The sequence below is a fragment of the Alosa pseudoharengus genome, unplaced genomic scaffold (genome assembly GCF_046254945.1).
Source record: "Alosa pseudoharengus isolate Yale_2024_CS ecotype anadromous, Long Island Sound unplaced genomic scaffold, YU_APseudo_1.1 YU_APseudo_1.1_scf_21, whole genome shotgun sequence".
Taxonomy (NCBI): domain Eukaryota; kingdom Metazoa; phylum Chordata; class Actinopteri; order Clupeiformes; family Clupeidae; genus Alosa; species Alosa pseudoharengus.
The window spans coordinates 36,030,537-36,102,625 of NW_027468674.1; the positions used below are offsets into that span (position 1 = coordinate 36,030,537).

Below are 72,089 nucleotides of genomic sequence, written 5' to 3' on the forward strand. Positions count from 1 at the left end.
TTAAGTCTTCAGGGGAAGTATGCCCCCCTATCTTAACAGGGGAGGGTTTTTTGCATCTATGCCCAGGGGTTCATAATCCATCCGTGCCTATGTCCGTAAAAAGGTTGGTATATCCTAATTGACTGACTTAACTAATGACTTGTTTGTGATTTTAATAATATTTTTGCATGGCAGGAAATGTATTGAAATTCACACCGCACCACAGATTTGGTCCCCCCCAATGTTGACATCATGGCTACGGCTATGTATAGGCTATTTACTTAGACAGCACACTAGGTGGCGATAAGATAACTCTACAAAGACATATCACTCACTTTAAATGAAAAGAAGAAGAAGAAGCGGAAGAGGAAAGAGGACAGTGATGTAAAATATTTGACCAATCCATTCATTTGAAAGTGAGAGAGCCCGCACGGAAGTGGTTTAAAACAAAACGATTGCGCCTTGGGATATCGTTTCTGGTCGAAGCTGTTGAAATAGTTTTTGTCCGCTACAGCAGCAATCTTTTGAACGGTAAGATGTCTGAGCGTCACTGCAGATCACATATAATTTGTTGTACAGTTTGTGAACTGGGTTAATGTGTGTGTGTGAATAGTCAGGCACCAAATTAAGACAGCGAACAGTAACGTTGCCGCTGTCCTCACGGGCAGGTTAACGCTAAACTTATTGACAACTGTATGATCCTTACAAATTGGGGTTGTTGTTTTCAAGTTCGTAATTATTATAGTCTAAACTTCTCGTATAATTTGCGTTTCACACTAAATGGACATTTTGCTAGCAGGCATCCTTGGCAACGCTAACACAAGCGTTGCACTTCGACGCATTTGTTGTTACCGTTTATCGCCCGTGTTTGTAGACCTGGGGAGACTGGCAGCTACTCCCATTCATTTTAATGGGCAACGGTATACTAATCCATTCACATCGGATGCATGGCGTGTGCATGGCAGCTGCGTTACCTTTCTGTTTTCTTTTCTTTTAGTGTACTGCAAGTATGGTGAAGGGACTTACTATTTTAAGCAGAGTACTGTATGTATGATGTATGTGAGTGATGACCGAGAAGATGTGTGTGTGTGGGCGGGAGGGGAGTGGAGCAGTGACTGTGTGTGTGTGGGTAGGTGGGGGCAGTGTGCTGTAAGTATGTAGAGGATGTGTGTTGGAGAAGATCCTGAAGACAATGTGCTGTGTATGTAGAGAGGAGAGGGGTTGCAGTGTGCAGCAAGTATGTAGAGGAGGCTTTCTGTAGCAAGCAGTGTGCTGTATGTGAGGTGATGACGGTGATGATGTAAGTGTGTGTGTTTTTTGTGTGTGTGTTGGGGATGGGGGTAGGGTGGGGGGGGGGGGGGGCAGAAAGGCTAGGCAATCAAGGACATGGGTAGATGGAGGAGAAATCAAAAATAATAAATAAAAAGTTATATGGAGATGTGCCAAAGTTGGAGAAAGTCAGATATGTGTGTGTCTGTGTTTTGACGTGTGATGAAATAACAAAATAAATAAAAGGTCTGTAGTATAGGAGAGGGATGTAAAAGTGCTAAAAGTCTTGTAGGTGTGTGTGTGTGTGGGGGGGTCATGAGTGCTGAGTAGTGAATGAGTGCAAAGTCAGTATAGTGTGAGTTCAGAGTTGGGAAATGTTTGAGAGTGCTGAGGAGTGAATGTGTGCAAAGTCAGTATAGTGTGAGTTCGGATGGCCTGGGGATAAAAACTTCTCCTGAGTCTCTCAGTTCTGGCTTTGTGACTACATAGGCATCTTCTTGATTTCAGCGGTAGGAATAATCTATTGTTAGGATGAGAAGAGTCCTTCAGAATCTTTTGGGCTCTTAGGAGTACTCTTCTGGAATAGATATCTTGTAGAGCAGGGAGTTGAGTTCTTATAGTATGTTCAGCTGAGCGCACTACTCTCTGCAGAGTACTACAATCTCTAACTGTGGAGTTCCCATACCAGGTGATAATGCTACCAGTTAGAACACTCTCAACCGCTGAAGTGTAGAAAGCCTTCATGATGGTTGTAGAAACTTTGAATTTCCTTAGCTGACGAAGGAAGTAGAGTCGTTGTCTGGACTTCTTCAGAACATATTGAGTGTTAACAGTCCATGTTAAGTCTTCAGTAATGTGGACACCAAGGTATTTAAAACTTGTGACTCTCTCTACAGGTTGCCCGCTGATCATTAGTGGGGTGTAACTGTAGTTCTGCTGCTGCCTTCATACTGACATTGAATCAATGGTGTTTCAACCTAACCTGGCCGGATGAATGTCGTTCCGCTAGCTCCACTCATCCATCTGGAACCGATCCATTGAAGTGTTGCTTCAGAAGGCTGGACCTAATCAAAAAATGCTTGCATATGATTGAATAAGCCACTTGTCCGTCATCTATTGACGTGCTACTTCAACCACTCTCATCGAAGCCAACCCGTGACGCTGATAACAGTCTCACAGTCGCTTCTACGCTATGTCACATCTATGAAACTCCCGCCCTGCGTCCTGATTGGCTAAACCATAAAGTTGGTTGGAGAAATCACTCTCAATGGAAGAGGTTCCAGATGGATGTGAGTGAAGCTAGGCGGAGCTAGCGGAACGACATTCATCTGGCTAGGGCCAGGTTAGTTTCAACCATCACCTAAATGGGAATCTACATTAGGTTGAAATAATGTTACTGAATCAATATGGTTCAACCATTATCTAAAAGCTACAAAAATGCTTAACAAAAATGTTAATATATGAATCACTGAACAAAATAACAGAAGAGGGTTTGTTTTTACATTCAGGTTTATTTAATTAATGTCTACAAAAAACAAGTTCAAGTTCAACTTCATCATCGTACTCATAAATAAGCATTTATCAGCATTGAAATTCCTTGTGTTGAAGTGTCCATTCAACTTCAAGAATAATAATAAAATAATAGGACTGAGAGAGGAGGAGGAAGAGGGTAAAACAAAATCCAAAAAACTAATTGCCATTATGTGGGGAATTCCAAGGACGATTCAGCATCCTGATGACTTGCGGGTAAAAACTATTCCTGTATCTGCTGGTACGGGTCCTTATGCTCTTGTATCGTCTGCCAGAAGGCAGGAGGGTGAAAAGACAGTGGCTAGGATGACTGGGGTCAGAAACTATACGCTTGGCCTTTCTTCTGCTGCGCTGGCTGTAGAGGTCCTTGATGGATGTTAACTCAGTCCTTGTAATGCGTTGTGCTCTTTGTAGCGATTTTCGATCCTGGGCAGTGATGTTACCATACCATGTTGTTATGCCACCAGTCAGAATGCTCTTTATTGTACAGCGGTAAAAGTTGGTCAATATTTTGTAGTCCATGGCAAATTTCCGCAGACGGTGCAGAAATAAGAGCTGCTGTCTTTGTGACCACACCAATATGGTGTGTCCAGCTCAGATCCTCACTGAGGTTTATACCCAGGAATCTGAAGCTTTTGACTCTCCATCTGCACTCCCGATGTGAATGGGTGCAGAAACTTGATATCTAAATGATAAAAACAAAGGGCTGCAACCAGGTCTCCATGTGAAGATGACACTGTGGATGAGAAGCAGAGACAACACTCATCAGCACTCACAATGGAACTTTTTGCAGAGCAGACAGTACAACAAAGCAATTACTACTTATGCAAACAGCAATTTAGGAATGTCAAATCCACCTAGATCTAGTTTTTCTTTAATCCTCCGGCACGCCAAGTGGCGTAACATAGCCAATTTTTTTATGATGTCGCTGAAGGCCTGCTGTGTAAGTTTTCTGTCATAGCAATAATGTTATCTTCTTATCAATTAGTGCTGCCACTAACGACTAATTTTCTAACGACTAATCTTTCGACTAATTTTTCGATTAGTCGACTAATCTAAACGACTTTTTTTTTTTTTTAATCAAGTGTTTGTTATTTCGTTGTGTCCATTTTATTTTGAACTCAACTGAAGGGAAAACTTAAGTAAACTGTTCAAAAACATGTGTAAAAAAAGAAATCACCATCAAATGCTACCATCAGGTCTAATGTCAGACCTTTGATATACTTTATTTGTATGCCAGTGTTGCCATGGACATAGACAATGTTCAATGTTTGTCAAACTTCTTTGACCTGAGGGCCGGTCATGGCACCTACATGAACCCACCCCCCATCAAATTATCATTATCAATTATTATTGTTATGCTATATTGTTATACATGCACTTCAAAGCAGCCAATGTTTAAAGTGCTAACACTGTTCACAAAAAGTTTGTGAAAACATGCACATTAGAGGACTGCTTTACCAATGTAAAATATAATTAATGAATTGCTTTTGCATGGTTGCATGATAAATACTTCTCAAAACACCAGCAATTATATGGGTGGCATTGTTTTGGGATGTTTCCCTCATGCAAGCATCATACACTGGTAGGCGAATGGAAAGAATATTAACATGACATTTAATTATGCCACAATAGCTTTTGGCCACTTTATTCAAATTTGACTATACAATACAATGCTAGATAGTGTATTAGTCTGTGCTTTTATGGAAGTTGCACAAATCCACATCGTTCTATTAAATGTAGTTTCATAATTAAATAGCTTCAATAGGTTGAATCGGAGCTTTGCTACCAACGTTATCGAGTGGTTTCAATTTCTCTTGCGCACACGCATCATTGAATGAACACTAATGGTATGCCTGGCTCGCCAGGCTAATGCCTCTATGTTTGATGACACTGATTGCAGAAACGTTTGTTTTCTTTTTCTGTCGGTCCGCGGATCCTTGATCAATTGCGCAGCAAATTATCAGACGAAGCCCCGGGAATAATTTAACTCTGTTGCTCCGGGACCAGCAGTATCCACGTTGCGGCTGGTGCTCGTCCGCGGCCCATAGTTTCAGAAACGCTGGTCTAGCCAACTTTGAAAAGGCGTATCAGTGTTTCCCATACATTGACCACCACACAATGATTTTCCAGGTTGTACTAAATTGTGCTTAAATCTGGTTAGCATCATAACCACACTGCGCTAATTTGTTAAAAACTGTTGCATTCAAGTTAATTCTGCAAACCTACCACCACAAATAGAATTCAATTCTGGTGGAAACACTGCGTATGGAGTTGAGGATTTTGCAAATGAGCCTGACATCATCAGCATGTTCAAAACAAATAGGGTACAGGCACTTTGCACGTCTTACCACATAGGTTACCTCACTTTATCAGTGGCTGGAACGCTAAGCGTTGTGACTTATTGAACATGGGAAATGACACGCACCTTATTGTTGATATCACGGGGGCGGCATGTTTTTTACACACCGTTGCGTTGTCAACGTGAGCCACTCTCTTCACTTAATTTATTGCAATTTCCACAATACTAGTCAGAGTCTGGACTAGTGTAACTAGTTTAGCTCCCCCCACTTAGCTCTGCCTAATAATGAATTGCGCTCGCTGAAAGCAGGCAGGCACGCAGTTTTGCTGCTCGAGTTTACACTTGCGTGCATGGCAGGGTTTAAAACATGACTGCCAAAGTCTAAGTAGCCTGTTTGACAGTCGTACTTTTCAAGAGTTAATAACATTACAATGAGCCGTTTGAGACGGTAGACCAAAAATAAATAGGTGGTCAATAGTAAAACGTCTCTTCGACTAAAAAAATTGCCGTCGACTAATTTTCATGGTCGATTAGGTCGACTAATCGCGGCAGCACTATTATCAATGCATTTTATGTCTAGCCTACCAGTCTTTTCTTTATAGAATAGTGTTGTAGCCTAACTGTAGTGTGAGTCCCAAAGGGAAAATGCAAAAATGAACCTTTTTAGTATCCTTTTTGCACTTATAATCTATGGTCAACAACCATAAGAAAGGTCATACTAAGAGTAAAGAACATAATATTGGCCTAGCCTATTGATTATGTGTATGTGTTTAATTATTGACATGCTAAATTGACCTGATCCCAAACAGCTGTCTCAAAGTTATTGAGAAAATGTCATATATATTCTGTTAATGAAATTGTAACATTTTACAATAACAAATGATCAATTGGCAATTTAACATGCATCCATTTCCTACTGTGCCTTATATTTTTGCCAATCATAATGATGACGATCAGCCCTTATTATCATCTAAGAGAAATTGTTTTGGACAGCAGAAGACAGAGGCTACAGTGGATCCAGACATGCAGCGCACATAATTTAAGGCTACATTTCCACATACATCAACACTGTCAACAATCAGGGACAACTGATTGACAGTCACACAATAAAGACCTCAGTAAAAAGGCCATTTGACCCTCCTGCCCTTAGCCTGTGCCCCATCTCGATAGATACATCTACATGAAAGTTCTGAATATTGCAGGTATGATACAACAGATATTGCACTTCTCACAATGACACACATTAGATAGACTGTGCCATTCACCATTTTGATGACATCTTGATTTGCTTGTTTGTTCTCATCTCTTTTTTGAAAAAAAAAAAAAGAGTGAATGCCATATGCTATAGGGTCATTCCACGTAATTTCAACCAGGGCCCACGTACTTTGGTTTCAAGAAATTCTGAAACAATTACATGGGCAAAATGCACCATGGTTGTAAGGCAGTGCGTGTAAAGTCTTATGCGGACCTCACTGTAAAGTGCAATATCTGCTGTAGTTTGCCTGCTATATTCAGAACTTTCATGAAGCTGTATGGCTGGAGAAGGTGTGGAACTTTTTCAATGTAAGTGTGACTGTCAATCAGTTGTCCCTAACAGTATGTGTACATGTAACTTTTCATTAAATATTGTCTGCTGCCTGTGTGCATCCACTTTATTCTGTGTCCCCAGATTGCACAAAATAATTTATTGTAGGAGGCAATAAAGGGTAATCATTATCAGAAAAACATAAATTATTACATAAATCATTAATTTAAGGTGATTCGGGGTTCCTTACTGAAAACCTGCAAACAGTGACAGCTGTTTTCAGCCAACACATCTACTCTCTGTGTCAAACATAATATGATCATTTGTTTTGGGAAAATATGTACACTGTCACAATTAAATTTCATTAACAGAATGTTTACAAAATTCAAATAACTTTGAGACAGCTGTTCAGGATCAGGCAGGTTGTTGACCATGGGTTATAATATGCAGCTATATGTACAACAACAGACACATGGTACATTTTCCAACTTTGGGACTCAAGCAGTGACACTGCCTGTTATTAACTAATAGGCCTTCACATCAAAGAACATAGACTTGGCCTCGACATGAAATGCATTAGCTAGATAATATTGCTATTGTTTATGCTATGTGACTGCTTATTTCATGTTCACAGCCATTCAAAGCGAACAAGACATATCCTACCTTAGAAACAGAAAGGTCAAGTCCAAATTATGTTATCATGTTACTTATCTCACAAAAGATGCAGGTGCTGTAGCCAGTGTACAAACCTGTGTATTAACTGTAAAAAATGTGATTCAGCTCGTCTTCGATCCTGAAAAGGAGAAGAGAGAAAATCAATGTGCTGCAATACCCCCTGTAAACAGCTGTTGCAATAAAAACAGTTTCTGTTAAGTAGGGAAAGTGACATTTTGAGGCCTTGCTAAAGCACAAAGCGTTCTAGAAGTATATTAGGCCATGTTGGCAGCCAGCTGCGGATTTGAATAGAGCAACCATAGACTGTATGAGAGCAGTACCATAACTCGGGTTTATAACTTTGTCAGTATCAAGAAAAATATCACTGGACCCACACTGTTTAGACCCATTAACACAGATTACGAGGACCTGTCATTATTACCACCTTCATTTCTCAGAATAAAATGTCTTAAATCTGCAGTAATTTGATTTGCACAGAACATATTAAAACTATAATGTCTGGTTTGTCATGTTTAATTTCAAACATACCCCCCAACCCAAACTTCTCCAAAGTTGTTTTTTGTGTGTGTGTGGCATTTAACATTACCACAATTAATAGAGTGTGATAGCCACCTGGAAGTTTGTAGTTTTCAGCTTCCTCATGAAATTATAGAAGAATATTGTGTAATAAAAAGCATTTTTTCTTAATTTATGCTATTTAGCCTATAATTATTTGTTATCCTGCAATAAAAAGCCACAACAAATTAGTGTTATATCTTGCAATGAAATCAATTACTACTACATCTTAAATTCTATCACACAAAATGGAAGTTTTTGCATATAGCTGTTGCCCCAATACTGTTCCTCCAGAAGAAGACCTCCAGGAAAAGCAATGTATCATAAAAAACTAACTTGTTTTTTTCAGGGCAGGTGGTCAACTTTGCACAGAAAAATAAGGTTTTTACCATCGTAGTATTTGCGAGACAATGCGTAAAATTCCCGTAGATAATCATAATAGATAGATAGATGCTTTATTGATCCCAAGGGGAAATTCAAGGTCTCAGTAGCATACAGACATCACACACAACATGCACTTACTTAATCATCTGATATCTCTGCGTCTGCAACGTCTCTCCTTTCGCTATCATATGCCATTTTCCGAGAAAGCTGCTGGCCGCGCTGCACTGGCGTTGCTAGGGAATACACACGTTGCTCGTTTGTTATGTTTGTGCAATGCATCATGGGTAATGTAGAGTGAAGTTGTGTTCAGGAGTAGCACGAGCAGCGAGTGAATGAGTCAACGGCATGCTTTAAAAAAAAAAAATCGAAATAAAATCAATGCTAGTACTAATACATGAAATGATGGCTGATCTGAATAGCCTAGACTCAAACAATATATAATATGTGTGTGTGGCACTTACAATGACCAGAATAAATCCTTATGAATAAAGGTAGTGAAAATGCCCTAAAAACAACTTAGGGTTCAAAGGGTTAATCGACCCTATCTTCAGTTAAAATGTTCAGAACTGCACCAAATTTTATGTGTGTGATTAACCTGACATTCTCTGGAGTAGGGTTGGGTATTGTTTGAATTTGAACGATTCCAATTCCGATTTCTTATTTCGATTCCGATTCCTAACGATTCTCGATTCCGATTTTTTTAAGAGGCAGGGTCAAAAAAAGTGTAGGATATTTTAAGTGAGCTAGCTAACCAACGGTCTTTCTCAGGGTATCTGCACATTTTCCAAGTGCAAATTTAAAGACTTTTAAGACCTTTTCAAGACATCTAAATGAAACTTAAGACTATACCACGGCAAAAAGATATATATGACTGTTTATATATATTTTTTCCTACTAATTTTAACCCCCACCCCTTCGCGTTTGTGTTTGGGAGCGTAATGTTCCAACATTCCATTTGTTTACTATGCGAGAGTAGGGGAGAACTGGCACAATCGTAACACTTTTCTATTCTCTCTGTTCAAACTCGATTTAGTAGTAGTAGTAGTAACACTTTATTTGTCCCAGAAGGGCAATTATTTACATAAAGCTGTTAAACGTGAAAGCTGTGAAATTTGGCCAGAAAGGAGTCATACATGTCTAGTTTGTTAAGAATTGAACTTAACAGCGACATGTAGGTCTCGGCTAGCCTAGGACCTACCTTTGTTACAACCTGAGGCAGCCATTAAAACGTCCAGTAGCCTACTGTTGTAACATTCGCATAAGCGTAATGAATGTAACAGTTCTAAAATCGTGATAGCCTTGTTGATAAACTGCTTATTTCTTTCATGTCTGAGGCATTTGGTCCAGTGGTCTTTGAAGTTGCTGCGGCTGTCTAAAGTTTAATTGGCTGTGACGGCTGTGACCTAAAAACGAATCAATAAATGCAGAATGAAAAAGTTCAGTTTTTAGTTTCTTTTTAAAACACTCTAGTGTTGTGGGAAATCTAATATCTATTGGAAGCTGATTACAGCGCTGTGTGGCATAATAGCTAAATGCCATTTCTTCTTGCTTGGTTTTAACCCTGGGGACTATTAATTGACAAGTTCCAGTAGATCTAAGCTCTCTATTAGGTGTATATTGGGGAAGCATTTCAGAAAAATATTTGGGGCCAAGTCTATTCAGTGACTTATATACTAGGAGTAATTTCAAAATCGTTGTTTCACTCACGCTCCGCGTGTTTCACGCAACTGAATTACAACCGTCGCCACTAGGTGGCAGCTTAAGTCCGCTGCGGCCAGAGCCGTATATGGAGAGCCATATACGGCTCTGGCTGTGGCATCGCTGGTGTGGTTCAGCGATTCGTTTTGCAGGAGCAATGACCTGTCAACGCATTTATTTAATCATACCTCACTTGTTGAAGCTCGGCAGATCAACCTCTGTGCAGCTCTAAGCACCTTATTACAATAATAATAATAATAATCAAAGGCATTGCTAGAAGGTGAAAATATTTGTGGCTTTAGCCCAGAAGTAAAACCTCCTATATAAACGGGGGTTCGGGGAACATTTTAAAAGTTTAATTAGTTTGCCATTTGAATTAGTTTGAGATGATTTGAGACTGTTTATTATTGTTATTTTCTGTTACTGTTTATTATGTTATACTTATTTTTAACAGCCAAACAAATGTTGCATGAGTCGCATTTCAGATGTCCAGGGTTTCCTGCAGTAAATGTGTTAGTCAAGGTGGTAGGACGTAGCTGGGGGGGGGGGGGGGTTTGGTATCGGTTGCCGTCCGACTGGGGTGGGAGGTAATGGTGTCGGTCCGACGGGGGGGGGTGTGGTTGCTGGCGTCTTGTTTGTGCGATACACTACAGACTCTGTACATTTAACAATGATTTATTAAACACATATTAAATAAGTAACCAGCTAACAGTTAACAAAGTAATAACACCAAGCAAACTATACAACAGTATGCAAATATTTCAAAATATTTGTGTAATTTGTGCAATTTTAACAAAGACTATTACAAACTATAGAACAAGTGCAAAAGAAAGTGCAAAACAACAAAATGTGCAAATGTTATGATCAGTCACTACTTATGGCAGAGCTGACAACTAGCATTGTTACAAGCCATCCTCCTTGGCTTTAAAAAGATAATTTCAAGGGCCCTTTGGTAATTGCACTGTTTTACTGTCTGTTGCCCTGCAGCCTGTTCCGCAAGTCTGTCCTGATCTATACACCGAGATTGAACGAAGTTTAGATTATTTTATAGTTTTGTGTAATATGGATGGAATTTGAGCGCGGATCGCTTTTTAATTTAGAGGCCGGAGTGGCCGCTCTTTTCCGCCCGTCTATTGTCAGTCTTGCGCGTCCGATTAGAGGGCTTTCCTTCGTTTACGCTCACCATCTTAAAAAGATGCGCAAGTCTATACTGTGCTGAGAGCAGGTGGCTGTTTACTCGGCCGCTCCTCCGGTCAAATTCGCGTCAGGTCAATTTCGCTCCCGGTCCCAAACTAAGAGCAACGGCAATATATTTCACTCAGAACATTTATTTTAAAAGACTGCAACACTGATAGTGCAACAACAAACAAGCTTGGCAACGTTAATACACATAAGCCTAAAACAGTCGGGATTCATTGCCAAAAGAATACAGGCTTAGCATCCAAGTTTTACTTTAGCCTTCCACGTTTTTCTTTGCTCATGTTTCCACGAAATGTGTCCTCTTAGATTCCAAAATGAATCTTTACTCATTGGAACAGTGTCACCACCACATGGTTATTCTTGCTCTACATTGTTAGTATCTAATTGTTTTGTAGGAATAGTACACTGACTTATCAGTTTCCTTTCTAGTAGCGTAGCCAGAAATGTTCAAATGGGTGGGCACAGAAAAAACGGGTGGGCAAAGCGAATTTGATTGAACATAAGAGAGGCCTAAATTAGATACACCATACAAGCATTAATCATAGTCATGTTATATTTATGACATAAAACAGGAATTTATTGAACGCATTTCATCACAGCTGACAAATTACGCAGAAACATTATCAACTGGAGCAAAACAATGCATGAATGTAGCTTCTGCGCCTCATATGAAACACAATTGAGACAATAGATTGGCCATATTGGACAACCGCAAAGCCTTATCATAAGGGATGCACGATATATCGGCGGCCGATATATTATTGGCCGATAAGTGAAAAAATGAAAATATTATTTTCTGGCCGATAATTTGCGCCGATATTTTTTAAAGTCCTAATTTAGGCCTACGTAAGGTCCGTCTGGCTTTACTGAGCTACTTGAGCTTGGTTGGCTATACTTTTTCCTCAATATAATGTCAGCGGTGTGAATGTATTTCACCACTCTAACAAAATCTGTGGATATGCGTTCATTTGGGAATCTGTGCATCTCAAAATCTTCTCGTGAATGATCCGCCATTTAACCTTACCAGAGCGGAGCTCAGCCCTATCTAGAGCCGTCTTGTGCTGGTGTGTTTGCACTTTACCGCGCTGGTCGGGGAAACAAATAAGCAAACTCGTTAGTGGGACGAGTACATAAGTAGACCTAGTTCTAAGTTGTGTTTTAGTATTATATTTGCATTACGTTAGCTTGGGTTTTGTATTACCACCTAGAGATATGCTAACCATTCCTGCTTCAGTTCCAGACAGGTCATCATAATAAGTTATTAAAACCTTCGGGGCTAACCACTTTCATTTCTGCAGTCTGAGGAGTTGCAACTTTATTCAGTTACCCGCAGTTGAAACTAAACCTAAGTTTCCCTCACAAACTCTGATTTGGTCACTATACTGTAGCTTATTCCCAGCTGAGCCGTTTATGAGCGTTTAGTCCTAAATTAAAATGATTCATACCTCTAGCCACTCACTCGCAATTCACTGACGTCAGGTTCACTTAAAGGAGCCACACATACTGTAGGGCTAGGCTACTGTTATGTTGTTGACTGCCGCACTATTGAGGACTATTATGAGTTCTGTCCATCATTTGGTGGTAGGTAAAATTACAGCAATAAAATTATGCTTATTAAATGCTTTCCCCAAATCACTTTTCACAATTTTTTTTCAAGAGTAATATTATCGGTATCGGCCACAACAAACCAATAAATATCGGTTATCGTTATCGGCCCTAAAATTCCATATTGGTGCATCTCTACTTATCATAGGCATGTTACATTCATGACATGAAAAGTGGAACTTATAGAACGAAAATGACAAATTATGCAGTCGGCTAAACATTTTAAACTTTCGTCAAACGGATGAACCCAGCATCGGTGCTTCGCATAAATTAAAACACAAATTGAAGCAACAACTTGATCATTGGACAATCCTACCACAAAACCTTTCCATAGGCCTGCAACGTTTATGACATAAAAAGTGGAATATGAACGCATTTCATCACACCTGACAATTAAACGGAGCTGAGGCTGTTCGCGATTTGACTGATTCTTGAGAGCGATGAGCTAGATATTTGCACCGCTCAGAGCTCCGCTCACTAGCTCTGATTCAGAGGCATATCACATATGTTAAAATTATAAAATCTGATTATTTTTCGATTCATGACACGTTTCTTCTTATTTTTTAATGCGTTCTGCGGAGAAGGGAGATTGGCGTTGGTCACGGTATGAAAGGGAGAAAACAGGACAGAGTAACACGTTTTTTTGACGTAGTTAAGGCAGCAGGCTTGTTTTGCCAAGGCGGCCGCCTTGACTGCAAAGTGCTGCGGGAAACCCTGGATGTCAGGTATTTGTGCATAGTGCGTGCATCTCAGAAGAAAGAATGTGATGAGAGGAGTGTGCTTGCTGCAAAGCAGCACACTTATTGTTCTTCTTAAGTTTTATTATTATAATTATTATTTTTCCCGTCTCCCTAATTTTTTGTCAGCTCTAGCGCCTAGGCCCTTTGAGACAGAGACACAGTTCCAACTTTAAAACGTCCGGTCAGTACCGGTGTAAGTTGGTCGCGAAGATGACGTCAGGTGGGCGTGTCGTTCGTCCGCCATATTGGATTGAACAGAAAGCGAAACAAAATTTTCACAGGTCACAAATTTGGTCCGAACGCCACGAAACTTGACGTACATTATCCTTGGACCAAGCCTCACAAATGTTAGCGGAAGGATTTTTGATTTTCGAAAGCGTTTGCCCGTCACAGCCAAACGAAATCGGCGGCGAAGCTCCGAAACAGGAAGTTGTCCATATCTCAGGAACACTGTCACCTATCAATACCAAATTTTGTATATGAACTGGGGACTCCAATGTGAGGGTGCATAAGCTAAAAAAAAAGAAGAAATATTCCAAAAGCTTCCATCATTTTGCATACCACCCACAGGTATTTGGTAACTCTCACCATTCACCTTTGCACCATTCACCTTCTATCACAATGCCTTCCAAGTATGCTCAATGCCTCTGGGCAGCCACAATGTCTCCGGGCAACCTTGCCCACTCATGAAATCCTTGCTCTGCCATGGGATAGTATGGACTTACGAACTGAAATAGCAAGGAGAACAGTAGCTATATATAGCTTACATAATAGAGTTGTTTTCACATTGACGGTATTCAAATTCAATTTTTCATTATTGTTAAATATCATGATGGGAGAGTATTATTAAAAATGTTACAAGTCTGCAAATGCATATGTTTACGGGCATTTAGGTTTTACTGTGTTGTTTTGTTATAAAGACATGCAAGGCATTCTGGGCCGTAATGAACAGTGGTCGGCAGCACTCCATAGGCTACGTATTAATATGAATAGGTGTTTCTGTAAACCTAGGGACAATAAACAGCTATCTCTGTTACAAAAACGAGCTGGTAATCGCTCATTGAAGAGGGAACTATGATAAAAAGATTGTTTTTCTAAAAGCATGGAGTTGACGAAAGAATAAGCAAGTTATGTCACTTTAATGTTAAATAGCCTAACGCTAGGTTGGCAATGTTGTATTACATTTCACTGAATACGTGTGAGCTTCACAAGTAAGGAAGGTGCAAATATTATGTAATTTATCATGGGAAACCTCCCGGGGCCCGTCGCTACCCCCGCAATGCAATTGCTGGAAAATTCTATACAGGTCCTTTCTGACTACCGGCGTGCCTTTGACCAGGCCAAGGCTACAGCGCAGACGCTCACAAATTAATTGGGGGTTCAGAGTACATTTGAAAATGTTAGAGCACGGAGAGTGAAGCGAACTATCGGAAGATGAGCGCTTAACCGATGCAGAGAAATTCTTCAAATTGCAGGTATTTAATGCAACTCTGGACATCATAATCAGTCAGCTCTCCCAACGATTTGCAAGTATGCGGGAAACTTGTCATGTGTTTGAGTCTTTACGTCCTATGACCCTTCAACTCGCAGGTGATAATGAACTGCTTGAAAAGGCAAGACGTTTGTCAGACCATTATAGCAGGGACATTGCACCGACATTCCCAACACAACTCCTCTCATTCAGGTCTTGCTTTAAAGCAGAGATTTCACAGAAGTCATCTATTTTTCAACTTGCCAAAATGCTGGTGGTAGATTATGACAGTGTAACATCCACATTCGGGTAAGTGTGTACTGCTCTCATGTTGTTTCTGACATTGCCTGTGTGTGGCAACAGCTGAGCGATCTTTTTCCAAACTCAAACTTATTAAGGAGCAGCATGGGGCAGGAGAGGCTCAGTGGGTTAGCTATCCTGTCCATTGAAAATACGAGAGCAAGAGCATTAAATATTGGGAACATCGTTAACGATTCAACGAAAGGCTCGTGAGATGGCCTTCTTCTAATGGCCTAATTCACGCATATTGGGGATTGTATGCATATGAATGATTTTATTTGGTTTCAGCACGGTTAAATAAGTTAGGCTACATTAAGTTTTGTTTCTGAGCAGTGCGAGTTTTTAAGCAAGCAACGCTTGCAGTTTCAGCAGAGGGTTGAAGAAGCGCATTGAGCGCATTGAGTGTTCCCATAATTCCATGCGAGTTGATGTTAATGCAGTAATATTAGATTACCATGGCCTGCAGGCTGTTAATAAAATTATTTTTAATGTTTTCACATGTAATGCATCCTATGTAGTCGTGTGTTTTTATTTGAAATTTGTAATTACTAAACTACTTCGGTGCCTCAGGCCCTTTGTATAAACAATTGAAGTCACCCTTAATGTGTATTGCATGTATCAGAGCTAATTCATCCTGGGCCAAATTATGTCGATATAGGCCCGTACAGTGCACTCGCACCTTGGCCCACCATTGGTTTGTTACGCCACTGCGTAATGCCATGGTGATTTGATATGAGATGCTTGCACTCGTAACTTTGTCACATGTAAATTTTAGGACTGATATTATTTATTACTAACAGTAATTCACAAAGCACTTTAGCCCTAAAAGTAGAACCTACTTCTGTTACAGTTTAAGGGAACTTGCATTGTAGGCATAACTAAGGGATGCAATAACACCACCAACAACCACAACTAGCCTACTCATTGTCAACATGTACATGAAATGTAAATTTTCAAATTAAAATGTTTTCTTTGCAAACGTAGGCATAGGCGTATGGTGACTAGAGTTTAGATTCTCTGCCCGAGCCCGCGGGCCGGGTCGGGCCGATTTTTCCAGCCACTATCCTCGGGCCGGGCCGGGTCCTTGATCAAGCATTTTTTTTTTTTAAATCATTAGCCTACTTGGGTAGGGAGCTAAAGCTATGCCATAGTCAGACTCAGAAATATTATATATTTAACAAAGTAGGCCTAAGTAACAAGTGTATACAAAGTTATACAAGTTAGGCTCAGAGTTACAAAATGTCATTTGTAATGTCATCTGCGCAACACGTATCATGCGCAGCTTCTCCACTCGCACGCATCACACCGGGCCTGCTGTTCTGTATTGTGTAGTTTAAGTGCAACGTGAAGCTTGAAGATGTAAAGAAAAAAATGAAAACAGGACAAAACTTCGAGCAAGTTTGGAGAAAAGTCGGAGGTAGGCTGTGCATTTGTCAGGTAGGCTATGCTTTGTTGCGTGCATTAAGTGCGCACGATGTTCACCTATGACAGCAAAAAGACTTTGATGAACATGAAGCAGGCTTGCCATGGCAGAAATAATGATAGCCAGCCTTCAATGTCCTCGTTGTCACTTCTCCAAGCATACACCTGAGAGCGAGGCAAGCCCTCACAGAGAAATGCCTTGAGTTTTGCTGCAGGGACATAGGCTACTTTTACGTTGTAAGTGGCTTACGTTTCTTCATTCGGATTCATTTGCAATCCATTCCATTCTGAATAAACAAACATAGGCCTAGTTTAGCCTACATTCTTCATTATTGCATTATTCATTAATATAATTCTAAACGGATTTCTGTAGCTCAAACAGCTCGGAATTGTAGTTGAGAACGTCAGTTATAATGGCCCACGTATTTAAAAAATGTCGGGTTTAAATCGGGCTCGGGCTCATAATTACAGTTAATGTGTCGGGCCGGGTCGGGCTCGGGCACAATGTGCACGGGCTCGGGTAGGGTCGGGCTTGATTTTTTGGGCCCGATCTAAGCTCTAATGGTGACAGATTAATTTAATAATGCTGCTGTGTGAATCACGGTAAGCGTGAATGAAGTGGCCACTTCTTAATGGGACCCACTGTATGGAAGTGGGCTAAGTAAAATAGAGATGTTTTAAATAAGATAAGGTTAATCAGAATTCTACGATATGCCCGCTTGACAACGGCAGAGATAGAACTGGCCTTTGGCCATAGCAACCATCCATTTAGAATGACTGGCCTTCATAGCAACCAAAGATCTGAGCTGTGTTGCAATGTGAGGCAAAGTATAGAAAGGTGATGAAACATACAGAGACAGGTCAAGAAATATAGTGCAGTGTAGACAGTAGTATACAGTTGATTTACAGACGGTGGTTTAGATTAATATGAAGTATTCCTTTATTCTGAGATAGGCTACATAGGCTCTCAAAACAACCCCAGGCTCACAAAACAATCCCAAACAGACATAAGGTCTTTATAGAGCAAATCTATATAGATTATTTGTCAAATAAACCAGTAAAACATAATTTGTGGGATGGAATATATAACATTCACACTCATAGCTCATATTTTTTTTAAATAAATCAGTGAAAAAGTATCCTGACAAACAAGCAGCTTTTTAATGCCTTGGTCATATTTCATAATTTCAATTCCTCTGTAGGTTACCTGATAGCCCAGTTTGAGAGGCGCAAGACGCGTGACATTATTTATTTTTTGCAGCCAATCACTGCTGTCATTTTATTGATTTGATTTGATCTCAGTCATAGAAGCTAAATTCGAAGGCAAGCCAAAGGTAAAATCCAACGAATCGCATTCAACCAATAGTTGAATAGCCCTCTCCTAAAGCTTTTGAGATATTGCCACTGCTCCAACATTGAAAGGCACTGTTACAATGCCTGGATCAAGCCAGGTTCAGCATAGCGTATGCCACTGTCCGCTCAAGTTGCTGACCGGACCAGGGCAAGCACACTTTCGCAGTTCCCGCCGGAAATGCAGTCTAGTTTAAGCTGAACTTTGATGACACCAAAGCAGGTGAAACTGATTCACAACCTCCTCTGTTATGTAACTGGCCAGACCAATAGCTTACAAGTTGGATAACCTTGATGCTATACACCTATGAAAAAGTAGCCTGGCCCTTACCGCCTGTGACTACGAATTCTCTTCGTCATACAGTCTGGAACAAAGTAATAATAATCTGTCTCCGTAATGAGCGGATGCTTATTTTGAGGTTTAAAATCATTGGAGTTCCCTTAACCAATCAGCAACGTTTGGTAATGACGTGTGCTGTGTGCCGGAGTTCAGGCTTTTACGCTTACCACTTCCGCTTCAGGCTCTTCTGCTCTCAGTAGTAAACAGACCGCTGGCTAGTATGCAGGCTACCTGACCGCTAGGGCAGTCTCTTCGTAGTGGATATATCTCTAACTTGCGCCAGCCACAGACCGAGAGTTGTATACCAAAAGTGTCACGTCGCCGAGATTATATCAGCTCTTGTCACACGCCAGTTTTCCCTGTTATCTCTTCTCGCCGATTGTTGTTCTACGCAGCCCGGTGACTTCGTCGGAGCTTACTTTGTTCTCCACGGGCTGTTCAGACTACACTCTCGGATAAGTTGGATTGTACTGGAGACCAACGTGTTATTTAACCTGGAGCTTGCCTCGGCATAAAACAACGCAGCCTACCTTGAGCCACGCTCGGTGACTGGCTAACGTTACTGTCCACAAGCACGGTAGCCTCGCCTGGAGCCCAGCTCGGCCACAGGCTAGCTTCTGTCAAACACAAACACGGAGCGGTTTACCTTGAGCCCAGTTCAGTAACCGCTAGTCCCAGTCAAGCACAATCACAGCAGCCTTATCTTGAGCTCCGCTCGGTAACAGGCTAGCTCACGTCAAGACACACCGCCTCGCACTGAGCCCCGCTCGGTAGGGTAGCTAACATTCCATTCCTTAAGTAGGCCTAGGCCTATGCCACATTGATTTTGTTAAGGTAATTTGAGAGTAGGGGGGAGAATAACGAGCAGCAAACGTTTATTTGAAAACATGATAAGTAGTGATGCATGTAGTAGCCTATACTTGTGCGTTTAGGTTTAGCTATCACCATCTGATAAATCAAACTTTTCCCAAAGCCAGTTGGAAGGAGAGTTATAAGACGTCCTTGCCATTTATAAAATTGACAAGACAAGCCTCTTGTTCCTGCTTTAATTGCGTAATGCCCTCGAGAGTTGAGACAACTTCGTGGATAGCTTCTAGCGTCTCTTCCTCCGTCGCCATTGTTGCTATGCTGTTGAACTACAAGCTTCGCTGGACTACAAGCAACTCGGCAGGCAAGTTCCGCGTCATCACTCAACTGTTCGCTGATTGGCGCGGTCGTACGCGAACCGCATACTGTCGGTTGGGCCAGACTACGTGCGAGGCTGAAATCAAATTTTGGCCGGAAGTACGTAGGATGGTAACACCAGGCTAATGAAAAAGTGTTCCCTTATTTATTTTGAGCAGTGTATTACGTTTAGAAAAGTATACTCTGATTTCTTTATAAAGATTGTTGCTTTTGGATTTGACATGGCTGATAGGCCTATATTAATTAATGACTGTTAATCAATGGCCTTGGTGCGCGCAGACATAGCTATTAGGGATAATGTATAACTTCATAAAAAGACATTACGCAAAGTGTCTTTATCCTCCGCTTAGCATCAGGCTCCAGTTCGTCCTGTTGGGGCTTATTTTCCTGATAATGACAGACGTTCTATACATTATCCCGCTTATTATATGGCTACTTGACAAAATAAGAGAAGACACTTTGCGTAATGTCTTTTTAAATGTATTTGTTACCATTTTCATTGGCTTATGCCGAGGAACAAACTTCGCCAAACACACTGAACTTGAAACCAACATTCTTTAGAATGCATCTGAACAACCGTTTCTAGATGTGAATCTCAAGCACGAAATCTGTTGCCATTGACAGCGTTCAAGATACCATCCCCCCCTCATCTGACTTTTGTGCTTCAGGTGCTATACCCCACCTCTCCCCTTCCCTTAATCCACTGAATAGACATTTCCATCACAATTCGCCTTATTCACCCGGCGGCCATTATGAGGCTGAGGGGTACACTTGCCATTACTCCTCAGTCCAGCAGATGGTGGTAATGCAGTCTGTTTGCAAACTGCTAAAAAAAAAAACTCACTGAAGAAGAAGAACAGGCCAGTGAACCCTTTTTCTTTTTCGGTGAGCTTTTTTTGGCAGTTTGCAAACGGAGTGCATAACCACCACCATCTGCTGGACTGAGGTGTAATGGCAAGTGTACCCATCAGCCTCGTAATGGCCGCCGGGTGAATAAGGCGAATAGCCAGCAGAGAAAGGGCAACACATCAGATCAGCTTGCTTACTTGCATGAAACAGCAATGTGTAGGCATTAACCTGTTGCGCCACAGGAGAAGCACCACTTTACCAGAATTTAGAAATAAAGTATCAAAAAAACATCAAACCCATGTTTACATGTCAGCAACATTAACGTACGGTATAGCCTATAAGACTAAGAGTTTTGACTCTCCCTGTGCGCACATTTTGTGTAAAATATGGACACATTATAGACTTTTCCTGCCCATTGCAGTGTGCGTTTCAGTGCCTGTGTTTCATGAACTGAATTCTTAAAAGAATAGGCTGGACAAAAGCATACATAATTAGCCTAGGCAATACATTTTTATTTGATTTTATTTGCTGGCAATCGTGCCTCTACAGACACTTCAGGTAGGGGCGGCCACAGCCTAACCTCAGTGGAACGCTTGTAAAACTTAAACACTTTGAAGGCCTACTAAATGGCTTGGGCAAAGGTAGCAAGATAACATGGTAGCCAGATAACATGATCAGCTATGTTAACTTGTTACAATGATAATAACAATAGCTGACTTCTTTTAATCATACAACTCAAGTAAATTTCTGTGCCGTCAGCTGGTTTTCGATGGCGCAAAAGTAGGTAGACGTCTGATTATCAAGCTAGCAGTTCAAATTATTAGTGGATCGATACCCACGTGGAGTTAATTTATGCTATTTAGGTGTTTGTTTTTTGTGTAGCATATTCATGGTAATAATTCAATTGCCTACCACTAGGGCTATCAGTCCACCAGCAAGACATTGTTTCGATTTAACTCAATGAAATAAGACCTCTTCTTAATATTTTATTATATTGTTGGTTGGATTAATACTGTTGGCAAAGAAAAGTCGTTTTCCTACACCATGGGTCTCCAACACTCGCTCTCAAGCTCATTCGCTTACCACCCCCTTCGAGCTTAGGCTGAAGCAGGCTACATTTAAACACAATTGTTGGCGCGACTCAAGGCATTCTAGCCTTGAAAAGTAAATCATCCATAATTAAACAATAGGCTAGGCCTACTTGGCTACGGAAAAGGGTTTCCATTACAGCACAGCCCCTGTTCAATGAACAGCGGTGGAAGTTCCGACACTTTCCACTGCATGAAACGTAATAGTAAGCCATCAAGTACACCCCAGATTTCTTTGCCAGTCCCAACATTTAGCAATAGGATTTATGCTAAGCAAGTAGCCTGCATTAATTTATGATGGTTGGTAGACAAACTGGCTTCAGATATCCAACCGAGTGAATACCAGATTGTGCAGTCTTAGATGGCTGTGGTTAGTGATGTGATGCTGATGGGGAGTTTAACAAAGCGTAAACCTATAGGTTTCGCATTCGGAAAGTTTCCCAGTTTCTGATAGTAGCCTATGTAGCCGAACTATAGTATTTTCTGATCAAATAACACCTAGGCTATTAGGCCTAGCTTTGCACCCTGCCCAATCATCTTCTTTAGCTGATATGTGAGCGCAAAGTAGGCTATCATATTCAACAGATGGTGTTTAAAGGTGCCCTACCACACAAAACCGTTTTTACTTGTGGGTCATTCCGTGTCAAATCACCCAGTGGCTGGCAGGTCACCCTCTCCCAAAAAATCTGAAAAAAATCACAGGTGTTTGTAGACCAAACCTATGCATAAATCTTAAATAGTATATCTGTATCACTAATGGTTCCAAAACTACAGCCCTTTGAAGTTTCAAGTCATTTTAAGCATCATGGTGAACAATCCTTTTTGTTCAACTTCCAACATTATTGGCTCTTTTGGCATTTCACACACATTAGTGAAACTATGTTAATAGAAGTACATTTTCCTGTTGAATTAAACAATCCAATCAAATCAGGTGTATCTTGTGTAATCCCCCCTCTGCAAAGCTCTGAAAATGGCTATACATTTATTATGTAAAAAAACATCACCACCTTTGAGAGCTTCTCATTCAAAAAGTATGTGACACAAATTCATCAGATTTTTTTCCCACTCATGTATGGATTATAAGGTCATGTCCATGCATTAACTTTGGTTGTTAATATTATCATATTGTCAGAGCATTTTTATTAAATTGGGCTTGATTTTCAAAAAGCCCGTTTTCATCTTCTCATTTCACCACGTGGACAGTTAACAGGATTTTTAAAAATTTTACCATATATCATTCTGTATGTGAGGATCGTCTGCCCAAAATTTGGGCTTGTTGCTGAGTTTCTTCATTGAGATAAGATTTTTTACAAATATTGTCTATAAATCCACTGAATTTGTACTTTATCTGCAGTACCACTTTGCACCACATGTGGTGCTCTTTTAATACAATGGAAGTCAATGGAAGAGTAAGAGAGTCACTTGTTTGCTGCACATATCCAATCTAAACACACAGTTTATGGTTCATAGTTGAATTTCTCCAAATAATTATTGCAACATTAAAAACATACTACTACTCATACATAAATCTTATCTGGAGAAAATAAACTGATCAAGTAAATTATACACACAGAGTAAGACTGACTGGTCATCATACATGCATCATACAAGAGGATTTAGCATAGTTACCATCTTTGTAACGAGTTTTCTACACCAGCTTCAACCTATCAGTGCCTATGTGAGCACTTTAATAATTACTAGCCAGCTGGTTAGGCAAAGTCTATATCTATTGTCATATGCATGGGATGCAGTCCTCTGTGATACACAGACAAAGAGCATCAAGATGGAGATCAGTGCTTTGTCTCCATGTGATCTCGGAAAGAAGTTGGAAAATTAATGTCATAAAGGAACATATTCAAGTAAAAAGGGGTTTCTCAAATTCAGTGCATTGTCAGATCCTCTTGGATCCACGAGTCCTCAAACCTTGTTATGAATACTTGTGATGGAAACACACATGGTCTTCTTCATCAAGTGAAATACCTTGATGAACTGAATTTTAGAAACCCATTGTTTCTTGAATATAGGCACTGATAGGTTGGAGCTGGTGTAGAAAACTTGTTACAAAGATGGTAATTATGCTAAATCCTCTTGCTGCATGTATGACCAGTCAGTGTTATGTGTAATTTACTTGATCAGTTTATTTTCTCTAAATAAGATTTATGTATGAGTAGTATGTTGTTCATGTTGCAATAATTATTTAAAGCAATTCAACTATGAACCATAAACTGTGTGTTTAGATTGGATATGTGCAGCAAATAAGTGACTCCATTGACTTCCATTGTATTAAAAGTGCACCACATGTGGTGCAAAGTGGTACTGCAGATCCAGTACAAATTCAGTGGATTTATAGACAATATTTTTTAAAAATCTTATCTCAATGAAGAAACTCAGCAACAAGCCCAACTTTTGGGCAGATGATCTTCACATACAGAATAATATATGGTAAAATTTTTAAAAATCCTGTTAACTGTCCATGTGGTGAATTGAGAAGATGAAAACAGGCTTTTTGAAAATCAAGCCCAATTTAAAAAAAAATGCTCTGAAAATATGAAAATTATAACAACCAAATTTAATGCATGGACAGGACAGGACCTTATAATACATACATGAGTAGGAAAAAAATCTGATGAATTTGTGTCACATACTTTTTGAATGAGAAGCCCTCAAAGGTGATGATGTGTTTTCACATTATGAATTTATAGCCATTTTCAGAGCTTTCCAGAGGGGAAAGTACACAAGATCTGATCCGATTGGATTTTTTAATTCAACAGGAAAATGTACTTCTATTCACATAGTTTCACTAATGTGTGTGAAATACCAAAAGAGCCAATAATGTTGGAAGTTGAACAAAAATGATTGTTCACCACAATGCTTAAAATGACTTGAAGTTTCAAAGGGCTGTAGTTTCGCAACGATTAGTTATACAGATATACTATTTAAGATCTATGCATGGATTTGGTCTACAAACACCTGTGATTTTTTTCAGATTTTTTCGGAGAGGGTCACCTGCCAAATTGTGCTGAAATTTGGTGATTTCACACGGAATGACCCTTGTATTTTTTTAAACATGTTAGGTCCATATGTGTTTGTGCTATGTCGTGAATGTGAAAATGAACAGCTAACTCCTCTGTCAGCTCTAGCCACTGAAAAAAAATAAGCGGAGAAATTAGGCCAATTGCAAAAGCTCTTCAGATTGACGTGGAATTAATGAGCTCATTACTATTCATGAGCTCGCCCAGTTGAGACCATGCCCACAAAATTCGTTTAGCTCTGACAGTTTTCGTAGGCCTATGCAAGAATGGCTGAATGTCAACGGACTTGTGCGCTATGCACAAATATAACTTTAACAATACATTTTGCCCAAGAACCCAGACTTGAGGATCAAATGGCTTCAGTTTATTTTTTGGAACAATGCCACAGGCTTTGCAAAAAGGTTACTGTTGAAGCCTGGTGCAGGCTACCATCGCAGTCTACGACCAGTGCCTGTAAGTAAAACGTAATTGTCAACTCAAGGAAGTGCTATGTTATATAGGTTTAATGAACTCGCTAGCCTAGCAGGTTTTATTTATGCACATTTGGACAATGCTAGCACTCGCTAGCCAAGCTAAGTTCATGCCATGAAGCTAAAATTAGTAAATAACGGCTGTCATGTTATGGACGAAACCTACTAGCTGTTAGCCAATCAGAGTCAAGCAGCTTAGCTTGTTGAATATTAATGAGAACTTCCGCAAATCGAGCCAAGTCTTCATGCAGGCTTTCAATACCACACTAGAATGGCTTGAAACAAGGTAACCAAGGCATGTTTTCCACAAAAAATGGTAGTCCATGGTAGAACTTCAGACATTACCACAAAGTAATGAAATGCGTGTGGCAGGGCATCTTTAAGGTAATACAAATTAATGGTGCATTGGAAAAGCGAGACATTTTATTTATTTATTTTTTTCCCAAAAAGTGGGGTGGCCTCGAGCTAAACCATTAATGAAAGCAAATCAACCAGATGCGTCTTCATAAAATAACAAAGACACCTTCATAAACAATTCTTCTATATACGGGTCCGAGTGTCCACGGGGACCCAGGTTCGAATCCGACCTGCGGTCATTTCCCGATCCCACCCCATCTCTCTCTCCCACTTGCTTCCTGTCACTCTCCACTGTCCTGTCCAAATAAAGGCAAAAAAGCCCCAAAAATATACTTAAAAAAAAAGTTTTTTATATGTGAGATTCATGGCACAATTAGAACAGGACCAAAATAATTACTGTTATCTCTCCATTCCATTCATATTGTTTCTGAATATAGTGCCTTGTTCTATTTGTCTGTTCAAGTCGTTTTCTGAGCTTTTTTCCCAGTTCAAAGTTCAAACTTGCAAAAGAATCGCCATGGGAACACCCTCTGAAGTTCTACCGCGATTTCCGTGATTTGGGAAAAGCCCGTAAAAGTCCTGGCAGGAATCGATTACATCAAAGTTTTTTGGTATATCCCGTTTTTAATATTTTTTTTCCGAAATGTTTACAACTTAGTGTTAACTAATAATTGTTGCAAACTGGTACTACGAACAAAATATTAGTGCATTCCTAGATCTACATCCTTATGCATGATTCCTGCCAGGACTTTTACAGGCTTTTCCCAAATCACGGAAGTAACGTTGACGGCAGATAGTAGCATCCATCAGTGTAATTTAAATAAACTCCTGGTGTACTTACAAACTTTTCAATGCCTCGTTTTATGAGTAAAGAACATAGTTGTACTACTGTAGAAGTTTCGTACCATTCAGGGCATTATTAGTGGGGTAATTTACGAGATACTAAGTTGGTTCCATTACGCCTGCAGAAAGTCATTAGTTTCTGACAGCGCTACTTCGACCAGGGTTCAACCAAGGGAAAACAGGTTCTGGGAGGGTGTTTGACAGAGGAGCTGCATCATCTACTGTATAGTGAGGTTATGTTAGATTACATTGCAAAAATATCACCATCCATAACCTCGCGATTCAGTTATGATTCCAAAACACTGGAAAGTATGTCTTTATGACATTTCTGTATTACATTTTGTCAAGAAGAAAAATCAATAGCAAACTGTTACCAACTGAACAGTCCTTATTACTGTGTACTGTGAACCACTCCTGGCTGCGCCTGGCAAATCCGCCATCATAATAGCAATCCGCTATGGAACAAGCGCGCCTGTTGTTAAAGGGAATGTGAGATGACTCTCTGATTGGTTTATTGCACGTTATGCCCAAACCACACCCATGAGTAATGTAGCTGCTTCAGACCACCCCATTTTAGATTTGCGTCGGGCGAAAAAGTCATTTATCCCGCCGGTAAAATAGCAACAGCGCCCAAGATCCGCCCACAAAGCTACTTGCGCTTTGCGTTTGATACTTGCGTTTCAGATCGTTAAGATGGTGCCCAGTATGCGATGTAATGTCAACTTGTGATGTAAATGATGATAACTATGCAAGTTGTGAAGCTATGCTTTTTGTACAGTTGGGATAATTGTCATTGGTGTATGCTTGGTCATTAACTTTTTTTATAATTATAATTTTATTGATGTTAGTTTACACAGTTTATATTTTTGTACGAAGCATTTTTGTAAAAAACAAACAATTGAACATGGTTAAGGTCATGTGACACTTTAATTGCGTATTTCATTGGTGGGGGTTCATGCGAAGAGAGAGCAAATCTGAAGCAGCTGACAAAATAGTATGTTATGAAAAAATCCTGCTGTAGCCACATGCTGGCTGATTTTATTTTTAAAAAACGTATTGCTCTGCTCAGCGAGTAGCCTCCTTTAAAGTGATGTGAAGAAGATATTTAATATTCTCTATACCAGATAAAGACAAAGGCTTGTGTAAATACCTCTAAAACCTTGAGAAAATAACTTGTTGATAATAGATTGTTGATAATAGATTGTTGATAAAGCATTATGTATTTATTTTTAACCTACAAATGTTTTAGTTACTACTTGATTTCAACCTACATTCTTATCTCTGCAATAGATGACTGGGTCAAATGAATTTAAACTCAACCAAGGTCCTGAAGACAGTATTTCAGCTGTGAAATTCAGTCCTAGTACGGCACAGTTTTTACTGGTCTCTTCGTGGGACTCTACTGTACGTCTGTATGATGTTGGGAGCAATTCTATGAGAATGAAGTATCAGCATATTGCCCCAGTGTTGGATTGTGCCTTTTATGTAAGTGGTTTGAACGTTTTATAGTGAACAAATTATAAATCATTGTGAATAATTTACTGTCTTCTAAAAGCAATGCATCTAAAACTGAATGTTTTTGATCCAAATATAGGACCCCACACATGCCTGGAGTGGGGGCTTGGATGCACAGCTGAAAATGCACGATTTAAATACAGATCAAGGTACGCTCTTCATATTACAATGTTTTGTCCATGTCCGTCTATATACTTTTTTTTCTTCCATAATATATGGACATGAATTATTTGTACTGAGCGATATTTAAAACAACAAATTAAGTTTATGTAACTGTCCATGAAACAGCATAGTGATTGTATAGCCTAATCCACTGCACAAAAAAATGGAATTCATGATGACATGTTTGTAGGCCTAACTGAGATATAGGAACGTCACATATTACCCAACCGTCACGCATGTCCAAACTCTTACGTGTATGTGTCACTATATTATATTATTTTAAATGACATTTTACCGTGACTCGAAGAGCTGCAAACAGTGTTGTAAGGCTGCGTGTACAAATCCGCTTGGAGCTCCAGTGGAATTTTGATTTGCCGACGAGAATTCTTGGGCTAACCGTTGATCTGCCGTGTGACAGGTTGGGAATAGGCACCCGCAAGCCCAGCACTAAATTCCGAGCGTGGTAAACAAAATTGGATGTTTCAGGCAGTAAAAGCCCCGATAAGAACCCGAACACCAATTTTAGTGAATGAAGAATGTATCGTGAAGTTGCATCCTGATAAAGTTCCCTTGGCCTTTGGAATTAAAATATCCCTACATCACCACATACCCTTCACCATACCTAGAGATTGGCATGGTGTGGCATGGCATTGGAAACTTGCCAGTGGAATGTGTTTTTTTTTTTTATTTCTGGACAAAAGTTGCTACAGTAACTGTGGAGACAAAAGTTCTCTTAGGGAAGGCATAATTTAAAAATGTATCACATTTGCTTAATATATATAATTTACTGAGTTTGTCTCTAACAGAGTTGACAGATTTTTCTGTTATAACATCATTTTTTCAAATAAATACTTGAAGTCTTATAGGTTTAAGCTCAGCAAATACTTGTCATGTTAACTTTGAAGTGTGTTCTATGACTATAAAAAAGTTTAATGATAAAAATGCCTTATATTTTTTTGGTTTCTCTCTACACTTGAACTGTACACTGAATTATAGAATGACCCATATATATCATACATACAGTATACATCAGTGTTTCTCAAAGTGTGGTCCGCAAGCTATCCCAAGTGGTCCGCGAGCAGACATGGTAAAATATAATATAGATGAGTTGTTTGCAATATTGAACCAACTTGTGAATCCAAACAGTTCTACAACACTGCCTATGTAAACTATGCCAGTTTAAATCATATGAATCCTCTGACACAATAAGCAAGGTGGTTCAGTGAGTAGGCCTACTGTGTAATATACTGTTGAAGTAGGTATGTTGTTGTTTTTTTAGCTAGGTGGTTGTGTATTTTATTTTAATTGGTTAAGTGGTCCTTGGTCTGAAAATGTTTGAGAAACACTGGTATATATAACATGTATTTATGTTTTCTCTGTAGATACTATTGTTGGAACACATGATGCACCAATTCGCTGTGTAGAGTACTGCCCAGAGGTCAATGTCATGGTAACAGGCAGTTGGGACAGGTCAGTTCGACTGTGGGACCCAAGGACCCCATGCAATGCTGGAACCTTTACCCAACCTGAAAAGGTATGAATGATCTTGATCTTGTTGTGCTAGACCAATTCAACACTTAACATTAGCTACATAAGATCATCATTAATATAAACCCTTTTTGTACCTCAAGATTTGAAAAGACAGTGGTCAGAGATAAAGGCCTATTGAAAATAAAATAAATGTTGTGCATGACTAACAGATTGTGATGGGAGGAAATTTACTCATCTAATTGACATGTTATGATATCACTGGGTGACTGCCATCTAGAATTGCATAACTTAACGTAAATACTGGATGTTGAACATACTAGCCATTTGTTAGTCATTATAAGTCACTAATTAATACCTTATTCTGCAAGGACTTATTCTACCCTTACTAGACCCTTAATTAAGAATTTCCCCTATGTAAGCTCCTAATTACCCCTTATTCATAGTTCTTAAATAAGTTGTTGCATATGAATTATGACCTAAATATGCATGGCTCAGTATGGGGCTTGTTGGGAACAGGACTTTTTATCATAATTAACATGTGCTGTATCCAACTAGCCCTGTTCCCAAGCAGAATTTTGAGTTTTTTACCATCTAATTGGCATAAACACAATGGCTGCCAAAATGACGATTTTGGGCACTTTCTTCAGACGGGCATCATTATACCATGTAAATAAATTAATATTGCTCACACCTGTGCATCTCAGAAATCTCCCGTGGGCAATAAATAAAAAGTAAAGGCTATGAAAAATATAAAAATGCTAGTGCTGGGCGGTATGACCAAAAATGTATATCACGGTATTTTTCAAAATTCTTACGGTTTCACGGTATATGATGGTATTTTTTTACCATGCATAATCAGATGTTCACAGCATTTTCTACAGGTTGAGAGAGGAATTGCTGCAGTACATTGAAGGATGGTCTATTTTACTGTCATGATGTAGAATAACTCCACACTAGTGGAAATGCAGTTTTGCATGGCCCCAGAAAATGATGCTGTTTACAAAGAGCCACTCATGATTCTAATGAAGAATCTAATCAGAATGCAAAGACAATTGCAGTCAAAATACAGAACTTTTACTGTGCAAATTTCACAAACATCTTGTATAAAACCAATACAAAAAGTAGTGCAACTTGCAATAATTATACTTTTTTGAAAATGATACAATTTAAAATAAAACCTTTCTGTTAATATGCTTACTCTGTCAAATAGGCCTATCAGAAATGTATTGTTATTGTGTGGTTTACATGACGTTAGTGGTAGGCTAACGTTAACTTCATGTGGATGTGGATGTCTTGTTAGCCTGCCATGAGCTGCGGTTCGGTTCGCTAGGCAAAACATTAACAAAAAAGATCGTTTTGGTGCACTGATGACAGTCAGGATAATTTCTAACTAGCCAGCTAGTATTGCTCAGTGCATGTCTATAACACGCTTTACTTGCTACCTGGATAATTTCAGCTAATATTCTTAAGGTGAGATGAATGATAAGATCATTAAACTTCACTGTGTTCGGTGGGTTGCTAACTAACGACATCACCTACTAGCCAGCTACAGCTGTTGAACAATCTCAATAGAATTTTCGTGACGGTAAATCCTTTTCAATGCAGTATCCCTTAACCTTTTTCCTTAACTAAAGAAACAATTTAAGGTATTATTTCTGTGCAACACCCTTAAATAAACCCCTTACCTAAAGAGAAATTAAGCCTTAAGGGTCATACTTCAGGGGAAAAACTTAAGGTGTTTTGTGTTTACCCTCACTATGCCTCGCAGTGGCACCATGCGTGCGTGTGAAAAAAGTCCCGTCTGAAACACTGTCGCGCGGCGCAGCGTTCCAAACGTTGTGTAATCAAATACACCGACCGGTATGGTGGTATATTACAAATTCATATCATAACGAAAATATACACCGGTATACGGTGTGAACCGGTATACCGCCCAGCACTAAAAAATGCAAAAAAATATATTATTATGCTAATTAGCCTTATTATCACCTCGTGAACCATACTCTTGACTATGTTTACGGTCCTCTTTGGCAAAGAGCCTGGCCTGGCTTCATTGGTAAACAAGTGTATGTACAGTATATATAGAATATCGCTATGTTTAAGTGTAATTACAGTATGTACATTTATAAATATAAATAAAATACTATGGGTGGGATAGGGGCAAAATGTTCACCTCCTTGTTGTCCCTGTGAAGGTTGCCATTGACATGGACACCTCAACAGGCCCAGGCAAGGAAGCACCGGGGAGGTGGGGGGTGGGCGTTGATGGAGGGGTGTGAGGAACCAGTGATGCGTTGAGCAGTTTTCACCATCCTCTGCCGTGCTTTCCGGTTGGAGGCAGAGCAGTTGCCATACCATACTGTGACACAGTTGGTGAGGATGCTCTCAATGGTGCAGCGGTAGAGGTTTAGAAGTTCACCAGGATCTGAGGAGAGAGGTTGTGTTCTTTAATTTCTTCAGGAAGAAGAGATGCTGGTGAGCCGTCTTGATCAAGGTAGAGGTGTTGAGGGTCCAAGAGAGGTCCACAGAGATGTGGACACCCAGAAACATGAACTGGTGACATGCTCCACCTCAGTCCTGTTGATGGGGCTTTGTGTGCTAGCTTTTGACTTCCTGAAGTCCACAATGAGGTCTTTGGTCCTCTTGGTGTTGAGAGCAAGGTTGTTGTCGGTGCTCCGCGATGTTAGGAAGTCCAGAATCTAGTTTCAGAGGGAGGTATTGATGCCCATTTCACTGAGTTTGGTGATCAATTTGGAGGGGATAATGGTGTTGAATGCTGAACTGAAGTCAATGAACAGCATTCTCACATAGGTGTTGCTATTGTCTAGGAGGGACAGGGCGGACGGAATTGCCGTAAAGATGGCATCCTCTGTGCTCCTGTTCTGCCAAATTCTCTTGAAGCACTCTATACTGCAAACAAAAATCTACCTCTGGGTACAAATAAAGTAACTTGAACTTGCACTAGTTATAAAGTTATTCATCTAGCTATTAATTCACAGGACATTCAATCATTTTACTAACAAAAAGGTTATGAAGAAATATGGGTAACACTTTATGGTAAAGGTACATGAATTATCATGAATTAATTAATGATTTTATGCATTACCTTATTCCTTTATATCCTATGAATCATCAGGGATTGACATGAATTAATATACTCTCATTCATGATGACCTCATGTAGGGCTGGGCGATAAAACGATAGCGATATATATCGCAATAGACATGTAATCGATATCAATGAAAAATACATTCGATAGAACATTCGATAATTAAAAGCAGCACACACCTCCCGCCTTACGTTGTCCATAAATAAACAGGCTAAATATATCTTGCATTGTAGCTAGTATGTGCAACTCTATCAGAGTAGGCGATAGAACAGACTCGTCTTGCCCTGTGCACTCTCTCTCTCTCTCCCCGTCTCAACAGGCGCACCCCTCCTCAGCATGCACATCCAAACATTCACAATCGTGCAAGACGACTGGCTATATTGCTATTAAATCCGGTTAGCATCATTACCACGCTGCACGAATTTGTTCAAAACTGTTGCATTCAAATTGACTGCTAAATTCTAATCATCTCAATCCCGATGTAAATGGAAAAGTATTTTCCAAGACTCAAACGGGCCTATTCCAAGGAGAAAAAGTATTCATTTGAAACTTACACACGTGGGTTAATTGAACAGCCTGACCAGTAGACTATGATAAACTAGCAAATTAAGCTACTTTGTTTACAATATTTCCAGTGCTGCTTTTCATTCAGTCTTATTTATTTGAGTGTTTTTCATGATTGTGTTGCTATTTCTTTTCCCTGTTTGCTTTGATTGATAACTGAGGTGATTAAAATCAGAGGAAGGTTAAGTTTAAAATAAAAGTGTTTAAATTGAACTTTTTTTTCTTCTGGAGGTTTTTTTAAATCAATAATTATCGATATCAACTGATATGAAATACTTATATTGTGATACAGTTTTCAGCCATATCGCCCAGCCCTAACCTCATGTATGAACAACACATCAACTAAAGCATTAGGTGTGATGGGTATATCATTATGATTTCTTAAGCATGATCATCATGATTACATGAATTTTAGGTTCATTTCTCATGCATTCATCATGTCTGTGGTAGGGCTGCACAATTAATCGAATTTTAATCACGATTTTGGCTTCCCACGATCAAATTTGAGTGATCGAGCGATATTAAAAATGCGTGCTCTATCCATAGAACCAACCTGGCAATCCTTAGAACGCTCCACTACAAAACAAATCAAGCGCTCCTTAAACTTGTCTGACCATGTGCCTGCATGCAGCCTTTCAATGACAGCTGCTCCCTGCACTGCTCAGCCTGATGCACTGCTCAGTTTGGATGCACTGTGGACTAATAGCATTATGTTAACTATTAGTAGGCTATTTAGATTATACAAAAAACGACGATCAAAAATCAAATGTGTGGTATGTTTGGCGCAGCAGAAGGCCAAGAGCTTGTCCCCCGAAACGGATCATCCGTTGTTCGAAAATATTTCGGATTTCAGGCAAGTGAAGTTAACCAAAAACATAAGCAAAGCAGGGCTCTCAACTCATACCGTGAAACACATCACATGACGTAAACCACACATGCCTTTTTTATCACGTTAAAGGACAATTCCGGCGCAAAATGAACCTGGGGGTTAATAACACATTTGTACGAGTTCGACCGTTCGCTGGGATTTATTTTCATGCTAGTCGAATGTGACCAGTTTTATTGCAAACCGCTAATTAGCTTTTAACGCTAGCCTTCGGGGCACACGTACAGTAGAAAGAAATCGCTATTTCTATACCACTAACAAGGCTCAAAATAGCACCACACTTAAACAGTAGCATAATGAGGGTCTCTACATGTAAACCGAAGCATTGAGAACTTTGTAAGTGTACAGGCAGTTTATTAAAAAGAAACACATTAGCGTTCACGTCTGGTTGTTCACATACAGGCAGGCGATGTGAACTAAAATCATGTAATTTGCTCAATATAGGCCTATCAGAAATAAGCTCCGATGTAACATAACTTGTATAGTGTACTTACTTAGTGGATGTCCATCTGGTCTCTCTGGTATGGATCGCCTCCAATTTCTTTTCGGGACATGGAAAAAAGTTTCAACTACAGCCCTGTTTATCAATGAGGGGGAATCTTCAGACTCTACAAAACACTGCGTCTCTTGGGGGTCGCGACGCAACAGGTCCCACTCCATGCAACACAGGCACTCCTCTTCGGTGGCTATAGCTTCACAATGTCCGCAGGTAGCCTACAGTTTCTAGAAGTGCGAGGCTGTGTGCAGCATTGACTACAGGTAGCTCTCTCTCTCTCATAGCCCTTTCACGGAGCTCCGCAGCTCTTCGTTGGTAGGCTATATTCCGACGTCCAATAAGGGTTCATCCTCGATGTCTTCAAATTCGTTCAAATAGCCTGCCATCTCTTATGTCTCCTGTTGCGTTCAGTGCTTCTCTTTTGCACAGTCCTTTCTTTCAGCAACAACGTTTCACATGAGATTCACTTCACATCCCAGAGTTTCGTTTTCCCAAGGCGCCTGCCTGTATGTGAACCAGACGTGAACGGTAATGTGTTTCTTTTTAATAAACTGCCTGTACACTTACAAAGTTCTCAATGCTTCGGTTTACATGTAGAGACCCTCATTATGCTACTGTGTAAGTGTGGTGCTATTTTGAGCCTTGTTAGTGGTATAGAAATAGCGATTTCTTTCTACTGTACGTGTGCCCCGAAGGCTAGCGTTAAACACTAATTAGCGGTTTGCAATAAAACTGGTCACATTCGACTAGCATGAAAATAAATCCCAGTGAACGGTCGAACTCGTACAAATGTGTTATTAACCCCTAGGTTCATTTTGCGCCGGAATTGTCCTTTAACTTTTAGTCCTTGTTTGCTTCCTCCAATATAGCCTATAATAAGTGTTGAGCTAACGGCGGGATTCGTTAATTTATTCATGTATTTTATAAGCTACATGTGCAACCTACAATGCATATGCGTTTCAAGACAGCCTACGCAAAACGAGTGAACAGTAATGAAAATGTAGCCTACACGTCAGTGGTTTACATATCAACGAATGACTAAACCAGGGGTGTCCAAACTGCGGCCCGCCACGCACTTCCGGCCCGCCGAGCATTTATTAGTTTATCATAGGCTGCTCGCTATTTTTTTCCAGCGATAGACGACGTTGTGGTCAACTTTAGGCTACTGCAAACTGCTTTACACTCTTCTTACACTCTTCAACGTTTACAATGTCAATGTCAAAACAGCTTATTACATCAAGATAGATAGTATCTCTGTAGCACCCCTCTACTCTACTTAATAAAAAATGTACTCTAAAGTAAAAGGAGGTGCTTCTATGGGTTACTGTTAAGTTTAGGCCAGTTCTAGGTTCGGCATTAAGGGGGGAGTAAATTTACAAGGACACCAGTATTTAAAATGTTATAAATAAATAATGCAGGTTTATTAAATGCAAGAATATCTTTTCTCTATGAGAAAAGAAGAGGACATATTAGTAAATAGAAAATAAATAGTAAATAAATACAAAACCCTATAAAATAATAAAAGAGCTCTTAAAAATTCAAAGTATCAAATCAATAGTAAAAAACTCAAATGTCCAAAAGAAAAGAAATACCCGGGTAAGGTGGTGTGAGTGTACAATGTCAGTGTATGTGTGAAGGCTTATCTGTATCCAGGGAACAGATCCAAGGGGTTGGTTATCCAGTATGAAAGGGCAGTTCAAGGGGTTGGTTATCCAGTTGGTTATTCAGTATGAAAGGGCAGTTCAAGGGGTTGGTTATCCTGTATGAAAGGGTAGAACAGTTCAATCGATCCAAGGGGACTGACTCGCCATCCAGTGTTCCAGTGTACATAAAAAACCAATCTACATACAGCAGTTTGAGAATACAATTAAGGATATATATTCAATATCAAAGTCGTAAGATATCATTAAATTCCAATTGAACTACAATTCCAGTTCAATTAAGTCCTATTAAATTAGCTAGGCACAAACTACGACGTTAGCATCGCTGGTAATGAGAGAGAAGAGGTGCCGTTCTCACTCACACACACACACAGGCTACTACTGTGCGCACTCCTCTAAACATTCTAATATTAACGTCTCCTATCACTTAGGAGTTCGTTACTACCAACGATCATATATTTAAAATCATTTAATTCAATATATTCATTAACAACTTCTCTATTACTCAAAAACATACTTAAAGACAATATTATTACAATAGCAGCACTTAAAAGAACAATAAAGTAAAAGCATCTCCGATTGGTTTTTAATTAGTTAGCTCAGTTTTCTAGCATGCTAATCATCCTATTGACTTGAATGCACTATCAGCTAACGGTGCTAATCACTCGCTAGCAGAATGCTAGCGAAGTATTTTAACTCACCGGAGTTCAAGGTTTAAACAACACAGGTCTTCAACAATCAGTAGAAAAATAGGTATAAGGAAAGGTAAGATGATTCAATACGATCAATAGATTTAGAAAAAGTTAGATAAAGTTAGTATTCATTTTCTTAAGAGGATTATCAGTAACGTCTAATCAATTTCATTCAAGTGGAGTCTCGAGAGTGAAAAACAAACCCGTCACCTAGGAGATGACTATACCACAATAAAAGTATTTTAAGCAGACCAAAAAGAGAATGAAAAAGAAATACATATCATCATGTAAACTCAGCTTCTTGTTCTTGCTACTTCTTCATATTTATTCTATTTATTCATATTTATATATTAGAATATTTATTGAACTCAAACTGTTCAAACTGTTTTGGTTGTCTTAGTAACCAAACTTTAAGGTGGGTTACACCCTCCCCCCTTAAATCACCCTGAGTGCCTTCATGGGTGTCTACAGGTCTAACTTTCTGAAAGCTATATCCTCAGGAGTGAGTGATTGTCTAGCTCATTAAAAGAGACCATGGCCCTATTAAAACCATCTAATATGGTGTGGGCAAAAGAAATAAGGGGGTTCCCTAGCTGGGAATACTGAAAGCGGCTGGGAGCTCTCCGTGATCTCTCAGATCTCCTGGTGGGAGGATCTTCAGAAGGCACTTCATCATCTGGCACCTCATGGAGTTCAGGTGCTTCCGTGGGCTCTTTCTCCAAGTTCCCAAAGAGGGGGTCATCTTGAGACTCGTTTGTTATGTCTCTCCAACGGTCACCCACAGGCTCAGGTAAGTCATTCTCACCGATCGCTGCTCTTTCAGCTTCCACAGCAGCAACAGGGACAGGGCTTCCAGTGGCAGCAGCAGAGACAGGGCTTCCAGTGGCAGCAGCAGAGACAGGGCTTCTAGCGGCAGAGACAGGGCTTCCAGTGACAGTGACCGGGCTTCCAGCAGCAGCAGCATAGACAGGGCCTCCAGCAGCGTCAGCACCACGGATAGGACCCTTGGCAATGGCAGCACCATGGACACGACCCTTAGCAGTGGCAGCATGGACAGAACTTACGGCACCAGCAGCAGGGAGAGAACTCTTAGTATCGGCCGCAGGACTTTCAACATCAGCAGCATCAACGGGACCTTCAGCAGCAGCGGCATTGACAGGACCTTCAGGAGCAGCAACACAGACAGGTAAGGCATCATCCAGGGATTCCACAGGTAAGTATCCCTCATGCTTCTCAGGTCCGGCTGGGTGAACAGCTGGGGAGTGATGGCGGCACTTGGGAATCTTGTAGACTCTGGAGAATCTGGTCTCATAGAGAGCCGGGGGAATTTCAGAGCAGGATGAGTCATCACTCTCAGGGTCTGAAGCTTCACTTTCGTTGAACAGGATTGTTCCTTGTTCGCGGTCGTCGTGTTGTTCCCTTCTCAGATTGCTCTAGAGGTTCCTCATCTGTCAACACTCCACAAGGCAGCAGCAGGTCTCTGTGGAGAGTGCGTGTTGGACCATCTGTCCCCTCAGGTTGGACAACATAGACAGGTAAGTCATTCACCTGCTTGATCACTTTGTAGACACTTGACTCCCACCGGTCAGCCAGCTTGTGCTTGTTCCGTAGCCGCAGATGTCGAACGAGGACACGGTCTCCCTCCGCTAGAGCAGACGCGCGGACAGACTTGTCAAAGCGTCTTTTGTTTCTGACAGCAACCTTCTCTTTGAGGTGAGACTTGAGCTTTGTCACGTATTGAGAGTGGGAGGTAGATTGGACACCTCTAACTGGCAGTCCGAACGCGATGTCAATCGGAAGGCGGGGGCGTCTGCCGAACATGAGCTCATAAGGGGTGACTTCGTTCTTAGTGCAGTTGTAGGCGTGAGAGGGATTTCACAAAATCACGCCATCTGCTCTTCTCCTTGTCTTTCAATGTTCCCAGCATACTCAGGAGGGTGCGGTTGTACCGCTCAACTGGTTTTCCACGTGGGTGGTAAGGACTTGTCCTAACCTTCCTGATCCCAGTGATGGCACAGAGCTCCTTAATGGTGTGAGACTCAAAGTCTCGGCCATGGTCACTGTGGAGTCTCTCAGGGAATCCATAGTGGACAAAGAATTGCTCCCACAGACACCGTGCCACAGTGCAGGCTTTCTGATCTTTGGTTGGAATTGCAACTGCGTACTTGGTGTAGTGGTCGGTGATCACCAGGATGTCTTTGGTGTTGCGGTCAGGTTCCAGGGACAGAAAATCCATACAGACCAACTCCATTGGTCTAGTGGTCTGGATGTTGACAAGGGGTGCAGCCTTATCTGGCTGAGATTTCCGCCTGACGCATCTGCCACAGGACTTGATCTTCCTCTCAACCTCCGCAGCCATCTTCGGCCAATAGAAGCGAGATCTGACCAGGTCAAGAGTGCGGTCGATACCAAGATTCCCCATGTCATCGTGCAGACTCTTGAGTACAGCTGATCTCAACTCATGAGGTAGCACGAGCTGACAGACTGGGCGGGAGTCACATTGCCGGTTCCTGTACAGGATGCCATTCTTGAGTTCCAGGCGGTTCCACTCCTTCGCCATCAACTTGAGCTCTGGAGAAGCAGCCATGAGCTGGGGTGTGACCTGTTCTCCTAACTCAAGCAGGGTGATGACTTGGCCTATGGCAGGATCAGCCCTCTGGTGTCGCCCAAGCTCTTCCTCTGACAACCTGGGATGGTGGCATGTCCTTCAAGGCAGTCGTCCTCTTCAAAGGCATCTGGCACCGCCTCAGGATGGAGTGCGAGGGATTCGACCAGCGTCACGGGTGAGTCTGGCTCAGTATTGCAGAGGAGGTGTTTGTGACAGGCAGCGGTGATCACATCAGCAGGTAAGTTGGTCTCAGTAGCTGAAGACAAGTGGTGGGAGGTGAACTGCTTTATCCTCAGATGCTCTTCCAGCGAAGCCTGGTCACTCATCACCTCACTGTGAGGACGTCTGGAGAGTCCGTCTGCATCCTGGTTCTGTTTTCCAGCTCTGTACTTGATGTTAAAGTCAAAAGTGGAGAGAGCTGCCAACCAACGGTAGCTTGCTGCATCCAACTTTGCAGAGGTCAGGATGTAAGTCAAGGGGTTATTGTCGGTTATGACTGTAAAGGTGTTGCCGTACAGGTAGTCATGAAACTTTTCGACAATAGCCCACTTCAAGGCCAAAAAGCTTGTGATCTGGACTCGCTGGATGACAGACCCCGGCTGGCATAAGCAATGACACGGCTTTGCCCATCTTGCTCCTGATACAGAGCTGCTCCTATGCCGATGGTGCTGGCGTCAGTGTGTAGCACATCACAATCTTGGAGTAGTCTCTGACAAAGCGGCGGTAATATCCAGAGAATCCCAGGAAAGACTGCAGCTGTTTGAGAGTCTTGGGCACTGGCCAGGTGGTTAAGGCTCTGATTTTCTCTGGATCAGTGTGAACTCCATCCCTTGACACGACATGTCCCAGGTAGCGTACAGAGGTCTGGAAGAACCGACACTTGTCTGGGGACAACTTCAGACCGTTGTCTCTGAGCCGTGTCAAAACGTGGGTCAGCCTGGTTTCATGCTCTTCCAAAGACTTGGAAAACACAATCAGGTCATCAATAAAGACAAGGACTTCTTTCAAGTTGATGTCTCCCATGCACTTCTCCATCAGCCGTTGGAAGGTGGAGGGGGCGTTTGTTATTCCCTGAGGCATACGATTGAACTCGTAGAAGCCTAATGGACAGACGAAGGCGGTTTTGGGCTTGTCAGTCTCTTCCATCTCAATCTGGTAGTACCCAGACTTCAGGTCCATGACTGAGAACCACTAGGACCCAGAAAGAGCGGAAAAGGTATCTTCCACATTAGGCAGTGCATAGGCATCTTTGATGGTCTGGTTGTTCAATTTTCTGTAGTCCACACACAGTCTGACATCACCACTCTTCTTCTTCTGACGACCACAATGGGAGAGGAAAAGGGAGATTCAGACTCCCGGATGATTTCTGCGTCAAGGAGGGTCCGGAGGTGTTTACGGACTGCCTCATAGTCTTGGGGATGGATTGGCCTTGACCGCTGCTTAAAGGGTGTTTTATCTCTGAGCTTGAGGTGGTGTTTTACTCTGGTTGCATGGCCATAATCCAACTCGTGGTGGGCAAAGACGTCAGAGAACTGCCTCAGTCTGTGTGTGACTCTGTCCTTCCAGGACTCTGGTACTGGAGATTCACTGAAGTCGAACTTCAAGTCAGGTGTCTCAGCTGAACATGGCTGCTGGTAGGACAGCTGACAACACTTGACTGTCTCAGGCTGCTTGGATTCCAAAGAAGGACTGGAAATGATGTCAAGGGGGGTGCTCAGCTCAGCAATAACGCAGTTCGCAGGTAGTGTGATGTCATGCTCTGTTTCATTTCTGACCCAAACAGGAAGCTTTGAGGGGTGCTGTGATCGCAAAGTGATGAGGCAAGTGTCCACAAAGATTCCACCTGGCAGGGCTGAGGCGGTCGGATGTTCAACTAGGGCACATCTCTCAGCGGTGACATTGATGGTGCTCACGTGACCCTCTAGTGGAACTTTCCCTCCAGCGGGGACTACTTTGGGCTCTTTCCCTCTAAGCATCACTGTTCCAAGGTGTCCACTCATTCGCTGTTTCTTCCTAAGTTCCAGCATCTTCAAGATCTGTGTGTATCCAGGCAAAGGGGAAGTCAGGCTGGAGGTGTGGTAATCACAGTGCTCATCATAAAGCATGTCCAGTGTGTTGGTGCCAATCAGAACAGGTATGTCACTGCTGGAGCGGATGTCAGGGATGACTAAAGCCAGGCTGTGTACTTCAGGTTCTGTGTCAATGAACTCCTTGGGGAAAGCTATCTTGAGCTCTACATACTCGAGGTATGGAACAGACTGTCCGTTAGCTCCCTCAACTTCAAGGAGATGGCTCATGGGATGGATGGGTTGATGAGACAAGTGGTCTTGATAGAAGGACAGAGATACAGTTGTCACCTGAGAGCCTGTGTCAAGCAAGCCGTTGCAGTGCACGCCGGAGATGGTGAGGTTAGCAGTGCACTTATGACCGATGAGCCCTCTAGGGACGTTGGGATGTTGCTTTGAGCCTGCATAAGAGAGCCTTGCTTTAGTCGGTGGAGTGGTGGTGGTGGGGCAGGGGGGTTTTTTAGTTCCTGTTTGCCCCCTAACAGAAACTAATGCTGGTTTAAATGAGCAGAACCTGAAACACCATGGACTCTATCCCAGGCCTGCTGCTTCTCTCTGAGCTCCCTTCTCTTAGCATCAACCAGCGCTGGATTTGCCAGGCCACTGCACACTGAGGAGAGGTGGCCATCTTCTCCACAGTTGAAACAGTAACCAGGTTTTGGCCTCTTGGAAACTGTCTCATCACGCATGGGTAGTGCGTGGTTGAAGTTGGCCTTCAGTCCAGCTCTGTTTATGCCCTCCTTCTTCTTTGAAGATTTTTTGGACTGCTCAGACTGTGAGGCTGTCAGGGAGGCAAGCTGAACTTTAAGTTGAGCAATCTCCTCTCTCATTTGCTTCTCACCTGCAGAGAGTGTCTCCGTGAACTGTGTGTCAATGCTGAACTCATCTACATTGCAGTCCCAAACGTGGTGATATTTGGACTGAGCTTTGGTTCTGGAGAGACCCAGGTGCTGGGACATTCTGCTGGATTTTGCAGCCTGTTTATCCTCCTCAGTCCGGAGAAGCAGCATGGAGGCGGAATGGAGGCGGAGCATTCTTCTTGTGCTCAAGCTGAAGACTGGAGATGAGAGCGTTGTTCCAACAACCTCTACAAAACTGTTTTAACAGCTGGCAGTCAAAGTCACTAAATAGAATGCCTCCTCTTTGCACAACCCGGTTGAGTGCTGTCTGCAGACGGCTCAGGTAAGCAGAGGGCTTCTCGCCAGCATCCTGGTGGGTGTTAAGAAACTTTGCGCAAAGCTCATCGCCGTCTTCAACTGTGCCGTAGGCAGAATCAAGGATGTGGAGATAGGCATTGACATGAACGTGAGGCCCTAAGTGTTTCACCAGGTTGGCCGCAGGAGGCAACAGGCTCTCCACAATCTTCCTTGTCACATGCCTTGCAGACACACTCGTTTCAGAAAGGAGAAACTCAGTGTGGCTGCGCCATGTCTCGTAGTCCACTTCATGGTTCGGAGTAGGCAGTCTACCAGAGAAGAACCGCAGCTTAGTGCTGCTGTGAGAAGACATGCTTTCAGTGCCTCGGACAATGTGCTCCACTACCACCTTCTGCACCTCAGGTGTTGTGAGCTGACTCACAGGAAGTGTGTAGGATGGTCGTCTGCTAAGCGAGGGAACATCAGTGTCAAGCTGAACGGGATGAGGAGTGCCACTAAGAACATCGGCTGCCATGACGGATGGTGAAACTGAACTGTGGCGATCAAGAGATGCATGCTGGTCGTCAGAGGTTGATGCTGGGCTGTGCATTGTTGAGACACCTGAGCTTTCAACAGGGATGGACGGTAAGGAAGGGGGTGCTTCAGTTCCAAGAGAACCTTGGAGACAGGAGAGCTCATCATGCAGAAGTGACTGCAAGTCCAGACCGCTCAGTTTAGCTATGTCTCTTAAGGAGTCAAGGTATGTCTGTGTTAAATTACTTCCCACATACCTTGAATAAACACTAGACAGTTGCCTAATGCAGTGGACAGTGCTGGAGTCATCTGGGGAAGGCCTATAGAGTGGTAGCTGACCTAGCTTCTCTACTGTAAGCCCTGACTCAAACTCAACAATGACTGTGTTTTGTAATTCTGGATCAGAGCTACTTACGTGTATCACCCGTGAAAAAGGCCCATGTTCCTCTAAAAACCTAAAAATTTCTCCATCTGCATCACTATCACTCATACCACTGACTAAGACTGAATTAGGCACTTTAACATTTTTTTGTCTAACCACATCCATTTCAAACATACAGTTTCAATGTAAAATCCAATAGAAAATATGTAAATGCAAAAACAAAATATATATACACTATAAATACTAATTACAAAATTGTCAACACTGCCCCCCTCCTGGCTGGCTCGCCAAGTTTTATGTAGCACCCCTCTACTCTACTTAATAAAAAATGTACTCTAAAGTAAAAGGAGGTGCTTCTATGGGTTACTGTTAAGTTTAGGCCAGTTCTAGGTTCGGCATTAAGGGGGGAGTAAATTGACAAGGACACCAGTATGTAAAATGTTATAAATAAATAATGCAGGTTTATTAAATGCAAGAATATCTTTTCTCTATGAAAAAAGAAGAGGAAATATTAGTAAATAGAAAATAAATAGTAAATAAATACAAAACCCTATAAAATAATAAAAGAGCTCTTAAAAATTCAAAGTATCAAATCAATAGTAAAAAACTCAAATGTTCAAAAGAAAAGAAATACCGGGGTAAGGTGGTGTGAGTGTACAATGTCAGTGTATGTGTGAAGGCTTTAGTGTTAATTTTGTCACCTATTTTTAATTTAGTCTTAGTCTTGTGACAAAATGTCCATTTTTGTTAGTCAAGTTTTAGTCGACTAAAAGTCTCATCATTTTAGTCTAGTTTTAGTCAAAAGAAAACTAAAGCTATCTTAGTCTTAGTCAGTTTTAGTCAAAACATTTTAGTCTTCTTTTTTTATAACAAATTATTTCTGATTACCATTTGAGTCAAATAGTGTTTTACACATCTCAATTTTCCAACAATATTGTGTGTCCACAGGGCTACTTGTCTGTTATAATTACTCATTCTGATTTTTTGTCAGTCAGTACGTTTACATGCACAGGTAAGTCAAGCTACAGTTATAGCTCGGCTGGGATTTGACCATGGACTTGACTGGAGCACTGTCATGATATTCGTAGACCAGTGTTTCTCAATGTGTGGTCCCGGGACTACTGGTGGTCCGAAAGCTATCCCACGTGGTCCGCGAGCAGACGTGGTAAAATATAATATAGATGAGTTGTTTGCAATATTGAACCAACTTGTATGTAAATCCAAACAGTTCTGCAACACTGTCTATGTATGCCAGTTTAAATCATACAGTATGAATCCTCTGACACAATAAGCAAAGTGCAAAGACAATAAGCAAGGTGGTTCAGTGAGTAGGCCTATTGTGTAGACTAATATACTGTTGAAGTAGGTCTAATTTTGTATTCATTTTTTGTTAGCTAGGGTTAGTTAAGTAGTCCTTTGTCTGAAAAAGTTTGAGCTAACATTATAGCTAACATTACATGCTGAACATTTTCGTATGGACATTCTGGGGGATGTTAATTTGTATGAGAGAAGCTTCAACTTCTGGGTATGTAGCATTGTGGCATAAAGCTTAGGTAGTTAGCTTGCTAACTCTGGCAGAAATCTCCGGTGTTCTTGTTCCATGTACAGGAAATCTGTTGAGCATAAACGCATTCGGAATATTTTGAAAACGTAACAGCTAGATATTCTGCCTTCTCATTTTGTAGACGAAAATGAAGAGAGATTTTATCTTAGTTTTTATTTCATGCAAAACATGTTAGTCTCGTCTTTTTTCGTCAACAATAATGTATCTTAAGATAGTCTTAGTCAGTGTCTCAGGACATTAATGGCGTCTCGTCATCGTCTCGTCTTAGTCATGAAAAAAAAGGTTGTTGACGAACATATTTCCTCTCGTCTCGTCTGACGAAATTAACAATAGAAGGCTTATCTGTATCCAGGGAACAGATCCAAGGGGTTGGTTATCCAGTATGAAAGGGCAGTTAAAGGGGTTGGTTATCCAGTATGAAAGGGTAGAACAGTTCAATCGATCCAAGGGGACTGACTCGCCATCCAGTGTTCCAGTGTACATAAAAAACCAATCTGCATACAGCAGTTTGAGAATACAATTAAGGATATATATTCAATATCAAAGTCGTAAGATATCCTTAAATTCCAATTGAACTACAATTCCAGTTCAATTAAGTCCTATTAAATTAGCTAGGCACAAACTACGACGTTAGCGTCGCTGGTAATGAGAGAGAAGAGGTGCCGTTCTCACTCACACACACACACAGGCTACTACTGTGCGCGCTTCTCTAAACATTCTAATATTAACGTCTCCTATCTCTTAGGAGTTCGTTACTACCAACGATCATATATTTAAAATCATGTAATTCAATATATTCATTAACAACTTCTCTATTACTCAAAAACATACTTAAAGACAATATTATTACAATAGCAGCACTTAAAAGAACAATAAATTAAAATCATCTCCGATTGGTTTTTAATTAGTTAGCTCAGTTTTCTAGCATGCTAATTATCCTATTGACTTGAATGCACTATCAGCTAACGGTGCTAATCACTCGCTAGCAGAATGCTAGCGAAGTATTTTAACTTACCGGAGTTCAAGGTTCAAACAACACAGGTCTTCAACAATCAGTAGAAAAATAGGTATAAGGAAAGGTAAGATGATTCAATACTATCAATAGATTTAGAAAAAGTTAGATAAAGTTAGTATTAATTTTCTTAAGAGGATTATCAGTAACGTCTAATCAATTTCATTCAAGTGGAGTCTCGAGAGTGAAAAACAAACCCGTCACCTAGGAGATGACTATACCACAATAAAAGTATTTTAGAATACCTGCACTTTCATGCAGACCAAAAAGAGAATGAAAAAGAAATACATATCATCATGTAAACTCAGCTTCTTGTTCTTGCTACATATTTATTCTATTTATTCATATTTATATATTAGAATATTTATTGAACTCAAACTGTTCTAAAACTAAAGTCATGGTCTTAGTAACCAAACTTTAAGATGGGTTACATCTCCATAGCAGCAGATCTAACTGCTACTCCATTTGGGAATGTATTTGAGTGCACGAGAGGAAGAGAGCGCGATGGCAATTATAAACTGTAAGAGGGCACAGCCATAGGCACAGCACTAGCCATAGCAAAGAGTCTTAAAGTGACAGTGCACCATTTATAAATGATTCAAACAGCATCAAATTAACAGTATTTCTTAAGAAATTAAGTTGTCATTTAAATAATACAAAATGTTATTATTGTTATTATTATTATTATTATTATTATTATTATTATTAGTGTGTGGCCCGCCGGCCAATTTTCAAAACCCAATGTGGTCCTTGAGTCAAAAAGTTTGGAAACCCCTGGACTAAGCGATTAAACTCAGGAACAAGAAGCAGAGCTTAACTGGCTAATGGGGAGCGTTGGGAGGATTCCCGGTGGGCTGTTAACGTTTCCCCAAATACTAACAAAGTAGCATGCACAAGAAATTTGTTTGGAAGTCACAGTCAAGTCTATATTTGCAGTAATTTAGGGGAGTAAATGTGAAGGGAAGAATTTGGATGAGCCAGATAGCAAGTCCAATATGTTTAGGGAAAAAATATTTTTGTCACTAAAATTAATTAATAATCGGGATAAATAATTGTGATCTCAATATTGATCAAAATAATCGTGATTATCATTTTAGCCATAATCGTGCAGCCCTAGTCTGTGGCCCCTCAACTAAAGTAGTGAATAATGACATGTGTTTAGAGAACTCCAATGTTATGTTCAAATCAGAATTTGAGCAGTAATGACCACATTTTTGGCAGAAAAATAAATAGTCATGATCATGCTTAATACATCATAATTCATAATGATGTGCCAACTGTACCTAATACTTTAGTACAGTCATGTATGAGGTCACAAATGACAAACTATGAACTCAGTACATACAAATTCATGTATGAGGTCACAAATGACAAACTATGAACTCAGCAATGCGAACAGAACGCTTGTAGCCTCCCTGTCTGTGTGACTGCAGATAGATCGGTGAGTTGCACAGTTTTGAAAACGAACGTTAAGGGTTGTTTTAAGGACATGTTTGTGCATGCCCATTGCCAGCCACTCTGAAACAGTCAAAGGCGATTCAAAACTATCTAAAACTAACTAAATTATCCTTTAAGGATATTTCCGTCAGATTTCTCCAAAACGGAGCTTTTGGTACAGCTATTCCCCAACAGATTAATATCTTCACTGACCTTAATAAAATCGGCACGTTACTTTGGCGCCATAATAGATTTTTGGGCATGCCGTTTTTTCATAAACATTTTTAAAAAAAAGATGAAAACACTTCTTTTTTGATTCCATATTTCTACCACATTGCCTTAAAATCTTTTGGCATGTGACCGTGTAATTTTCAGTCTGAACAAACATATTGGTCAAAAGAAAATTAACATTAAGTTGATATGGGTATGAACTATACTGCCCTGCAAAAGGCAAAAGACCTTAACTGGATATCTTGCATGAAAGTCCATGCTGATTATATTTAAGTATATGCAGAAAATATAAGAAAGTGACCAATATTGAATATTTACTCATATTTTGAAATATATTGATAAATACATGGATATATATGTATTTAACATAGTATATTTATTTAGATGTGCTTAAAGTTATTTTGTTGTATAGCCAAATGTATTTTTTATCAAAATTCATTGTAATCATATAGGCTAAGAGTTGTCAAAATGTTCAAATGTAGGCTATGGCCTATTTCTTTACGCAAAGGCTGACTGACTGTCATCAGCTCTGAATGAAGAATTAAAGCAATAGTGCTATTGAGGAAGAAACGTAAAAGAAAGCACAGTGAACGTTATTTTAAACCTCAACTTTTCCTGCACTCAGCATTTCTCATTTTTCTGACAACATAAGTCCCATTGCTCCAATGCCTAATTAGTCCAACTACAGCATTTTTAACAAGTGTCAGGAACAGGCTTGGGTAGATTTAAATGCCTACCCAAAAATTCTGTCTTGTTATTGTATTGTGTGCACAAGGCTTAAGTTAAAGAATACAAATACCCGTGTCTCCCGTGTTTTGCCTGTAGCCTAGTTATAGGTTTGTGCCAGTATGACCACCTTCCCCTCCTATTGCGTTCGTTTACGTTTTGTGAATGAGCCTCTGGCTGTGCCTGTTCATTGATTTCACTGATCTCTAAAAAGCACTGGATTGACTAACCTAGCCTATTGTCGCCGGCGCCACCCTATCAATAATAAAGTGATTCTTTACAGTGTTTACGCTAGATTTGTTTTTAACAGTGGCGGCAATTTTTTTAAATTCTAGTTGCTAATCACACTATTTAGCCTAACGTGACTTGAGAGGGACAGAATTCAGAAACTAAAGACAGGCCCATCTTCTGTCTGACTGTCACGGTACCGAGCGGAGTTACCTTCAATCAAAGTGGGTGTGACCAAGGAAGCAGAGGCAGTGGTTGAGAATGGACCATAAATGCCATCGCGAACGTCCCCCACAGCAATAAACAGAATGTCACGGCTCAATGCCGCCCGGAACCAATAAACCGTCCGTAGCATCTCGTCGGCCCCCCTTTGCCACCGGATCTTCAGAGCCAGAACAAGAGAACGCAACAGTCAGTAACTCGTATGTCTAATCACCATTCTTGTTTTACTCAAGCTTACGCGTCTAACTTAAGTTCACAATAAATGTACAAACATAGCAGATAGTTGTCTTGTGTCATACATTACATAAAACTTCCATGCAACATTATGGGAAATAGTGTTAGGTGAGTGTGAATGGCCTATAGTTATACTCTTGCGCAACAGCATGTTGACGTCACCACGCAGTCCATTCTGTCCATAAGATCGGTACAAAGTTATGATCTCCCAATGCTGCCGTCCATAAGGTAACAGTCCATAATGTAATGTAAAAGACATTTAATGAATTTAATGTTAATACTATGTATGCATGTGTGGGTACATAACCACTGATATGGAGGGAAGATGAGTGCCGACAGGGCACAAGTCCTGTGCGGTCATGTCTTGACTGTCACACTGACTCACGTCACGTTAACCCATGCATTAAACCACATGTCACTTGAACATACCGTTGACAATGGAAAAAACACTTAGCTTACTTTGTTTATGACAGAAGGAAAGTTTTGTGCCAACATGTTGTAGAAACATAACCCACAACACTGCCTTTATTTGGTGCAAATCTCCTTTACATTATAGTCCGCGATTCACATTAGGCCTACTAGGGCATCACCGCGAGTGCATACAAAATGTTTTTGGCCAAGTTTTGCTTTAAACCAATTTACCTTTGTTACTACCAGTTGTTGCTTTTTTACTGCGTCGCAATTGAGTGCGCATCTACTGTAACAGCGGTGTCTGTTGCGAGCGAGCTAATATGCTACGATATGGGAAATACTTTCAATACGATCAGCTTCAGAAATGAATGGGTTTTCCTTAGCCTGTGCTACACCTTTCCACCAAGTTGTGCGACAATTGTAGTTTTTGCGATGTTGACAAACATGCATAGCACATGGAAGCTCTTGATGGAGCATGCCACTAACGTCTATAAAAACAATATATTTATGGAATAAAACTAGACAGGTACCTCCGATTAGCATTGCTGTGTATTGTTAAACTGCAGTTTTCAGCAGCCAGCGGAGGGCATTTAGCCTACTATGCTTCCAGACAATATTTTGTGTCTCCCCTAATTCTGAAGCAGTGGCACCACTAAATGAAGAGGAAACACTGAGGATTATTTAAAAAGCAATTGCAACTATTGTGCGTCTGCCCTGATTCTGATACCGTGGGGGTATTAATTAAACCGTGGCGGGCCGCCATGCTGAAATAAACATAGAGGAAACACTGCTTTAGGTCAGTGGTTGCTTTGGTTGGTGGTGTAGGGGAGAAACTTTTTTATATTACAGGATTCACTATTATTATAGCACTGTCATGATGTCGACTTACAACTGCAGCCTGGACCTAGGCCTAGGTTACTGCGCTTATTTTTATGACTGCGTCAGCCAGGTCGCTGTTCACTTAAATTGTTAATAAACTGGTCGCTGGTTTGGTGAGACCAAACCTTTCCATTAATCTTATTTGCATAGTTACTTTAAGCGCAATTCATGTGCGTTGCAAGCACTGCGTTAATTTAATTGGCCATTACTAATTCAGCAATCTCTAAACAGATGTGGTATCAAAATGTGAAGTCGTCAGGGCAACATTACTGCGAATATGGGAACAAACTATTTCTATAATATACCATTTCTATTCCATATACAGTACGAACCAGACATGGGAGACTCGAGTCACATGACTTGACTCGAGTCAGACTCGAGTTGCATTTTTTAGGACTTGAGACTTGCTTGATCAACATGTATAAAAGACTTGACTTGACTTGGACTTGCTATTCATGACTTGTGACTTGACTTAGACTTGAGACAAATGACTAGAAATGACTTGACTTTTTTTTTTTTTCATAGATATTAAGGAGTTAACTTTACGATTTTAGAAAATCTGCTTAGGTGCTGTTGCATGCGTCACGTGAGCGAACCTGTCATTGTTACCAAGTGACGCGACAGACCAACAGCAAGATCAGATCAAATGAGACAGATCAAATGAGACAGACTGAGGTACAGTAAGGCTAACTTGCAGTATGGAAGGCTCTCCGTTTATACCAAAACATAATAATGTTTGGCTACATAGATGATGTATCTGACAATTCAAAGGAGAAATGAACAGCAGTCTGCAAGTGCGCAAATTAGCGACATAACCACCACCACATTGATTTTCATCCATCAGAATTAGTCGTGTTAGAAACCTACTGTCAAATTTGAGGCATGTTAAGAGTTGGCTTTGAATCTATTTATGCTTTTTAGTTAATGCCATTAGGTTAAAATGTGTGAAATGGCAAAGTGAAACATTTTCTTGTCTAAGTTTAATCTTGATATGCTAGCGAAAATGTTGCCAATGTAACCTAAAGTAAGCGCCTCTCTTTCTCCCTCCCTCTTAAACACGTCCCTGTTCCATTAACCTACAGTATGTTACAGCCTAGTAGTAACAACAGTAAGTAGGCCTAGCTAACTGCCAGCAATCAGCATAGAAAAGTAGCTTACTTCACATGTTAGGCTTATGTATAATATGATATAGCACTGACGGTCCTAAACCCTCCTAAAAACCATTGCGCTTTCGTCAAAGTTTGGCAGTGACGTCGGCGGCAGCGTTTGATTGACTGATTAGTTCACTTTTTCAACATTTGGGTCCCTGGAGATGTGACAGGTCAGCACAGGTGTAACTTGAACTGTTTGAATATATTTTCATGATTTGATGTAGCTTACCCTTATATTTGAGGCATATTGAAACAATAATAGGCTATTTTATAATAGGTCTACTTGAAATACATTTATTTTTATTCGTATACATTTCATCTTATTCTATAAACCGCTCAGATGTATGTGGCTTGAATGAATGCAATGTATATTTGTTTGTTACAAATACAACTCCAGCAGTTCATAACTAGCCTATTGTAGCTTATTTTAAAATGAAAACGTGGGTAAATCATTATGAATTTGTATGATTTGGCTATGACTTGACTTGCTTGACCAAAGCTATGACTTGACTTGACTTGCTTGGTTGTCACAAAAAATTACTTGGACTTGCTTCAGACTTGAAGGTTAAGACTTGAGACTTGCTTGTGACTTGCACATGTGTGACTTACTCCCACCTCTGGTACGAACCCACGACATAGCCTACCCAAACCTCAACCTCACCTGCCGCCTATGGACAGGAATTTCACAGTAGCCTACATGTATGAACAGAAAAATAACATATCCACATATAAGCAGCTTGAAAACATTACAACAGTATAAGCACATCTAAATAAATATACTATGTTAAATAAATATATTTCCATGTATTTATCAATATATTTCAAAATATGAATAAATATTCAATATTGGCCACTTTCTTATACTTAAATATATTCAGCATGGACTTTCATGTAAGATATCCATTTTGGGTTCCACATATACTTGCATACCGTAAAACTTCAAATAATAGCCGATTCCCAAATAGACGCCTGTCTCTTTTAAACGCCTGGTGTGGCTACAGGTCTGGTCTGTTGTTTTAGTTTCGGGTTGTATTTAATCTTCTAAAACCCGTCAGATCCTCTGTTTAAGCCAGTATGGTGCAGACTGTGCACACTAACGTTATGATCAGATGGCCTTAAACATTTGCATGTTCCACTTTTGCATAAATAATTCCTGAACGGTTTTGGTCAGGGCTGAAAATGCAACTGTATTTGACATAGGGCAGATATAGGTTGCTAGTGACAACATTCAGCTTTCAGTGTGATACAATCTCTTTGTAAATTACGTTTGATTAAAACGTGTTTCATCTGTTCTGGCTATCCCCGCTATTTGGATCTTATCTCACTCAATGAACAACACTAAATGAATGATGATCCGTAATTGTCATCGGATAGCCTAGTCATATGGGTTGCCATTCAGTGTGTTTGAAATAATTCATTCGATAATATTTTCCATCTTTGAAGAGGAAACATTTTGTGTAAAGGGAATTTACAATTTTTTTTATCTTATATAGACGCCTGTCTCTAATACTAACCGGTGCAGTTTGGTGATTTGAGAAATCAAAATCTCAATAATAGAAAACAAAAATTCTCAAATCAAAAAATCCTGGGCTATTATTTGGAGTTTTACGGTATGTTAAAGAAGGGTCTATAGCAGGGGTGTCAAACTCATGTTGGTTCAGGGGCCACATCTGATCTCAAGTGGGATATAATTGAAAAATAACCTTTGTCAACTCCAAATCTTTAGCTTTGTTTTTTCAGTAGGCAATGCTTTATCCTTCAGCCTATATTTGAGCCTACATAATCACTGCTCACAAGGGATCTATATTAGATTATTACACATTTTTTTTCACAGAGGCCAATGGAATTGAAATAAAATGCATTTCACTCTCATAAACAACTGGTTTATTTTTATACTGATATTGATAAAACGTGTCTAAAGCCACCGACACAAATTCTGCTCGTATCGGAATCAAGTCAATTATCTCGAGTTGGATGTCAGTGGGCATATCAGAAGCCTTAACTGTAAATGGCAAGAGAAAAAAAAGGCAAATTCGTTCTCAAGTTCACTGAAAACCTGAAATCTTTGCTCGGACTCCTGCAGCAATTCTGTTATCCTGTCTTTGTATTGATCCAAATCAGCATTATGTCCGGACGCACGCATAGCTGTGAGACATGGGAAATGGGAGGTGTCACCGATAGCTGACTGTGTCTCTCCCAGAGTGACAGTTTCGACTTGAATGCGCATATGCTATCGTAAAACTGAGTGACAACTTTTTTTTGGCTGACCCTAGCAGCTGAATTGAGCATTTCGGTTATTCCTTTGAAAATTCACAACTCCTCACTGGAATGGGCTAGAGATTTACTCTTTTTTTGGCATCCTCATAAATCTTTTCTCTACAAGATTGGGGCCGGATTAAACCATCTAGCGGGCTACATGTTTGACACCCCTGGTCTATAGATTAAGTGTGTGTCTGGCTTTTGGGGGAGTGGCATCACGATGGTTGTATTCGGCCGTGATGTTGGTCAACCATCACAATGGACGATGACCTTGTCCATCGGTCCAACCCTAACTACTACCATATGTGTTATTTCGGTGTTTATAATGTAAAAATAGTTAGAAAAGAGGGAGCCATACATTCTAATCAAGACCTGATAAGACATTTAATGCTAAGTTGAAATGTCTCTTTAGTAGTTTGTAGTCTCTTGATTATACCTACAGTTAGCCTGGTTTCACCAAACTCACTTCCTGAAGAGTCTGGGTACTCACAATTAGGAAATGTTCATCGTAATGCATTGTAATTATTGGTCCTGCCAAACCAAAGGTAATGCAATCACATTGATCAGGGATTCCTAATGTTACCACCTAATAATAAACCATATTGGTGGGCAGGGAACAGTGTTACCTTTGCTGTATAAATTTACGCAATCTTCTGAATTGTTTCATGTTTGCAGACATTTCTACTACCGTTTACCGCAGCCACGTTCAATTTTCAAAACTAGCGTCTCAGAGGAGCCAGACTAGTATCTCAGTGAAATGAATATGAGTGGATATACTAGGCGAGTGTGGGCCATGCTAATTTATAGTGTCTTCAGAGAGTAAATGTTCTGTGTGCCTTTGTGGTTTTGGCAATGTCCTTGCACTTTTTGCATTTTGTCATGTTCCTAGGCATACCAAAAATGGAAAATATAGTAGATATGGGACCTGGGAAGGTATTTGTCTATATTATTTTAAGTATTATGGTAACATTATCATTAATTTCCCCTTCCAAAGGTTTACACTCTGTCAGTTGCTGGAGATCGACTTATTGTGGGAACAGCTGGAAGGAGGGTGCTTGTATGGGACCTCAGAAACATGGGTTATGTCCAGCAGAGAAGAGAGTCTAGTCTGAAGTATCAGACTCGTTGCATCCGTGCTTTTCCAAACAAACAGGTTTGCCTTGTTATTTCCTTGTTTTTGTCAATTAAACCAAATTTAATGTATGTATACAGTACACTGCAAAAAAATAAAATCTAACCAAGTGTTATTAATCTTATATTAAGATCAAACAATCTATTTGGTATTGTTTTACAGGAAAGCGCTAGGTAAGTCTCTTTATACTGAAAACAATACCATCAACATTGTTTGATCTTGATATAAGCTTAATAATAGTTTTATATATAATTAATACACAAGCTGTTTTTGCAGTGTAAGTTTCTGTGTTTCTTTTACTTTTATGTTTCATTCAGTCATGAGTGAATTATATGCATATAAATAGAGCCATTGTTTCTTTTTTTTTTCAACATACATGTGTGTGTGTGTGAGATTCTAACATTTTTTTTTTAGAATGGGCAATAATAACTGACTGTTTAGTTGTATGTGGTTTATGCTATCTGCAGGGTTATGTTTTGAGCTCAATTGAGGGAAGGGTGGCTGTGGAGTATCTGGATCCCAGTCTGGAAGTGCAGAAGAAGAAATATGCATTTAAATGTCACCGTCTGAAGGAGAATGGCATTGAGCAGGTCTACCCTGTCAACGCTATCTCTTTTCACAGTATTCACAACACCTTTGCCACAGGTACACTTTCCTATTAGTTCTATCTTCTACTATGACTGTACTGTGCAGTAATTCCGTGGAAATGCATGGATTCCAGTTGCTTCTAGTAGCAGCAACTGGAATCCATGCATTTCCACGGAATTATTTTTGGAATCGTATCCCTTATCATACCTCTTCATTTGTACTCGTCGCTCGACTTATCGTGACTAAATTCAAGATGGCGACCAACGGTAAACTTCCGGAAGGTACTGTCTGTTTAAATCGTCTTGTAAATAAACTACCAGTGCTTTTTCAAAGTTCTTAGTGTTTTTTAAATGTCAAGGCCCTCGTAAGTCTACCGATGAAGTGTGGAGCTACTTTGAGCCTTGTAAATGGTGTAAAACATTGATTTATTTGCATGGCTAGGCCGATGCCCGAGGCACCCCCCTTGAAAAACTGTTGGTAGCATCGGCTAACTAGCACCAGATTTCTGAGTGCAGGGGACAAGCCGAGATGAGCTATGAGACATACGTTCACACTCGGTATCATGTTTCAACACACTTTAGGTCAATATCAAACCGGAATTCTCCTTTAATGATTATATTTATTCTAAACAGGATTATTTGTTATGTGTGGAACCTTGCTCTTGCCAAAATGAATTTGAAGGGTATGGTACCACTGGTGGGGGTTTTATGGGGGTCCAAAAACCCTCTCCGGCAGAGGTGACTCTTTTGGAACCCCATATTTGGACCCCCAAATGACCATGTGGGCACTTGATGATCCTAATGGGATTTATACCAACTTCACCGTGGTGCCATAGTCAACGTCAAAACAGTTATACACAGTTAATTACTTTACTATTGACTGACAATGGGTTACCATCAAAAACATAGCCTGAAAAAAGCAACCCTTACCCCAATAATGTTTGAATGACTGAATAAAAAAAACCTAAAGACATTTATTCTGCAGAGGAGTTGCTGTTTACATCTCGTGACCGTGCGTCTTCAGCTGTGCTTCATATGTGCCTTTCGCTATAGACCAAAAAATGAGTAGGCCTAGGCTAATAATTGGATATAGGTAATTGCTATGCATAAATGTATTGTCATAATCAGTTACCTTGTCAACCCACAAATAATAGTATATGACAACATTTACTTTTTTATATTATTTACCACAAAGTCTGGTATAATACAGCCTAAACAATGTAGGCATTAAGTCAAGTATCAGTAGCTTAATCCAAGTAGGTAGGTATCCAAGTAGGTAGTTCCAGAAATATGCTTAACCAACATGGACGCGCGAGAACGCTTGTGCCCAACACTACACTCGTGCATGAGCTGTCATCTCAGTGTGTCCCACACAATTGAATTCTATTTGTTGGTGGTAGGTTTGCAGAATTAACTCGAATGCAACAGTTTTTAACAAATTAGTGCAGCACGGTTATGATTCTAACCAGATTTAAGCACAATTTAGTACAACCAGGAAAATAATTGTGTGGTGGTCAATGTTGATGTCAATGTTGATATTGTGGTGGGCCGCCACAAATAAATCAATGTATGGAAAACACTGCATCTACCAATCAGCAAGTAAAAACTGGTGCTGGAAGTTGCAACCATGTAACGCCATGTTTTCAAAAATGTGGCTGAAGCTAACCCTCCAAATCCTGACCCCCTGGCTGTGACCTAACCCATGTATAAATATAGTGAAGTAACATTGTGCACAGTAGAAACATTATATAAATGGGAACACTTATGTTCTAACTATAAAAATGGCGAAATCAACCATATGCATGCAAGATACACTCTTCACAATGACGGCTAAGAGCTGTTATTAGACATTCACTAAGATGTATAGCCCAGCAGAAATCTATCTAAAATAAAACTTTTTTGAAGTACCATTCATTATGTTGTAAAATATTGAAGTTGTGAGTTGTGGGGAGTTTATATGACTTAAACTGTATGTTTTGAAGTGTTGAATTTCCCAGTGTATATAATGTACTATATAAATAAACTTGCCTTGCTTTACCTAATTGCTAACGTATGTTGATTAGCATTTGATTTTTACCCTTTTGTACAGCCAGATTTTTTATTAAGTCTTTTATTTCCATTGACAGGTGGTTCTGATGGCTTTGTGAACATATGGGATCCCTTTAACAAGAAGCGTCTGTGCCAGTTCCACCGATATCCCACCAGCATTGCATCTTTGGCTTTCAGTATTGATGGAAGCCTCCTTGCAATTGCTTCATCTTATATGCAGGAGCAGGGTGATATCACACACCCAGAGGATGCCATTTTTATCCGACAGGTCACAGACGCTGAGACCAAGCCAAAGTGAGTTATTTCATCTGGTCACAAAAAAACATGAGTACCTGTGGACTCTTTAAGGGAAGAAAAATACTGCAGAAAAAAACACTTTTTTGATTTTGATAGATTAATACCACTTGGTTAGATTTTATTAGTTAAGCAGTTTTTGTAGTGTGCTAACAATAAGTAGGAAGTAGTAGTAAAGTAAGTAAGTCTTTATTTATATAGCACATTTTTATGCACAGAGTGCAACCCACAGCACTGTACACACAGACATCAAGACATAGACAAACAAATTAACAAATAATTGAAAATAAACAGAAAGATTAGATGTATTCTATAGAAATGGAGTATGTTGCTCTTTTCTTTTAGCACCCAAAAGCACAATACAACATTTTATCTGGGAACTGTCACACATGACCCTCATGCTTTTCTAGTCATTTTCTGCAACCATATTTATAAACAACCAGCTTGCGAGTACAGTCAAATCGGTATTTAAAAATACTGCTCTAACTTTTATTGTTTTTTTTTATGCCTAAAAAACATTTGTGGACATGATTTAATAAAAAAAAAAAAACACTCTTGTTTTGGTTTGCAGGTCAACTTGAATGTCTCATGGATAACCAATCTCTTGGTCACCTGTTGTCACCCAATTTTGCCTGTTTTTCCCCTTACACTATTTTTACTCTTTTTTTCTGCCTCTGTCATACTGTAGAATATGTTTATTCTCTCCTCTCTTTTTATTCCCCATAGTTTGCCATTTGAAAGACGACTTGTATATCTACTTAGTGTTTTGTCATTTTCAGACTCCATGCTGCCCTGGCATCACTCTTACTTGAGTGTTTCCTGGTTTCCAACAAATAAACAAATGAAATATAACTTTCTTTTACAGTGTATTTTGACAACTCATAAATATGATTGGGGTCTTGAGATCAACTGCTGACTTGACTGTGACTCGCCCTAAAACTGACGCTGCCATGTCAAGAGCATTTTGGCATGGCACAATGTGGAGGAGCTATCTGAAACATAGGTTGTGTCTCATTTCAGGGGCTACATGGTTCTAAGGCCAGATTCGTAGACCGGTTGCGTCATAGTAGCGTGTCTAGTGCTGTCCCATTTCGTGGGCTCCTTCGAATTCGGCCGACAAATCCACCCTTCTTTTCCCCGAAACGGAGTGCGCATCGGGTGTATGCTTCGCGGCCTACCTGGTCCCCCAAGATTCGATACGTTTATGACGTTTCATTCAAGACATGGCGAGACAGTCGGCAGAGCCTACACAAGTAAACATTTAATAAACGTTCAATAACATTTAAATTAAATGATCGGGTTTCAATGTGAACTATGGTTAAGCTATGTAGCCGATTTCCGTATCAAACCTTAGAACCACTTTCTAAATAAATCTGTTCAAACTTTTCAAATTGAAATGATTTATCAACAAGTCATATTAATGCTCAGATATGATCACTGGTCAGTCTATTAGGTCTACTATATTTTCCACGACTTAGGCTACTAGAAGACCGTTAAACAACACATTTAAAGACTAGTTGATGGCATTTTGCATAAAGGCTATAATTAGTTCAAGGGAGGATTACATCCACGAAAGGTTTATTAAAGCGTCTGACATCTAGCTTACGGACGGATAATAACAAATTAATTTTGATAAATTATTAATTTGTCCATTAGCAAAGCAGCAAATACAATTTCATCAAGTAAGATGAAGTGCAATATGATGCATGCAATCAGATATGTCTGCAAACGACCATTCTACAGTCACCACCATAAGTTACTCAACCGATCACGGCTGTCTGGCTATAGGCTACGTTATCCTGCCGTCCTAGCCAGGCTACCTTAACTGTTGATACTCCCTCCTAAGTTTTTGAAATTAGCCTACATGTCAGCAATCATGTCAGAGAAAGACATTACGCTGCCCATGCCCACCTACCTCTTTAATGTTTGGTTTTAACCAGGCTAGAAAGAAAAGGGCCAAGGCTACTCACATGAATATATGCTCCAACTCCCTTTGAAATCGCCATCTCTTGAAAAGTAAAGCGACACTTGTGTGATTGCTTTTTAGCCGGTGGGTGAACAAATTATTTAAAATTGGAGATGGACGAGGCAGGCAAAGGCTATATGGGCATGTACCCTCCTATCACATTTTTGACTAGTCTTATAATAAATTGACAGATGCCGCAATTAATTCCTTGATAACGTTTCCTTTGCATTGTAGCCTGAATGTTGTTCTTAGGATAAGTGTCTGCTAAATTAATCAATGTAAACATGCTAAATGATAGGGAAAGGAGCAGCAGCTAAAAAAACCTCAATCCTTTTAGTTTGGAAGGACTTGCATAATTGTATATCTTTTTAATAATTCAAATAGATTGATGATTGCTCTCACTCAGTTAGCCTAGTTCATATTATTGTAACCTATACATAAAACGTAACACGTTGATCTGAAAGGATGCTTTTCACGAACATGAGTTAGAAAGATCAGTAGGCCTACTCAGGCTAATGACGTAACAGATCCGTTCTTTTAGGCTAGACCGTCCCATTTAAAAAACCGTTGGTCCAGCCAGGTCTGGTCTATGCGGTCACAGAAGACCAGTGCTAGGTAGCACGAATGCTCCGAAGCATCCGGCCCCTGAAATGAGACACGCCCATTCTGTACATCTACGGTGACCCACTTCATTGTATTCCCTGTAATACAGTTTCAGCTTGCCTCATCAAGGCTCTTTGAATAGAAATCTTTGGCCATGCTTTCTCCACTTTAGGTGAGCAATGAACTCTTCCAGGTGTAGCTTTTTAATGAGATATTTGAGCTGTCAAAGTGTCGTTATTTCCTTCACACTTCTGATACCAATTGGTCAGAACCAGTGCCAGTAACAACTGGTTTCAGCTTCCCTCTTGTGAGATTTGTCATTAAAACACTGCAAAAACAACCAGTCAAATAAATGCAAAAGAATCACTATTTCTATACCACTAACAAGGCTCAAAATAGCACCACACTTCGACGGTAACATAATAAGTGTCCCTACATGTAAACCAAAGCATTGTGAACTTTGTACACAACAGGTTATTTTAAAAGATATAGTTTAGAAAGACGGTACCGTTCACATATACAGGCAATGCAGGCAGGCACCATCTTGGAAAAGGTCATGTGACAGTTCGCAACGTTGGACCGGTTGAATCATACATTCTATGAGTTGAATGCATAGGCTGAATGGCGTGCAATGTGAGCTGGACTGTCACGTGACTTTTACCTCAAAGTGTGGTGCTATTTTCTATGTCTACACATTATCTACACATGTGTTATTAACCCCTAGGTTCATCTTGCGCCGGAATTGTCCTTTCATTTAGATTGATTAATTACAAAATAATAACGTGTTAAAAAATTAACGCTGATTAATCGCATTTCATAGTGACATTTGAGTGCAGTCTGGCTATCTTGACTGAAGGAGGCAGACGAGAAAGCACTGCTTTGAATGAAACATTTAGCCTATTTTTTTTAAAAGAACGCCCAGACCTACTGTTGACAGGAGCATCAATCTACTATTTCTGCAGTAAGGAATTTCCGTTGCCTACCATAGCAGTACTCAAGTCTGAAGTAGCACCTCAATGCAAAACAATACGGAGGTAATTTACGCATTACAATTCAAATTTCAGTAATTAGTTAGTTACTGTAACGTCCATTCCTGCGTTACTCACAATATCTCTAATATATTGACTTATTGTTTCCATAGCAGCATCCAGTGATTGTTTATTTAAAATTAGTGCTGTCAGTTAAACGCGTAATGCAAACCCAATTTAACTGCGTCAATTTTTTATTGCAAGATTAACATTCTTTTTGGCCTACCAAACCTTGTCGTTTTTTCACATGCTGTTGCAACTAGTAATGTTAGAAAAACTACAACACCACACCAGATCTAGCTAGACCCGAAACAAAATAACAGACACGCCGCGCACACAATTTTTACTTTACACCATCACTTGTTCTGTTATCAACAATCATCTTTGGCTGCAACAATTTTGACCCTTTTATGCACCGTTTCTTGTCCTCAAACTGCCACAGACACTTCCTAGCAAAGATTCTAAGAATGTTGTTTCATATAGTCCTCTGTAGTCATGGAGATAATAAACACCAACGCAGTTCTGAGCTTCCGGCCGGCTGAATGGTGTTTTAAAGCGCTGTGGACATAGACATTCAATTAGGCCTACATTAGATTCCATTCTTCTCAATACAACTCCGCACACCAGCATCACACTTTGCCGCTGTGTAAATCACGGTCTATTTGGACGGCGACACTCCATAAAATCCATTGTTCTTCCAGTGTTTGCCAGTTAAAAGCTTTGGCGCGTATGTGTGTGGCTAGTGACAGTGCACCATAGCCTAGACCAGGGGTATTCAATAGACCTCTCCAGAATATATCCCGCCTCCTAACTTCCGTATCCATCCAACTTCCGGGCGTGGATTGTCTATGGGAAATAACATGGCGTTTTGAAAGATCGTACCTGTCAAACTCTGTAGGCGACAAAGTAGAAAAAGCTGCTGGGCAGATTGGCCTACACACTTCTGCCATCTAGTTTCCACTGGATTTTTTGATTTTCGGTGCCGTTTACGTAGTATAGTCTATAGTATACTACTTAAACGGCACCGACAATCAAAAAATCCAGTGGAAACTATATGGCAGAAGTGTGTAGGCCAATCTGCCCACCAGCTTTTTCAACTTCGCTACCTACAGATGTTTTACCGGTATGATATTTCGAAACGCCATGTTATTTCCCATAGACAATCCACGCCCGGAAGTTGGATGGATACGGAAGTTACGGAGGCGGGACTTATTCTGGAGAGGTCAATTAATCTTCAGCGAGGTCCAGTTACGGAAAATTTCCTCAAGCAAAGGTCCGGAGCATCATAATGTTTAACGTGCGTGTTTAGGCTATGTATATGTATGTATAATATTAGGATGGATGGATGGAGCCTAGTTGTAGATAGATAAATAGATAGATAGATAGATACTTTATTGATCCCCAAGGGGAAATTCAAGAAATAGAAGATTGTAGGCCTAGGCCTAATGTTTAATGTGAAATAAAATAAGTAGCCTAAAAGGCAACATTCGAAATGAGGAGAAATAAGGCAAGATAAGAGTAGCCTAATTGGGGAGAAAAACTGAGTAGCCTTGGCTATTTTTAAGATCTTAACCTGAACTTAAAATAAAATTTGAGCTGAGACAAGGATGGATATTCCACAGCTGGTTCCTTCAACCCATTAATCAGCAAGTTTAATTGATTTTTTTTATTTTTTTTTATGTTGACCCGAAATCCTGGAAACCCAGGAATATCACGTTGTTGGGCAGTGAATGCATGTAGGCTTAACTAGATTGTGGTGGATCAATCATATTGCCTTCTTAAATCGTAAAATATTCTGTGGTTTCAGTTCACTGTTGAATGGGCCTAGCCTACCCTATGCTTGATCCAAATATATGCTTTGTCTAGTAGAGGTGCTTCAAATTGGCGCTTAAAATCGCCTGTCTCAGAATATATAGAAGAGGTCCAGGGCAATTCCGCGCAAAACTGTCACATCCATATTTAGTTGGCGTTACGCACGTGACAGTTTTGCGTGGTATTGCCCCCGTATCGTTATATAAAGCTCTGTTTTCGCTGTCTAGCTTTCTCCTCTTTGAGCAATCGATGATTTGAAAATAACTTACTTATCGTTAACTTAGATATCCATCTGATTGTTTCTCGTCCCGTCTCCTCTCCTCGCTCGTTTCAGGCTATCAGTCTCTTCTCCATAGTAGGCTACTTTACTCACTGACTCGACTTTATCAGAATTCACAGATTTCACTGGCTGAGTAGCAGCAAGCGAAATGATGGTTCCTGAAGTAAATGCTGTTATCCTAACCAACGAAACATTAAGCGCAGCTTTGAAATCTTACGTGAAAATCTAAATTAGGCTATTATGGTCTGGGTCCGGATAGGATCACGTCACGGTCCGGACTCGGACCGCGGTCCGCCATTTGGTGATGGCTGGCCTAGACTATAAAATAGCAGTTCACTCATGTCAGCGCCAGTGTCGGCTTAGTCGACATGGAATTAAAATATCACCAAAGTATTTCAAGTTTAAGCTTTAATCTAGCCCACAAGCTAAACATTGTTTACACTCACACTGATAAGCGGGAACTGAACATGGAGATATGGACTAGGCTATTTCTGTTTGTTATGCACTTCATTGAAGAACAACATTTTAGTTTACTTAAATATGCTGATGACATGGCCCTGGTTGGTTTAATGCAGAAAGGTGATGTGGAAAGAGAACATGCCTACGCCGGCCACACATCATCTCTTCAGCAATGTTGCCAAAATAGCTTCTTAGAAATGAATGTAAGTAAGACGAAAGAACTTATCATTCAGAATGATATGGACCTGTTACCGCCAATAATTATAAAGGGACAGAGAGTGGAAGTGGTAAATGTTTTTAAATACCTTGGCACTCTTTTAGACAGCAACCTCAGCTTTAAAGAAAATACAGATTTTATTTATAAAAAGTGCTCACAACGGCTTTACCTTCTACGTAGACTCAGAAACTTTGGCGTGAACAGGGACATCCTGCAAACAGTGTATAAAAATCTTGTCGAAAGCATTTTATCATTTAATAAGATAATGTGGTATGGCAACCTGAACATGCAGCGAAAAAATAAATTACAGAGAATAGTGAATATGGCCTCAAAGATCATAGGAAAGCAGCAAAAGCAACTAAGTGTGATGTATGATGAACAGATTTTAAATAAAACCAGGAAAATCATAAATGACCCCTCTCATCCTCTGAACTGTGAATTTGAGCTCCTACCCTCTGGGAGGCGTTTTAGGTTGCCCAAAGCTATTAAAAACATCTTTAAGAATTCCTTTGTCCCTAACGGAATAAGGCCGATTAATAATACAGGATTCTACACTTAATCCACCCCCAGTTCTTTATTGGTCTTATTACTTATTTTATTTATTATTGTATTGTATTGTGTTATATTTACTACTCCTCAGCTACTTTATTAATCTAAACACTCTACTGAGTGCTAATGTACTTTTATATTAACTTAGTAGGCTATTTTAAATTTATTTTTTATCATAACTTAGTGTTCTCCTCTTCTGCTTTGTATAAGTGCAGTGCTTGAATGCTTGATTGTGTATTGTGGGATTATTGTTTATGTTTATATGTCTGTGGTGAAACTGAAGACAAATTTCCACTTGGTGGACAATAAAGTATTCGTATTCATAAAAAAAATGTGCTGTAGGCCTAGGCTACATTTTGCACTCTTGTGCATATTTGTCAATATAAAAAGTTCCTTATGAACTCAAAGATAATGAATATAGGCTATATGGAGTATTTTCTGTTTGTTATGCCCTTTATAATGTGTGAACATTTTGTGCATGCACTTCTGCTGTAGCATTTATTTCAGTTTATATCAGCTATATTTCTAAAGAATACATTGTGTTGCCTCAGGTCTGCTGCACATCTTTTGAAATTTGAAATAATCAAATAGACCTACGTCTTAAAGTTTTAATTATTAAAGAAACTTGCTTTGCTTTCATTTGAATCCCAATCAAGATACACTGGTAATAATAGCTTTATATTGTTAATATGGACTTCAGGAAAGTTCAGAAATGCAAAATATAATTTTAATCATGTGATAAAATATGTGATTAATTGCGATTAACTATAGAAATTCAGCGATTAATCGTGATTAAATAAATTAATCGTTTGACAGCCCTATAAAATATAGATTAGCCTAGATACATTATTTCATAGCGTGTAAAGCACGCATTCTCTCCCTGCACCGCCGCCCTCCCTCAAACAGGTTGGCTTCCGCCTGCACTGCTACACAACTGGCGTGGTGTAGCCTAGACAACTTTGTTCAAAATGTATGCATTCAAGTTAACTTTGCGATGTTAGTATAGCCTACGTATCACAACGTTGTCAATCGTGTTGTCAATCGCAAACGCTAATTTACGTCTCTCTACCGAACTACCTGTGGCTTAATTTGCGGAGGACGTAGAGAAAGCTCCCGTTTGATAAAATGAGCCAGTAGTGGAGAAATAACTTTTAAGAAATAATCTAGGGTAGGCTATTGCAAAAAGCATTGGGTACCAGAGCTAGTGAGCGGAGCTGAGCGGTGCGAATATCCTGCTCCTCGCTCAGGTGGCTGTTCACTCGGCTGCTCCTCTGCTCAAATTCACATCAGGCCGCTCTGCTCAATTTCGCTCCCCACTCCACTTAAAAATCCTCCCGCTCCAGTGAAATCGCTCCACGCTCGCTCCAATTTAAAAGAGGGAGAAATAATCTATAAGCCGAATTGTCACCTTAGAAAACTTAAATCCCAAAGAACGAAGAGCAACGGCAATTTCACTCATAGAACATTTATTTTAAAAGATAATGCAACCCCGATAGTGCAACAACGAACAAGCTTGGCAACGCCAATACACATAAGCTTAAAACTAAAGGAATCAGTGGGATAAATTGTTTAAGAATACAGGCTTAGCATCCAAGTTTTACTTGATATGAAGCATATTCAAATTGCTCACGTTTTTCTTTGCTCTCCGTAGCACACTCATGTCTCCGCAAAGTGTGTCTTCTTAAATTCCAAACTGAATCTTTACTCACTGAAACAGTGTCACCACATGGTTGTTCTTGCTCTAAATGTTTAGTATCAAGTTGTTGGTAGGAGCAGTATGCTTGCAGGCTCTATGACTTTCAGTTTCCTTTCTAAAATATTTAGCGACTCCATCCCCATCAACAAACTTACTATAGCCAATATCTTTGAAATTTAACAGTCTTGGTTTCATTAGAAAGACATGAATTCTGGGTGGATTTGGGCCTGCCTCAGACTCTGGGTCTGTTTGAAACAGAAGACAGCTGCCTACTGCCTCCCTCCCTACATAGAGAGCTGTCTCGCTAGACATGACTTGCTAAATGCATCTTTTAAAAATGAGCGTAGCACTCTAGAATCTTTGGCTAACACTACGGTATGACATTAGCAAAGGCCTGACGTTAAACTATATTAGCTTACGTAAGCTAGCAGGCTAACAGTATAAATTAGTTTTACGGCCGGCAGATATATCAGACCAGACACTATTAATGGTTACAACAATGGTATAATCAGATAGTAAATTGTTTATTTGTCATCTCAAATCTACAAATCTAAGCAAAATAAGGTCCCACAAATGACATTTTAAACAGATTCAGCAGTCATTACCGATGTCATCCGCCATGTTTGTTTACCTTTCACAGCTGTTTCAGACGTTGCCGCAAGGGATTATGAGTAAGAGGGAGCCTGAAGTGTGCATCGATGCTGCCTCCAAAAATGACCGTTATTTGGGAATTCTAAGATATCTTAGAAGGCAGCAGAATTTGTTTTTTCGGTTTCGAACCGCACTTGCCGCCTCGCTCCCCAGTTAGATATCTTAAAAGGCAGCAACTTCACCCGTTTCGAACACACCCTCTGTGTGAGTGGTATCAGAGCGAAATGGAGCGGAACAGAGCGGCCGCTCCAGCCTCTAAATTAAAAAGCGCTCCACACTCCAACAACATGCAACATGTTGATTGACATGTTAATGTTAATGAATTATGTTAATTATGTAAAAACATATTCAAGGTTTCAGATAGAGCCTGTATCAGGACCATATTTAGTTCAATGTGTTATATGTACTATTTTTGGTAGCCTACTGTACGTAAATGGCCAGGATTTTCTTTATTCATTGAAGCCTTTATTTTTACAGGCTTGTGGCAATGCTCTATAGGTGCCAAAAAAAATCTATGTTTGGTACTGCCAATTTGTTTTGTTTTGTCATGGTTCATGTGTAGCTTAGAAATCTAGACGCACCCTAGCAGCAGCAAATGTTATTTGCAGCCAGGGTAGTCTAGCAACTCTCCGTTGGCTTGCGAGCTGGAAAAATGAAACTTCTATCAGCAAGGGTGCGGGAAGAGGAGTGCTGCAGCACACCCTGCTGGCAGGAGATAGATTTTTAAAAATTATTATATATTTTTTTAGATAATTACTAATTCGCTGTCTGACATTATTTATATTTTTGTATGTGAAATGATGAGTCATATAGCAAAAAAGGGTTATGGATAGGTTCAAATATAGGCTACTAAAAATTAACAGTTATAGAGATCAACGTGAACGTAAGTCAGTTACTCTAAGAACTGTAGCGTGGTTTCAGCTAATGTGAGTAGGCCTACGGTTGATATAGGCTTACATATTCTATGCGATTTACACGTTCAAAAAAGCATGGATAAGCTGAAAGAAACTTTATTTGTGTTTTACAGTTTTGCAAAATTAATAACTGTATAGCTAGTGAAATCATTTCACTATCCTAGTCGCTAAGATAGAAATCATTAGGACACATACTTGCTGTGAAGACACACACTTTAGGCCAGCGGTCCCCAACCATCGGGCCGCGGGACGTTCCTAACCGGGCCGTAGCCTACGACATGAGTTAAAAAAAAAATGCATGCAAACTAAACTCAATTTAATTCGCAATAATGTCACGTTTTTACATGACATAGGCCTATATGCAGTTGTTTGATTGCACGCATGTTTGCATTTTGCAAGGTCTATTTTCTTACGTCTGTCTGTCCCGCCTTCAACACTTTACATATTGCCTTCAGCGCTGCGCAGCCTCAGGTCAGCTCACTTCACTTGATCAGTTCTTGGCGAACGGTAGTGTCACACGAAGTTAGCTAAACTGCTAGAATGAGCAACAAAAAACAAGCATCTTTAGCAGATCACTGGCCAAAGTGTTTGAGTTGCGAGAGCCGCTGCAGAGATTTCTTACAGAAAAAAGTCACTGTTAGCTGCACATTTTAGTGATGAGGACTGGGTGTCAAAACTCGCTTACCTGTGTGACATATTCGGGTTGCTTAATGACCTCAACCTGTCACTCCAGGGGAGAATGACGACTGTCTTTGAACTGGCAGATAAAGTCGCTGCATTTAAAGCCAAGCTTGATTTGTGGGGACAACGAGTGGACCGGGGTGTATTTGATATGTTCTAAACAGTAGTGGGGGTTTTGGGAGACTGAGGCAGGCCCCTTTCTCTCGCAGCTGGTGCGCGATCACCTTGTTGCGCTTTCAAATGAGTTTGAGCGTTACTTCCCATCCTCCAAAGATCCATGGCAAACCAATGAGTGGGTCCGCAACCCATTTGTCAGTATCCCAAATAGTCCTAACTTGTAAGCGCAGGAGGAAGAGCAATTGATCAAAATTGCAAATGACGGTGGTCTTAAGAGTGTGTATGAGGAAACCTCTCTGGCGGATTTTTGGATCAAAACCAAAGCAGAATATCCCGAGATAGCCGTAAAAGCGCTGAAAACATTGCTACCATTTCCCACCACGTAGGCCTATCCTCCTATATCGAGGCCGGGTTTTCGGCAATGACTGCAACTAAGACCAAATTGCGCAATCGACCGGACATTTAAAAAAAGAATGGGAATCAAACCGGTCCATGGTACATAAAAGGTTGGGGACCCCTGCTTTAGGCTATTCAGAAATTATTTGCGAGATCATTGCAGCCTGATTATTAGGCTATATTTAAAGCCAAACATCTCTGGTGTGGTTTTGACGATCAGAAAAGTAATTTTCCTTAGCTATACTGAAATAGGCTAATGATGTCAAGTGCGCTTCTGTGGGGTTAGGGTAGGCACAGTGGAGTCGGAGTGCTGCCGCGGAACATTGGAATTTGTGGCTACCTAGGACTTTTCTAAAACTTAGCTCTATCACCCGCACACCGCACTAAAATGACGTATTTAGCAGTCAAAATCCGAAACATGTCCCGGGGGGGGGGGGGGGGGGGGGGGGAATCGTCGGACATCCATTAGGCTATTTTTGTTATTCAGCACCCCTGGTCAAAAATAGGTTCCCGCGCGCCTTTGTGTATAGAGTCGGCGACGGTTACACATGAATTTCCTGCTACTTGAAAACAAAGAAGATGGATGCTGCTGCTGGCGAACAGCGATCTTTGAATTGCGACTCGAGATGACATTTTTTTAAATTGGCAAAAGTTTGATTAACTAGCCAACTAGCTCTGCTGGTGGGAAAATGCATGGGACTCATGAGTTGTAGCGCTATCCTATTGCTTGCAGAGGAAATTTGAAAGACAACCGTTTATCCCGCCCCTTGGATTGAGCACTGCCAATGGTAAGTTCCCAGACCCAACATCTTGATGTGGGTCTGGCTCATCAGCGCTAGTTCATGTGTGCAATAAACAAAAAAATGGCAGAGAATCGTGATATCAATTCTAAGCTAAAAAAAATGTGATTCCTATTTTTCCCCAAATTGTGCAGGCCTAATTACTGTATTATGACCACCGCTAGCTAGGGTTAGGAGGATGACAAAATGTTTATGGTATGTTGGTCTCAAGGGCCCGCATCAACTTAGCCCATGACCAGTCATTTGTGATTTGCACCCACCCGGTAAAAAATGAAAATGCAATATTATACTGCTTTAATTGCCAAGCTATCTTCAGATGAGAGGTTCTGAACTTCACCAAATTTCATGTGTATGATTAACCTGACATCCTCTGGGGGTATTCCAAGTTTTGTGGAATTTCATCCATGGGGTGCTATCAAATTAATGTATGTGTACATTCCGGGACCGTACACCCATCGGCCTGTAGATGTCGGTGCTGAGCGAAGGGTTGTAGGTAGAGGATGACTCACACACACTCTTTCTCGCAAACACGCATGCATGCACACACACGCACAGACACACATCCACGCACACACACGTGCGCACGCACAAATACACACACACACATATCCACAAACGCACGTACATACTATCGGTATCGGCAATTATAACCAAGGCTTTGAACCGGTTCATGGAACGAAAACCAGAAACTTTTTATGTTTTGCTAGGAACAGAAACAAAACCAGAAACTTTACATTTTTTTATGTTCCGGGACAGAATCGTTTATCTAAAATAATTGATGGTAACTAGGGTTAATACCGTTATTTTTTTCCTTCTTTGACAAGATTTCTGTGCAATATGATTTAAGAAATTTTCATGTATAATACTGAAAAAAATGTAGCCATGTCAGAATTACAGTTATGCCGCTTACATAATGTAGCCTATATTGATTTTTTAATGTTTGATGACCGGATAGAGACTTAAGGAACATTATGTAGACTAACAATATAATTTTAAAGTTCTAATGAGCAGCCTATTTATTTGTATGTCCCGCAGCTGACAACATGAAACGTTATTAACCGGTTCAGGAACTTTATTTTTATGTTCTAACCAGTTCAGGAACGTCAATTTTAGGGTAGAACCGAAAACCAGAAACGTTAAAATACTGTTTCTGTTTGGAACGAACCGATTGAGGAAAAATTCTGGTTCAAAGCCCTGATTATAACGTGTGTTACTTACTTACTTATAAGGACAACAGCTTACAGCAGAGAATGTCTAATAAGGGTAGGATGATTTTCACATAATTCCCATTTCTTCTTGAATCCGAAATAAACCTGAGAATGTTTATCGGACATGCTTGGTTTTTACTGCAGGTACGTTAATCTTACACCAGCTTAAATTACCCCACCTGTAGACAATTAGCAGTTAATAGTCCGACAGGCCATGTGCAAAAGCGCATTCAATTAAAACAGTGTCCTAAAACAGGGAAGATGTAGTCAGCATCTTCACATTATCGTTTACAATGCCTTTCTTTTTTGACAAGGAAGATCACAGATTCAAAACAAAATAATCACACATAAACATAGGAGTCAAACAGACCGACATATGAATTAAAATAACGTTTTCAACCAGCGGAACGAGACCGGAAATATAACGTGGAGCCAAAATGCGAGACCATTTTGGCTGGTTGATGGGGGGTCATCCACCCACCTCCAAAATGGGGAAAGAGAGAAAAATCTTGAGAACCAATACTTTATATGTTAAGTGAGTGTTATACTTTGACAGCAAAAATGAATCAGAGTCAAATTCGTTGTTTGTTTACGCAAACCTGGCCAATAAAGCTGATTCTGAAAACCTATTAAGCAATCAGAAATGTCCCAGCCTGGTGTTTAGGATGCATCGTAGACAGGTTAGCTTTCATGGTTTATGGTCAGAAAAGAATGAGATGACAGTCGAAAGAGACAATTACAGTGCTGTTATCAATTCGCTTGGTATAACGGAATTTATGTTTTCACAAATACACCAACAATAAAACTAGCCTCCATCACTCAACCA

At 40.2% G+C, this 72,089-nt stretch overlaps 1 protein-coding gene across 1 annotated transcript; it reads left to right on the forward strand.

Annotated features, from left to right (window-relative positions):
• Window positions 1-389: 389 nt before the first annotated feature.
• Window positions 390-58,738, forward strand: LOC143138216 (mitotic checkpoint protein BUB3-like). Its single transcript, XM_076298716.1, has 5 exons — window positions 390-510; window positions 54,819-54,977; window positions 55,424-55,601; window positions 57,670-57,886; window positions 58,458-58,738. The coding sequence occupies exons 2-5, from the start codon at window positions 54,900-54,902 to the stop codon at window positions 58,465-58,467; spliced, it is 483 nt and encodes a 160-aa protein (XP_076154831.1). The 5' UTR covers window positions 390-510; window positions 54,819-54,899; the 3' UTR covers window positions 58,468-58,738.
• Window positions 58,739-72,089: the final 13,351 nt, after the last annotated feature.

Coding starts and splice junctions, on each gene's coding strand:
- LOC143138216 (XM_076298716.1), top strand. CDS start 54,900: ATGGGTTATGTCCAGCAGAGAAGAGAGTCTAGTCTGAAGTATCAGACT. Junction 54,978..55,423: donor GTGCTTTTCCAAACAAACAG/GTTTGCCTTGTT, acceptor TGCTATCTGCAG/GGTTATGTTTTGAGCTCAAT. Junction 55,602..57,669: donor TCACAACACCTTTGCCACAG/GTACACTTTCCT, acceptor TTCCATTGACAG/GTGGTTCTGATGGCTTTGTG.